Here is a 72,089-nt window from a genome sequence, read left to right on the forward strand (position 1 = left end):
TGCATCTCACTCGTGCCTGGGAGAGTTGTGAGTACACTGCACACCTGTGCTCCCCAGCAGGACTGCAGTGCTACATTAAAGAAATTTGCATGGCTCCATATTACTTTTACAAACACATTCTCCAATTCTCTGTTTCACACTCTTCCATGATGATTCTAGAACAAGAACATTGAATTAACAGCATGTCAATTACAGAGTAAAAATGAAATAACCCAGAACTTTGTAGGACCTATTTGCTATTTGGTTACTTTTTAGATGCATTATCTCATCCAGTGCTCCGAGAGGTCCAAGAGGCAAGTATTATTTTTTTATGTTTAGAAAACATGAGATTGAGGTCAAAGAAATATAAAGTTCATTTCTTAGAAATAGAATTTTAGTTTATCTTTTTTCCAAATGTTAATACTCCATCTGTTCTTCCATTCATGTTGTGAAAGAAGTAACATTCGTTTGGACTAAAAATCATTCTTCCCACTTGCAAAACTAGGTAAACCTGAAAGCATTAGTCTGTTTGGGGCATTTTGGACAGTAGTGCAGGGAAAGTGCCACAACTGGAGAATCCCTCTGGCATCTTACGCAGGTGCCTTTCATTTCCAAGCTCCATGTGGCTGCTTTGAAAGTGTCAGTCACAACTGATTGTTTCTCCGCCCTCAGAGCACCTCTTGGAAAACAACATAAAATTACACATTTCTCCCTTAAAGTGAACAGGATGGTCAGGCATGGGGACACACACCTGTAATCCCAGCATCTCGGGAGGCTGAGGTAGGAGGATTGCAAGTTTGAGGCTGGCCTGGACAACTTCCAGAGACCCTATCTCAAAATAAAGGGCTGGGGATGTAGCACAGTGGTAAAGCACCCAGGAGCTCAATCTCTAGTAGTGTAAATAAATCACTAGAGGGAACAGGATATTGTTTTCTAGTAGAGGGTGCATGCAGGAGTGAGAGGTATCCTGCAATTTCCGGCAGGGACCACAGGCCCAGAACATGGATCAATGCAACTGTGCACCCTCAGTCTGGCCAGTTGCCAGTTGCAATCCTGACAACCTGCACACAGCCTCACATGTCTGCAGAGTCGTTCTTCCTTCAAGCTTCATGTGCCCTGAAGACCTTCTACCCCACCTACACCAGAGACTCACTGTACACCTGTAGCACTGAGCACCTGCTCCCATCTACATTCCAGAGGATTGTGAATTACTTGTCCAGCAACTGCAGACCACTTCCACCCCAACTAAACCAACAGCCTTTTCTTCTATCAGGTATTGAAACCACGCTCTCTCCAGTAAAGTTGGAACCCATTCTGGGCACAGGATCCTCAAGAAAGGACAAATTCAGCCCTAGGATGCCATAAAGGGTTTCCTTGTATCTTATAGATTCTCTTTTATGTTATTAATAACTCATATTAAATGCTCCAGCTAGCCTACTTGTGGTCTCTGGATACAATGGGATCACTGCAGGGAGTAACTTTATGAGGCACTTTAAACAGACACCTCCAAGAGAAATTCTCCCTGGTTGGAGGAACCCCACCAGAAAAGGCATTTGTTTCATCTTGACATATTGGTGGTTCGATTTACAATATCTTTAAAATAGGAGAATGAATATTTGTCCTACATGAAGGAAGGATCAAAGGAAAACTTTAAAAAGTGAAGACTATCTAAGAAAGAGGAGATGACATTTCTTACCCCACATTACGACTGAGAAAGGAAGAGAGATAACGTCGTTGTTTCAGGGTCGTTGGTTCCTCTTTCTAATCTGTGAGGCCACTTTTTCCCACAGAGGAAATGGAATCATCTGCAACATCATCGCCATGAACTGACAGAACCAGCATTCAACAGCAGTAAATAGTCTTGTATCTAGTGAGTGTGTGCAGTCTCTCTGAGACACGAAGGTTGGGCAGACATTCTAAAGAGGACTATAAATCTCTAAGAAGAGTTGGCGTCTCTATGAAGACATGAAATAAGGGCTGTCTTGAACCCTGGCGTTTAGATTTTTCTTCTGCACACACTCGCTCCCTCAGGGTTTAGGATGAAGAGCCATCTCCAGGGAAAGACACTTCTTTCCTCCCTAAAATCCTGCTGCATCCTAAGTATCCTTCTTCCTGGTAAAAGGAAATATAATTTAACCCATTGGCAGATGGAATGAAATAGATATAGAGGTTAATACCAACTATATAACAAAAGTATTTTAAATATGGATATTGGGGTTTTTTTTCCCCCTTGAAACCAGTTAGGATCTCCTCATTCCATATTCTACCGTGCATTAAAGGGGATGGAACCTTGTTCCTGCTAAGGATCTTTATGCAATTTATATTATGCAATCCTATGAACAATAATAACATTTGACAGGAAAAAAGAAGGAAAAAACTATATTTATACAAAATAATATAAACATATTTTTTTCCTTGTCATGGAAGAAATATATACAAATTTCAGCAACCATGAGGTTTTCAGCAACCATTTTTTTTCCTTATCAGTCCCTGTCACCGTGTTTCAGGTTTGCTGTGGCCAAAATCTGATGGAGATTTTGTAATTTCCTGTATTAGGCGGGAGCAACAGCATCCTGCTCATTTCCTGAACCTTTAGCTGAATTTAAAGTCATCACTTTTTTCTTGATATTATCTTCTTTCAATATACAGTGTTTAGGTGTGAGTTTGTTTTCGTTTTTGTTGCTTGAGATTTCTAGAAATTTCTTAATTTTGCACCTTGACATCTTTTATAATTCTGGTTCGTTCTTACCTTCCCTCTTCCAATATTACTTCTGTGGCTCCATTTCTCCTATTCTATCCCTGCTCCAAATGCTATCCCTACAGAGCACTTGGTATCAACTAGAATGGGCACATCTTTCTCAGCCAAGCAGAAAAGTAGATTCTAAGGACATTCTTCAGCTGTCTGTGAGATTCTGATTATTTCAGCTCCATTCCAACATTCGAACCCCCTGCTCCATATATCTCAGTGTCAAAGTAGACACCACCTGTTCTTCCATTCACCCTGTTATTAGCCTGGGCAAGGACATCTCGCTGGAGATTTCTAAGGGCTTAAAGAATCCTCAATCATTAATAATAAAGTGCTTAAATCAATGTAGTTAGCAAAGAAAATACTGTCTCTGTGGCAGGGTGTTACCTAAATTAGGCAAGGGAGACATTGGAATTCCTTCACCTGATTGAGAAATGCTAGTATTTTTCTCCCAGGAACAGCTTCTACATACTACTTCTCAGCAGAATCCCAAGACAGAACAGTATTCTGTTCCCTCCTTTGCTACCTCACCAGCCCATCTTATTTTTTATTTTGAGTCAGGGTCTCACTAAGTTGCTTAGGGCCTCACTAATTTGCTGAGGTTGGCCTTTAACTGTCCATCCTCCTATCTCAGCCTCCTGAGCAGCTGGGATTATACGTGTGAACCCCTACATCTAACTTGTCTTGATCTTTCCAAGCACCTAGATTATATCTTCATATAAGGTAAGAAAGTAATAATGTTTTATTGTAACAGATGTAAATGTATACTGCAACAAATTCAACATGAAATCTGAAGCCAGCAAGTAAAATTTAGGACTGAAAAACTCAATATTTCAACTTGTACATGTGGGACAAGTGGTGAGAGAATTGAAGACGTTATCACAACAGTTTCTGGAATCACACTCAAATAGTCCTCATTCAGAAAAAGCAGCCCTGTCCTCACAAAAATAATTCCCAAAGGATATTGAGAAATTCTTCAATTAACATAGGAAATAACAAAAGAGAAAATGAACGACTGGTCTTTGCAGAATTTGATTAAACATTCACCAACAAATGACTGTTTTCCTTTGTTGGGCAGATAAATTCTATTTCATCAGGAGGCAGAGAAGCCTCCAAGCTGCACTGAAACACACACACACACACACACACACACACACGCACGCACGCACATGCACACACACACACACACGCACGCACATGCACATGCACATGCACACACTCATGTACCGCACACACACAAGCTCCAATGTGGCTGCGTTCATTTCAACTTGGAAAAACATGGGGCCTCAGACTCACAATCCAACTCAGAATTGGACTAGTCTTCCTATAATGATGCTCTATTTCTGGTTATACCCATCAACAGAACATGAAATATCTCATCATAAGTAGCAAGCACAATTCTCAAATGAAAAGACCTTTATGTTGTTCGTAATTCCTGTATCTATGTGCATGTTCCAAAAGCCACAAATGGAGTGCTCTCATCTGGAGACACAGTGATATGGTAAGCCCTAAAGCAAGGGCTGGAATAACCCAATAATATAAAAGGGCTAAACCTCAGGGGTCATTTGGTATTCAGCTCCTTGTACTCCTGTCTAGGTGTGGCTTCTAATTGTTTAGTCATCAGTTACCAGGTAAAATCCAACCTGTGAAGGTATCAGGAGGGATGGACCCTTGGGTCACATATATCCACAGAACCAGAGGCCTCCCTTTGGTGACCCTGGAGCATTTCTAGTCCCCACTTCCCCCCCCCCCCAGGACCTTAGCAGTGTGGCTGTACGGTGGTGCCTGGCCACACCTCCGTGCCAGCAGGAGCATGCGCTCCCCCGCAGTACTTAGGTTCTCCTTTACCTTCAGCCAAAACATGGATCTAAACATATCGTTTCTCTCTTTCTTAACTTCTCTCAAGAACTAGAGCAGGAAGAAAAAGATAGACCACCCCATGAGGAACATTAAATGACCAAGGACCCAGAACCCTCACCCGGGTGACAAAGCAGAGTGCCACATACCCACAGCAGAGAAGGCTGACGCGGTCCACATCTCCAGCAGGGAGAAGATTGGCACGACCGCCCCAAACACCTGCCAGATCCCTCCCTGGGCAGCTCTGATTCTAAGCTGGTGCCTGTCTGTTAGGATTGTTTTAGTCAGCTCTTTCGCTGCTGTGACTAAAGGATCTGACAAGAGCAACAATAAAGGAGGAAGAGTTTATCTGAGGGCTCACGGTTTCAGAGATCTTAGTCCTTAGAAGCCTGGCTCCTTTTGTCGGGGCTTAAGAGGAGGCTGAACATCATAGTGAAGCATGTGGCAGAAGGACGCAGCTCACATCATGGAGATCAAGACGCAGAGAGAGAGAGACTCCACTCTCCAAATATATCCACCAAAGCCACACCCCAATTCCCATGTCCTCCAGCCATGCCCTACCAATTTAGTTAATCCCATCCGGGACTAATTCACTGATTAATCTAAGGCTATAGCTTAATCATTTCTCCTCCAAACCTTCTTGCCTTGTCTCACCTGTGCGCTTTCAGGGAACACCACATCTAAACCATAACAAGGATCAAATGAGTTATTCATATCTGACTATCCACCAATAAAACACAGGAAAAACTAAGAACTAACATGGATCACAGATGGTTTTCTCTGGATCTTCAAAGATGTATATGGATGTCACTCTTTCTCCTATCTCTGCTCCACACGCTATCCCTACAGAGCACTTGGAACCAATCTCCCAACTAGAATTGGCACATCTTTCTCACCCAAGCAGAAAAGTAGATGCTAAGTCTATTCTTCAGCTGTCTGTGAGGTTCTGATTATTTAAACTCCATTCCAACATTCGAACCCCCTGCCCCGTATATCTCAGTGTGAAAGTAGACACCACCTGTTCTTCCACTCACCTTATTAGCCTGGGCAGGGACATCTTGCTGGAGAGTTCTAGGTGCTTAAAGAGTCTTGAATTGTTAATAATCAAGTACTTACATCAATAGAGTTAACAAAGGAAAGGCTGCTATATGGCAGGATTTAGTCTAAATTAGTCAAGAGAGACACTGGAATTCCTTCACCTGATTGAAAGTGCTCAATTCTTGTCTTTCCAGGTGAAAGAACAGTTTCTACATACCAGTACTCAGCAGAATCCAAAAGACACTACTGACAATACTCTAGGTTCAATATAAGCTATTATTAAAGTAAGAACCACTTAACAAAGTGTATTTTTATCTCTGCAATGAAAGAGTCTTATTTTCCAAACGCTCCAGTCCTCATTCACAGGTGGCAAAGCACAAGCCTCCCCACTTTTTAAGCTGTGAAACTGATTATGTTCATAGTCAGGTGCCCTTGAATTTGAAAGACATAAGAAACTTTGGGTTCTGTTCTCAGTTCATTTATCTCTAGCATTTGAGAGTAACAAATGGAAATTGATATTTTTGAGGGGTTCAGACTTGCAACTGGGAGATCCTCCATTTGTAGTGTTGAAGTCAGCACTTACACTTTTGGATTTTTCATTAACATGCACACAAGAAATGAAACCTAAGGTCAGAGTGGTCCAAGGATAATGATATTCAAAGGTGACTGAGCCACAGTGCTTTAATGTGGACATTTCTCATTGTATTCCCCTGAGATAAGGTTCTTCAAATGACTAGAAATATCTATTACAAAATTTCCACAGTATCTCTATTGAATTTTCTTAATTGGGCCATATACTACAGTTCTTGTATCAGGGGAAAATACTTCTAGGCTAATAAGCCAATTTTCTTTCAGCATCAAGGAACAGTGCTCTAAATATAAAGAACTGGCCAAAGAAAAATTCTCTTAAAGATTAGAGATTTCAGTCCCACCATAGAAGCCACAGCCTACCTCTTCAAAAACACAGCAAAACTCAGCAATCCAAGCTCTGAAATCTTTGAGAACACAAAATTGAAGATATGAAGATCCTGAGAGGTAAATTGAAAGGAATCCTTTCAGACCCTACCCATGTGACCAATGGGGAAATTCCCAGGTGCCTACAAGGAAAATTTCCAGAGAGAATAGACAAGAGCGTGTACAAGGGGGAGGATCTCTCTGTGCCTAGAAACATGAAGAAATGCCATCCCCCACATTCCCCACGAGCCTATTCTCATGAGCCCAAACAAGATCCAGGTCACCTGGAAATGAGAATGAGACTCAAGGTGTAAGGAAGTCCCTTTCTGAGAAAAAAAGTCTGTCCTCTGGGAAAGGTCTTAACACATGGTGGACGGTTCCAATTTTCTGGGTGGGGAGGGCACACATGTAGATGAAAACAGACACAGCCAAGTACAAGTGGTGTTTGTGGAGAGTTGCTATGACGGCACTCATAAAATGGCTAATGCACTAATTTCCCTTCACTTCGTGTAACACGATCAGCAGTGTTTTTCCCTGGTATCATAGTCTTAGTTGAAACCATCCTGGAGATACCGACTCCCCTGACAGAAGCCGCCCTTTCTGTCATACAAACAGATGTTTCTGCATAAATGTTCCCCTGATCTCAGGTTCTCCTATCCCCGAAAACCCTGAGCTTGCCTCTCTAGAATTTCTACATCTTGTTCTGTTCTTAATGAGGAAAGTCCCAAGAGCCAGGTGGGTCCACCTGGAAGGTACTGACAGCCTCAGGATGAGCCAGGAGCAATATTAAGAGGATTTTTGAATCGGCTGTCCTGTGTCTGCCACTGATGTCAAAGGACAAGGTAATGGAGAGACCGGTGGGCAAAGATCTGCTTTTGAATTACTTCATAACACCAAACTGAAAAAGGAGTCAGGAGGTCGGATTCTACACGTTGGTGAAAATATTACAATTTTCATAGTCTTAGACAATAAATACTAGTAAAAAATGGAAAAATGTATCAGCCTTGAAATAAAGACATTTTCTGTTCATTCATGACAGTTTGGGCCAATTTGTGATTTGCAAATATCAAAACCACAAGTACAGTTCCAGTTTCAAGGCAGGAGTGCAGAGAACATGGCTTCCACCCACCCGAGACAGAAGCTGGAGAACCCACAAATTAATAACTATTCTTGAACCTGTGGGAGAATGAAGGTGGCAGGGAACACAGATGACCTTAAATACACACAGAGAGAGAGGTTCCTGCAAGAAGAAACAAGACCCAAGTACCCAGGACGGACTGGCCCACGTCTCTGTTGATGTTCTATAAAATGGAAAGAAGATTGAACTTGAAATTCTAACATTGTTAAAGGTGAGTGTGGGCTGACAGTCATGGAGACTGTCAGGGGCACAGGCAAATGGGGAGTCCAGACTAACAGTACCTCCCAAGACTGAGGGCAGGCAGAAAATTCAAGAATGACCTTCACCTCCTATTCTTCAACTCCAAAAAGCTTTGAGTAAAAATAAGAAGGGGGAAGCTGGGAGTGCAGACAGTCTCTCCAGCAAAGAGCAGAAAAGGAAGACCCAAAGCCAAAGAGGCAAAAGACAGAGGTGACATCAGTCTACACCACACACTCCAGGTCTCACCAGAGGCATGGGAAGGGTTCATTACAACACAAGAGACTCCATGCCCAACCCAGCCCAAAGGTCTAGCAGAGGAGAACCCTACTCATTCCCAAGAATGAGCAATATGAATCGCAGTAGTTACAGTCCTGTGTAAAATACCCAGCTTTCCACAAAATATCACAAGGCATATGTTTAAAAAGTAAAATAAGAAAACACTATCTACAAAGACATTCTATTTTTTATTTTCTTTATTTTTTTAAATTTTTTATTCTAATTTGTTATATATGACAGCAGAATGCATTACAATTCATATTACATCTGTAGAGCACAATTTTTCACCTCTCTGCTTGTATAAAAAGTATATTTGCACCATTTGTCTTTTTCATACATGTACTTGGGGTAGTGATGTCCATCTCATTCCACCATCTTTTTTTACCCGCTTCCCCTCCTCCTTCCCCTCCTTTCCCTTTCCCATATCTATAGTTTGTCTAATCTTCCCATGCTCCCCCTTCAAACCCACTATGAATCAGCCTCCTTATATCAGAGAAAAACTTCAGCATTTGATTTTGGGGATTGGTTTACTTCACTTAGAATTATATTCTCCAATTCGATCCATTTACCTGCAAATGCCATGATTTTATTCTCTTTCATTGCTGAGTAATATTTCATTGTGTGTGTGTATGTATGTGTGTGTGTGTGTGTGTGTGTGTATCACATTTTCTCTATTCATTCATCTACTGAAGGGCATATAGTTTTGTTCCACAGTTTAGCTATTGTGAATTGTGCTGCTGTAAATATTGATGTGGCTGTGTCCCTGTAGTATGCTGCTTTTATATATAGTATGTAGTATGTAGTATGTATATTTATATGTATATGTAGTATGCTGTCCTTTGGGTATAGACCAAGGAGTGGTATAGCTGGGTCAAAATGTGGTTCTAGTCCCAGTTTTCCAAGGAATCTCCATACTGCTTTCCAGATTGGCTGCACCATTTGGCAGTCCCACCAGCAATGTATGAGTGCACCTTTTCCCCCACATCCTTCCCAACACTTATTATTGTTTGTATGCATATACTGCCATTCTGACTGGAGTGAGATGATATCTTAGAGTGGTTTTGATTTGCATTTCTCTAGTTGCTAGGGATGTTGAACATTTTTTCATATATTTGTTGATTGACTGTATATCACCTGAGGAGTGTCTTTTCAGTTCCTTGTCCCATTTATTGATTGGGTTATTTGTTTTTTTTTGGGGGGGGGTGTTGGAGTTTAGCTTTTTTAATTCTTTATATATCCTAGAGATTAGTGCTCTATCTTATGTACAAGTGGTAAAATTTGCTCAGAAGAAGCTTTTTAGTTTGAATCCATCCCATTTATTAATTGATTTTAATTCTTGTGCTATAGGAGTCTTATTAAGGAAGTGGGACCTAATCTGACATGATGGAGATTTGGACTTTCTTGTTCTTCTGTTATATGTAGGGTCTCTGGTTTAATTCCTGGGTCCTTGATCTTTGAGTTTTTGTGCATTTTGTTGCATATAGATTTCCAGTTTTCCCAGCACCATTTGTTGAATAGTCTATCTTTTCTCCTTTGTCTAAGATAACTGTAATTTTGTAGGTTAGTCTCTGTGTCCTCTATTCTGTACCATTGGTCTACCACTCTATTTTGATGCCAGAACCATGCTGTTTTTGTTACTATTGCTCTGTAGTATAGTTTAAGGTCTGGTATAGCGATGCCACCTGCTTTACTCTTCTTGCTAAGGATTACTTTAGCTATTCTGGGTCTCTTCTTTTTCCAGTTGAATTTCATGACTGCTTTTTCTATTTCTATGAGGAATGTCATTGGGATTTTTATTGGAATTGCATTAAACCTGTATAGTACTTTTGGTAGTATGGTCATTTGACAATATTAATTCTGCCTATCCAGGAACAAGGGAGATCTTTCCATCTTCTAAGGTCTTGAAGAACTTATATGGAAAGATATCCCTGGTTCCTGGATAGGCAGAATTACAAAGACATTCTAAAGCAGCAGTGGAAATCAGACTCAGATATGACATAGAAACTGTAACTAATCAGATGGTGAATTAAAAAAAAACTATGAAAATATATTGAAGGATCTAATGGGAAACATAGAAAACATGCAAAATGAGAAAGCTATTGTTAAGCAAAGCTAAGGAAACTAGGAAAAGCTCTCCAATGGAAACAATAAAAATGAAAAGTCAGTAACAGATAAATAATGCCATCGACTAACTCATCAAAAGATTGGATCCAGCAGCAGCAGAAAGAATTACATGTGACTTTAACGTAGAAATGATCCCAACTGAAACACAAAGAGAAAAAGTAAAACAGTAGGGAAAATAGAGTATCTCTTAGCGTTTGTATTGGGAATGTCCCCCAAAGGTTCAGGCATCCAAGGCTTGGTCCCAGCTGGTGATGCTACTGGGAGGTGGTGGTAACAGGAGGTGGGGCTTGTTGGAGGAAGTATGTCACTGTGTGACGGGGGCATGCCCTAGAAGGGTTTATTTACCCCTGACCCTTCTCTTTCTCTATATTTATCTTTCCCTCCTCTTCTTCCTCTTCCTCTCCCTCTCCCTCTCCCTCTCCCTCTGCTCTCTGGCCACCATGAGCTTTGCTGTACCATGGACACTCCACCTTGTACGCCCCACGATATTAACACCTAAAAGCAGCGGAGCCACCAGAGTGACTAACATGGATATAATGGAATTCCAGGGGAAGAAGAAAGAGAATTGGCAGAATAAATGTTTGAAGAGTTACTGACAAGAATATTCCAGGATAAATGACAGATGCTTACCCACAGATTATAGAAGTTTAAATATCTCATCCTTTAAATATTACCAATCCCACACCACCAAATACTAGGCATGTAACATTCATATTGTTAAAAGCAAGTACAAAGAAAACATCTTCAAGGTAGACAGTGGAGAAAAAAAGACACATTATCAAAAAAGGAGCAAGAATAAGAATTCTTTTCACAAATCAAGCATGCAAGAAAACTGTAGAATGAGACTTTACAGTGCCCAGAGAAAAACTGTGAATCCTGGATTCTAGATTCTGCAAAAATATTCTTCAAAAGTTGAAGAGCATATCTTAAAAGGTCTATCTACGTTAGACCTTTAATAATAACACGTTGCCAGTATGTCTCTATGTGGTAAGAACAGTCGGTTCCAGGATTTTGGAGGGGCATCCTAGCAATGCAAAGACAGAATGGTACCATGCCCCAATTTCATACTCAGCCCCTCTCATGTGATATAATGGGGAAAAACTGCAGTGGGGAACTTGATGATACATATTCTTCAAGACAGTGGGTATCCTCTAGAAAGAAAAAAAATAACTATACTGAGTTTTCAAGGAACAGCCCTATGAGACTCTCCTCTTCTTGGAGTTAAATTCCTCAGCTTTCTATTGGTCTCCTAGAGGAGGATACTGAGAGCACAATCCCAGGCCCTGTGTCAGCTGCTGATTTTCAAATTCAAAATTGAGTTCAAGATCAGGGCTGGTATGTTTTACACTGCAACAGCCTAGACGAATGACAAATGGAAGATCCAGTCTTCACTGCTCCCCCTGGGGTCAAGCCTCAGCCCCCCCGTGCCCCCTGCCCTGGCCTGTCTCCCTCTCAGCAGAGGTCTCCAGGTGAGCGTGGAAATGCCCTGCCCAGGTCTGCCTTCAAGGAAGGACTTGCTCCCTGGTGCAGACTGCCATCTGCAAACTCTGTGTGGCCTGCCTTAAATTCAGAGAGATGTGTCAACGCCTGTGGGAACCCTCAAGGCGGCCCAGGGCAGGGGAGGAGGAAGGAAGGGGCTGCAGCCTGGGCAACGTCTGCCTGGAAGGAACACTGGCTGCCATCCTCCCTCCTGAGTCCCCTGCTTTCCTGGCCAGGTCACTTCACGTTGGCACGTCACTTCACATTTCAATGACTCTGTGGCTCCTATGAAGACATCCAGGAGCATATGGGACTCCCAGGGCTGAATTCTAAGGCTAATTCTACACACTAAAACCTGCCGCCCGTTTCCTCAGTGTTGTGTTTTGGAGTCTCTTTTGGATTACAAGCTCCTCAAAGGGGGAGATACCATCTTACAGACCTGACCTAACCTTGAGAAGGAGGGCGCATGTCAGCACGTAATAACTGTCTACGAAATGAGTGGCATATTTAGGGAATTTTAGAAATAAATCTGAGAGATAAAGCCACAGATGTGCTTCTCGGAATGAAGAACCTGTGTGGCAGCCAAAAGAAATAAAATTGTCTTCTTAAAAAAAGAGTGTGAAGTTTAAAAAAAGAAGTAAAATCCCCATTAACCAAAAGGAAAAAAAAAGACACACTGAATGTTGATTGTAGTGTATTGATAACTAGAGAAAGGAAAATAACTATGAGTTTTCTCATTTAATTAACACAAACAGAAATCAAGGGCGCATGTGCGGGAATGGATATTAAGGGTGATGAAGAGGTGGGTGGATTCGGCTAAATCTATTAATATGGGCCTCTAAGCAGAGATTCTGCTTTAGAGGTTGTAGCTCAAGAAGAAAGGTGCCAAGTTGTTTTGGGAAAAGATGGTTCACCATGAGGAAGTTGGAAACACCTGAACTCACTGGGGTTAACCTAGAGGAAGGGACTCAATGACTTAGGGAATCCAGGACTCACACCAGTGCCCCACCTCCGACTCTCAGGCCTTTGGCCTCGGACAAAATTACACCATCAGGCTCCTTGGTTCTGGGGCTTTCCCACTGGGGCTGAGCCACACATTGGCATCTCAGAGCCTCCCTATTGCTCACAGCCTCTTGGAGGCAGGGAACTTCTCAGACCCCATAATTATGTGAGCCAGTTCCCCTAATTAATCCCCTCAGACGTCTATCATCTGCCTGTCTGTCTATCTATCTATCTATCATCCCCTATTTATTGTCTCTCTGGAGAAACAGGTTCACAAATACACAACACATTCCCAGGTTCACATAGCACAGCAAATATAACTGTCAGGATTAACTAATAAAACTGACGTCCGTTCCACTTTCCTTTCAGCCTTATCCCACTCTTTATAAACCAGAGGTGGCTGTTTTCTATCTCTGAAGTTGTTTATAGATCAACTCATCTAAGAAAGGGTTGATAAAGAGTTACTCCAGACACTATTCTTTGCCCTTGGCTTCATTCAACTGATTCTTGATTCTTCACTGGTCTCTCAATTTCACAGGCAAGTACAAAGACAAGAAATCAAGTTAGGTAACTTCAATTTATTGTACAATTACTAGCAGTTGAGGCTACATAAGGAGATCATGAGTACGCTAATAATTCATTATACTATGCTTCAATGAGAGGGACAGTGGTTATGGAGCAAAGAATAAAGGCTGGACGAAGAGATGCATATTAGGGAATCTTCACAGAGAAGTTGTTGAAATTTAGAATGATCATTGGGGCAATGGCAATGTGAGGAGCATGCCAGCCGTGTGCCCCTGGTGGGTGTGTGGCAAAAGAGAGGGGCCTGAGCCCTACACTGACTTCTCAGTGACTCACAGGGCTCCTCCATTTAGGCTTAAGATAGGACTGACTCTTTCCTTCTTTTAGAAATAAAAACAGCAACAAAACCATGTGCCTAACTTAATTTTTCTTTACTCTCTTCTACTCAGTCCCCCACTTATTGCTCAATAACCCCCCCACACACCTCATGGCCTCTCTCTCCAAATACCTTTACAAATGTTCCACTCCTCTGCTCTTCACATCCCTAGATGGAATGCCTCTGTGTCTTTTGCATTCATTTATTTTGCTATTTTCTCTTCCCCATCTCTTTGCATACCTGGAGTCTATAAGTCACTGTGAACTTCTCCCAAGCTTACATGTTTCCCTTATTCTAAGTGTGAGTTATTTTCTCTTTGGTTCAGTTTTTTCTACATTGGAATAACTGATATCCTCTGTTTCTCATGCACTTTTTTTTTAACTAATTCTTACGCCTTCTAGATTTTATCCTTATTTTTTCCCTCATATTATAAGCATATGAAGTTTAACTTGGCTTTCCTTCATCTCAAAATAACTCTTAAGAGTATTAACCTAATAACAAACTCCCTTGTAATTAAACTAAACCTCTATCACCCAATTGTGTTGGACGCCATCAAGCCTTTCCACTGCACTTCTCTCAAGATGCAAGTCTAAAACTGAGCTTCACCTTGGCTATCTGTGAGCCTCTTTCAAACCTCATATTTCTGAACTATTATTTTTTCCAAAATGACTAGGTGTTCTCCTTCCATCTTAGACTCAAACACTTGATGTATTAGTCAAACCCTTGCTTGCTTAACTTTATTCTTTAACTTGTTAGTAAGACCTACTAGTTTATTTGGGTAGACCTTTTGCTACGTGTTTTAGATATGATCACTTCTCTCCATGACCACTCATTTCAATTCACACCTTCATTATTCTTCCTTCATCACAAATGCCGTACTCAATGTTCTTTCCACTTTCAGGTTTCCTGTTTTTACCTGTCCATCTCACCAGATACCGGTAGCTGAATAAACTCCCCACTACCTCTTCACCAAACACTGTTGAACTACACTGTATCAGTGAATGAACTGGTGATTCAGGAAATATACTGTTATAAAACTAGTGTTTTTTCAAAAATGTGTTGTCATTGAGGGAGCGTAGTATATTTGGATATAGAAAACTGCATATCATGTAAGTCATACGTGTATATGGGTGTGCATACAGGTGGACAGGTGCATATCATACATAACTATAGCTATAAGGAACTCTAAAAAAATAACTAAGAACTAAATATCATCAAACTGTCAAAGTTTAGCTCAACTCTCAGTCCAGCCTCCTCTTTTTCCATCTTTGAAGAGTTAAACAGTAAAAGTCCAGGGATTTCATGTTGGCTTCCCAGAGTGATCGCTTGGAGATCAAGACACAAAATAAGAAAAGTATTTACAAATAGGGGATGATGGTATTTAGTTGATCAGAAATAATAAAAACAAAATATTGCCATTTGAAGGACAAATCTAACATAAAATGTTAGAAAGACTATGCTGAGAATAGAAATTTTGCCTTTTAAAGATTTTGGCTTTCTGGACTCTGTGAATCAAAAGGTTCTGGACATGACTCTTAGGAACTGGTGGGAGAAGATGTTTCTATTTTTTCTTCCAACTCACTATAAATTGGTGAATAAATGTTTAATTCTTCATAGAGACGATCATCTGGAATCTGAAAAGGGAAAAATCATTGCAAATCAATCACTAAGAACTGTCCATTTCTAGAAGCCCTGTTCTAGAGGCTCACTTGCATTCCTCCTGACTTCCCAAATCTCCCCTCCTCTTCCTCCTCCCCCTCATCTTCCTCCTCCATCTTCTCCTCTCCGTTCCTCTCCCCTCCCTACCCTCTCTTCATTGTAACCAATCCCTCCATCTCCAGAAAATCACCAGTTCATTCACTGATACAGCGTAGTTCAATAGTGTTTGGTGAAGAGGTAGTAGGGAGTTTATTCAGCTACCATATTGGCTGCCCAACTGAACGCAAAAGAAATCATGTGAGTCAACAACAAGTCTGTGAGATTATTGCCGTGTCTGAGCTCTGGTACACCTGCTGTCCTATCTGTCTTTGGGGTAAAGTGATGTTAAAAGGTGGCCAGACTTGAATGCATCAGGAAGGTGGACGCACAGAATGCTTCCTCTGGCAGATTTGATTGTGCATCAGTATGGCTGATTCCCGCCAAAGGTGGAACTCACGGAGGGGTGAGTCAAGCAGTAGTGCAGGTGAAATCATGAATTAGGACATAAAACGTGAGGCTCTGGAGCAGTGAAAGGGAGAAAGTCAAGAAAAAAGGGAAAAAAAAGCAGGGACAACTCTAAGGATTTTCTTCTAGAACAAAAATTAAGACATGCTGTCTGCACATCCATCTGTCATGCTCAACACATCTGAGGTAGCTAAAATTTCTAAAATTACAAAGATCCTATTTCCCAAGCCCTATTTCATAAGCTATTTGCCAGTTCTGAGTGTAAAATGAGATTTAAGACATAATATTTGAAAACAAAAATCAGTGAAATTTTGAGAAACAATCTGGAAATCCCCACTCCTTTCCCCCTCCCCCCCCCCAAAAAAAAAACTCAGCGCCTATTTTTAAGGGATAAATCAAATTACTTAGCCTGTTGTCCAGGATTTCATGTTAAGCTTCTACGTACCTTATTTCTTTTGAATTCTTCTCCAATCCCATAGATTGTGAGTGACACAGCACTGCACAACCCCAGGATGGTGAGAAACAGCATCATTGCCACAATTTCCTGTTGAACAACAGCCCAAAAGATGGCCATGTGACAGGTGTCCCAAGAGTTCATTCCCTCATAGCAGCCCCTCTCTTTCACCTCCCCGGACATAATCATCTCTTGCAAAGTGACACATCCGTGGGAAAACCAGGAGGCAGACAGTTTCGACCTTGAGGAGTCTGGCCAGGGGTGGGGAGAGGGGAAGGCAGCCTCTCCTTGGACTGCATGTGCCTGAAGAACACTCCCTCCTGAGACAGAGGTTCCCCCAAAAGGACTGTGTTCATGGGAAAGGAGAAGAGGTTTCCTGCTAGGATGGGCACCCCGAATCTCAGCCTTTTCCCGAGAAATACTTACAGTGGTGAAAGAAGCCACGAAGCAGCCGTCATCCCCATGAAGGTTCTCACACTGGCTGATATAAACCCAGTTGTTGCCCAGGTTGAGGATCAGGATGACGATGCCTGCTCCCCCGGCTATGCTGCTGACCGTGTTTGCTCCCAATCGTCCTCGCACCTGGTGACCAAGAAGGCCATTCAATCCTGGGCCTGCACCTGCCAGCACATTCAACGCACTGACCTGCATTTCAGAGCTGGTTGCGTCCAGTAAACTCTGCTTGGTTCAAATTCTCAGTTAAAGCGGGAAATCTTAGAAATGCCACCATTGCTTAATAAGCAGCTATTACTTTCTTGCTGGCACTGCCTTCAACAGGAGCAGCCCAAGGGGTAGGGATGGAGCTCAGTGGTGGAGCACAAGGCCCAGCCGGGTTCAATCCTCAGCACAACAAATAAACAAACACGAAGGCATGAAGGCACATGGCCTGTCCTCAACGACTCCCCTTAATTAGAAGCTAATTATCTATTTGATCATATGACTATGCTTAAATATTTATAATATATAGTATGTGGGACTTAAAAAAAAAACAACGAATGTCAAAGCAATTAGACTTCCCTGTATGTTTCCAATCATTATATCCAATGTTTGTTACAAAAAGCTTTCCAACACAAAATAGACTGGGAAAAAAATCACATAGCCACACTCACTATAAGACTGCAGCTGAATAAGCACCAAAAAAACCCAAATAACTCAATCAATAAATGGGCCAATGACCTGAACAGTCACTTATCAGAAAAGGATATGCAATCAATCAATAAATCTATGAAAAAATGTTCATCATCACTAACAATTAAAGAAATGCAAATCAAAACTATGCTAAGATTTCATCTCACTCCAGTCAGAATGGCAGCTATTATGCATACAAACAGCAACAAGTGTTGGTGAGGATGTGGAGGAAAAGGCACAATCATACATTGCTGGTGGGGCTGCAAATTTGTACAGCCAATATGGAAAGCAGTATGGAGATTTCTTGAAAAACTGGGAATGGGACCACCATTTGACCCAGCTATCCCTCTCCTTGGTCTATAGTCAAAGGATTTTAAAACAACACACTACAGGGACACAGCCACATCAATGTTTATAGCAGCACAATTCACAGTAGCTAAACTGTAGAACCAATCTAGATGCCCTTCAGTAGATGAATGGATTAAAAAAAATTTGGCATATATACACAATGGAATATTACTCAATAATAAAAGAGAATAAAATCATGGATGGAGTTGGAGAAGATAATGCTAAGTGAAGTTAACCAATCTCAAAAAAACAAATGCCGAATGTTTTCTCTGATATAAGAAGGCTAATTCATAGTGGGGTAGAGAAGGAGAGCATGGGAGGAATAGACAGACTATAGATAGGGTGGGGGTGGGGGTGGGGAAGGGAGGGGCAGGGGGTTAGCAAGGATGGTGGAATGTGATGTATATCATTATCCAAAGTACATGTATGAGACACGAATTGGTGTGAACATAATTTATATACAACCAGAGATATGAAAATTGTGCTGTATATGTGTAACAAGAATTGTAATGTTGTCATTTATTTTTTTAAAAATCAATTAAAAATTTTTTAAAGACTGCAGCTGAAGATGTATCTCCCTCAAGATCCTACAATTCCATTTTTCTTACCTTCCCAGGGATGAATAAAGACAGGGTTGCAACTCACCAGATGAATTCCATTTTTGTTTTCAGATATAATTGATAAGAGTCCAGAGATAGCAAACTGTCCAAAAGGAAAAGGCAAATAAAAACATGAGTCTCTGCTCTCTACACTGTCCCTTTCCTCCCATCTCTAAAGTCTTGAGTACTCTATAAAGCTACCTCTTCATGTTCCACTTGACCAATATTTCTTTATTCTTATTTCCTATAAAGTGCTTCTCAAAATTAAACATGTATATGAATCCTGTGTGTCTTGGCATAATATAGGTTCCTATTTGTTAGGTCCCCGGTGCAGCCTGAGACTCTTCATTTTTACCTGGCTTCCAGGTAAGGTTGACTTTGACAGTTCATGGGTCACTCTTAGAGCAGCAGCAATCTGGTGCATGAGAGCTGTTATAAACACGATCCTCATTTTATTGCAATTTTAGTATGTGTGCATTCTCTGTGTTGCACTGACAGCTCCCATGCATCTGTGGCACCTCTGGCTCCAGAGGCTAGTGTGCATCTGCCAGGCTCATAATGACTATGAAATGTGCATGAGAAAAGGCTTGGCCAAAACACAAATGGAGAGCACAAATTGAAGACAGTCTCTAGAAATCTCAGATTGTCTATGGGTTGGCCCACACTTAATGAGCTAAATGTTTGCAATGCAAAGACATTAGAGAGAAATTTCAAATAATATATGGGAGAGGTTCAAGGTGATTCTTGAACAAGGATCTGAGTACTGTGGATTTAGCAGAGTGTCAAGCCAGTGTGATATTTTTTAGGGTTAACATATATCCTTGTAAACATACCAACACATTCTGGTGTTGATGCAAAAAACAACATAAATAATTGCACAATAATTATGTGAAGTGAAGGAAGATAGAAAAGAGAACATACTGTATGATTTCAGTTACATAAAACGCTAGAAGGTGCCAATTTAGTTACAGGTATAGAAAGAAGATGAGTGAGTCCTTGAGGGTGGATGGAGAGGAATAAAGGCAGGCAGGGAGGGGTTCTAGAGAAGCCCAAGGAGACTTTTAGAAATGATAGATGTGCTCATTATATTCATGTGCTGACTTTTTTTATGTGCTGACATTTTAATGTGTATCTATGAGTCAAACATCAAATTCTAAATATGTTCAATCTATTGTTCATCAATTATACCTCGATCAAGTTATATTTCCTTGTGATCTCATCCAACGACCCATTTTATGGACAGTCTACTGATTAAAAGAAATACAATGAGAAAGTGCCCAAAAGGATTCCTAGGGCGTAGTAGAAGTTCATCAGATACCTGCTAATCTTCTTACTCTTCCACAATCTTCCCCCCACCCACCACCACCTTCATAAAGATAACTTTTTAAATTATTTTTAAAATGGACAGATAAAATTATATGTAGTCATTGTAAGACCTTATTGATGAATAGAGTTAGGGGTATTTTCCAGGAAAAGAATTTTGGAAATTTGGGTTCAATTTCTATTAACTAAAAGTCCCTGGACGAAGTTATTTAACTTTTATTATTAGGTTCTGATCTGATAAAAGTATGTTAAAGGTTTAGAACACAGTTAAATGTAATAAGGTTCCTTTATTGTCATAGTTAGTGAGCACTATATGAAAAAGTGCTTTGAAAACTGCAAATACATGTATCTATAGTGCACAAACATGTGAATAATTATATTATCTTAATAATGTAGATAAGTAAGTAGTTATAAAGTAAATAAAATCTGTTCAATTGTTGTTTAATAATTGTTATTTAATTTAATTGTCATTTAAAAATAGTTATTTCAATAACAATTATAAATAGATACTCACAAGTACTGCTCCCCAAAATGGGTAACCTGCTTTAATTGATGAAAATATTTCTTCATCAAAGTCTGACATTTCAAGTACAGAGCAGACAATTATTCCACAACAAAGGCATATGGCACCAATCATAATCTGTGTTACCTAGAGAAAAATGAAGTTTTATGAAGTTGGAAGATATTTTCCCAGAATTGGATTCATGTTCTTGTAATTAGATCAAATATGGGAAATTGCTTTGGTATCTTAGATGGTCCTGAGAGGGAGTCCCAAATGCGAGATTCTTCAGTCATCCCCTGGCCACTGTAAGAGCTGAACTCATAGAAGAACAGCCTACAGTGTGAATGGCCAAAGCGTGTTTCATATCTTTATTGATGGTGGACATCAGCAATTATTATTTCCAAGTAAAGACAGCGGTTATAATAGTGAATCCTTCATGCCTATCGGTCATTCTCGTCCCCCTAATTTAAAGTCTTCATGAGGGAATGCTTCTGTCCTCCAAGAGGGCCCAACTAGCTTCAACTCTTCATCTACCAGGATTTCTCAGAAGACCTCTCACTCCTCATGAACCCAAGTGAGAAATCATTCGATGGAACCAAATTCCCTTTCCTAGAGCCAAACCTTACTCCTACTGAGACGTCTCCACTCACCCCCAGGAATTGCAGCTCTCTCTTCAAAAATGTCAGCCATGTCTTTGGTGGTGGGGGTGCGGTTGGTGTCCCCACCTGGGGAAGGTCACCAGGAGACACTTCCAAGACCTCGATTTCGGGCGCACTGTGAAATTTAACAGAAATTCTCTAACTCCCTGTACAAAGTCTTTCACTGACAGAAAGCAGAGTTTCATTTATGTACTTTTCAAAACTACCCTACAATTGAAAAATTTTAAAATTTTGTCATTGGTATTTAATTTTAAATGCTTTTGTTTATTTTTTTAATTTATATATGACAGCAGAATGCATTACAATTCTTATTACCTATATAGAGCACAATTTTTCACATCTCTGGTTGTATACATAGTATATTCACACCAATCTTCATTGTAATGATTAAAACATGAAGGGTTAGATGATCCAAGTACCAGATCAAGAAAACTTAAACATTATCTGCATGATCAGATGAAATAAAATCTGACAAAAACCATGCCAAGTATTTTCATTCTTAATCCAGGTTTTCTATTAAACTCTTTCCCATTTATCTATGTTTGTAAGTAAAACTGAAAACAATCAAACACATATGTTTACTTTGCATTCCATAGTCCTTGTACCATAGAAATGCACCTGAATGTTTTTTGGGATTTTTTGTTGTTGTTGTTTTTTCGTTCATGACATACAAAAAACTTCCTGTGCACTGAGGACAGTAAAGATAGTGGCTTTGACTGGGCACGATGGCAAAACACCTGTAATTCCAGCAGCTCTGGAGGCGGAGGCAAGAGGATCCCCAAGTTCAAAGCAGCCTCAGCAAAAGTGAGGCACTAAGCAACTCAGTGAGACCCTGTGTCTAAATAAAATTCAAAATAGGGCTAGGAATGTTGTTCCATGGTTAAGTACCCCTGAGTTCAATCCCTGGTACAAAAAGAAAATGGCTTTGAAGGGTTTTTTGGAACTCTATTCCTATTTTCCTCTTCAGAGCTGGACATCACAGTTGAAGGTTCACAAAGGACAACCACGGAGGAGGTCATTTTGTAAATCTGCTGTCCCCAGCACATGTCAGGCACAGAGGCAAGAGATCTACATAAGTCGTCAAACTCTCCTGTCCTATACCCAAACCATGAGGCTCTTGTGTTAGAAAACCAACCCGTCACTCCCAGTTCACAAGCTGAGAGAAAACCCACCCATCGGAAAAGAAGTCCTGGAAAAGTAAAGCAGACAGTGTCCTTAAACCCAGTGTGTCAATCAAACTAGGTGAATCCATGCATGAGCCCACAAAATTGCTTCTATCTGCCCGGCACAGTGACCTTCTGTAACCCAATGAGTGATACCAGAAAGGAATAGTAACCTTGGCTTACCTGGAAGGCTCCTGTGGGTTTGGAAGAGCCAGATCTGCTCTGCTCGTATTTTCTGGGTCCATTTTTTCATGAACTAAGCTTCCCAGGAAACAATCAAACACATATGTGTGTTGTCACATGGAGGCAGGGTGGACTTCCTCTGACTCGTGGCCTTGAGAGGCAGTTAAAACAGCTCAGCTCCAAACACCGATGATTATCTCCAGCCCCAGCCATTTGTCAAACAGATAAGTTTCCCAGCTGATCATGACCCATGGGGTGGGTCTTCTGAGAATGGAAAGAAACTTGAGAATTCTGGTGAGGAAGAAATATACAAAGTGAGGAAATTTGACACTTCTGGATCAGAATTCTCCTAGGATTTATAGAACCTAAAAAGGAAATATTTTAGTGGGAGTTGAGAAGGTGCAAGAGAATTGTAGAACAGAAAGAGGCATGGCTTTTTTGGGGGGGAGGGTTCTCCAGTTGTGTCTGTCAGAAGTCCTCTAGTCACACCTTCGAAAAGGCCATCTTCCCTGTGTAGTGCACACTCGGTTTCATGTGCAGGTTCAAGGCCTAAGCAGTGTGTGTGTCTGAATCTTCAGATCTGTCTCTGACTTCACTATCTGTTCTCTCTCTTCTTGTCTTTTGGACAGTGTTTATATAATTGTCCGCAGCAGGTAGTCTTGGAAACCACCTGCTGGACAGGTAGAGTTCTAACTCCTGTGACCCATGCTTAGTCGAGTGTGACAGCAAAGAAGTTGTCACACTGAAGACTCCCCGGCCTCCTAAACCATTAGACTGTGCTGTTCAGAGCTTTGCCATGGCGAGACGGTGCCAATGGAAACTCTGGGATAAATGAACTTGATTTAAAAGTCCCATGAGCCAGTCTAAATAGTGTGGGACTAAGCCACATGCCTACATTAGGAGGGTAGAGCCAAACCAACGCACTCATTCTATACTATACCTAGCCACACCAGAGAAAAAGCAGCAGGGGGAATTCATAAAAGGTATGTATTTCTTATATTTCAGGTTAATTATAGGCATAACCTTGAGTGGCTTTTAATACACTGCAAGAGACTACCCTTTACATCCTGATCACCTGTGCTGTTCTGCTGGGGTGTGGCAAAACTTTTCAACAGAACAAAGATATTTGCATGAACAGACTCTAAAGGACATATTGGCACCTCTTTCCTAACAACATATTACTGACCCAGGGGCCATCTTTCCACCATGTTGGCAGGAATGGGTGGACCTAACAAATAGGCTACTTGAATGAAGAAATAAACCTTATTCATTTATACATTTGTCCAAAAAGACTGTGCTCCATGCCAGGCACTGATGTTATCACTGAGCAGCACAGAGGGAGGCGTGGCTCCAGCCCCATCAGACCCACAATCTAGCAGAGGAGAACAAAGATAAGTGATGTGATATGACCCAATAGGTCAGAGGTTAGGGACTGTTGGAACAGGGAGGAGGGTATAACAGCTCTGTCTGACGGGGAGATGGAGATCCAGGGAAGGAATTCCCTGGGAATTCTTCGAGCCCAGACTTAAACTGAAAGACTCAGGAGTTTCATTTGCTTGCCTACCCTCAGTGAAGTCACCCACATCTGTTGGGGAAAGTCCTGAAATCGGTTATTTATGGTGTCTCCTATTTATGCGATACAAATAATCGGGAATCAGATTTGAGGGATGGAAACAAATTGAGAATGGTCTTTGTGTTGGGACACGATGCTACTCTGAGAATTTTCAACAGAACCTTGAAAAATGTGAACCAGAAGCTGATAGGTAACTTAGGACCTCCCAGTTGTTTCATATCCCAATCTTATCAGCACCTTCATCTTGTCCCTGGGATGCCCATCACCTTCTGTGCCCACACATTGGATTCCCAAAGCTATGGTCTTTCACCTTTCCAAGCAGTGAATATTGAAACACAGGACAAAAATGACTTTTCTTTTTCTTTGGGTTGGGGCAAAATTATCAAGATGAGTTTTAACCATACCTCTGCCTGAACGGAAGAGATAATCGAGCTAACCTTCCTCCCGCCATCTCTCTCTCCTCCTCTGGCATAAGCTTTGCACACGCCTTCTCCCCAGGCTCCATCTCTGGCTCACTCAGTTACTTATGCCCTAGATTTATTTCCCCAAACTCAAATGAAATTTGCTTTCAGATCTCACATGAACATTTTTTTCTCCAATCAAATGCTCAATTTACTTACAATAAATGTGCATTGCTTTGCATGTTATAATTTGTAAGTAATACTAGCTCTTAGAGAGTATTTTCAGATGCTCCCAAAGGAACCAATTTCTGTCCCTCTTACTCCCTCTTCTTCCTCCTTCCCTCCATCTTTTCCTTCTTGTCTCTCAGTCTCATTTCTACATAGCAGGGCCAAGTCTGGTTTAATCAAGACAGTTAAGAGACTAAGGGAGCCAGAGACCAACACCAACCTCCAATGTCCCATGGATAACAACATGGTTACAAAAATAAAAAAGATGAGAAAATGTTGTTTCACAAAATGATAAATTATTCTTAAAGACATAGTGCCATGTGCAAACTTGAAGGAAAACCTTTTGTCTCTTCATTATAGGGCAAGATTCACATAGACCAGCTCCTTGAATCTTGGTGTAATTGGAGTTTATTAATTGTTGTAGCCTGTGTGACCAATTAACACAGTGATTGTCCAATTCATGTGAATTCTTATTGAGTCATACCCATCCCATCTTCCAAAATGATGCTTTTCAGAAAGAAATAACAAGCATCTAATATATTTGTTTTCTTGTGTACAAGAACACCTGCTCGACTGGGAGAGGATTATAAAACAGAACTGCAGGCAAGGTGTCCACATTAGCTGTCCTACTCCTGTCGTGGATGACAACGGTGTTAGCTTTCTTAATCCGTTCTTTCTCCCTCCCCCCATAATCTTAATACAGTTAGATCTGAAGGTCTGGTCAAATCCATATATTTTCAAGATAATTCCAAAACTTTTAAACAACTTATTAGCTTGTTTTTAAAAGCACATCATTTAATCTTAGATTATTGTTTCTATTAATCCCCAGAGGAAAGAAATACATGATGTTAAAATAACAAATAGCATGTATTAATTTTATAGGATGGTCAGTAGCTGTGTATTTTTTTCAGTTTCTTTATTAAAAACTTCTTTCTTCTATCTTTATGAAACTTTTACTATACAGCAAACATCCAAAATATTTCTTTTTTAATTTTTTTCACATATTTCCTAATCATTTATCTCTTCTTTCTTCTGGGAGAACTTTCCATTATTTACCTTCTAAAGTCTTCTTGATTTTTCTTTTTTAATGTTTGTTATAATTTTCAAAAGTTTGTTCTCTGTTCCTATTTTCTTAACTACAGGCCTGATTTCCAGGTTCTCATAATATGACTTCTTCTTCTACCTTTCAGTGAAGCCTCCGTTGTTGAAGACTGGACAAGAGCTTCCCACTCTTCAGCCTTACCTGCTCCGGTGGCACAACGTGTCTCATTCCCTTTAGAACTTCCGAGGCGGGAATTTGCACTTGACTTTCCTTCTCTCCACTCATTAGACACCTTTCATTTAATTTCACTTTTAAACATCCACTTGCACCAAAGATAAAGATGTAGTTTCTTTTTTAGAATTTATTTATTCTCATTTGTTATACATGACAGCAGAACACTTTTCAATTCATAGTACACATATAGAGCATGGTTTTTCATATCTCTTTTTGTACACAAAGTAGTGTCACAGCATTCGTGTCTTCATACATGCACTTGGGATAATGATGGGCATCTTATTCCACCATCTTTCCTACTCCTATGCCCTCTCCCTTCCCCTACCTCCCCTTTGCCCTATCTGAAGTTCCTCCATTCCTCCCATGACACCCCCCATTCCCCATTATGGATCAGCATCCACATATCAGAGAAAACATTTGGCCTTTGGTTTTGGGAGATTGGCTTACTTCACTTTGCATTATATTCTCCAACTCCATCCAATTACCTGCAAATACCATGATTTTATTCTTTTATTGCTGAATAATATTCCATTGTGTATATATGCTACATTTTCTTTATCCATTCATCTATTGAAGGGCATCTAGATTGGTTCCACAATTTAGCTATTGTGAAATGTGTTTCTATAAACATTGATGTGACTGTGTCCCTGTAGTATGCTGTTTTTAAGTCCTTTGGGCATAAACCAAGGAGTGGGATAGCTGGGTCAAATATTGTAGTTCCATTTCAAGTTTTCCAAGGAATCTCCATATTGCTTTCCATATTGGCTGCACCATTTTGCAGTCCCACCAGCAATGTATGAGTGTGCCTTTTTGTCCACATCCTCACCAACACTTACAGTTGTTTGTATTCTTAATAGCTGACTGGAGTGAGAGAAATCTTAGAGTAGTTTTAATTTGCATTTCTCTAATTACTAGAGATGTTGAATATTTTTTCTTATATTTGTTGATTGATTGTATATCATCTTCTGAGAAATGTCTGTTTGGCTCCTTGGCCCTTTTGATTGGGTTATTTATTTATTGGTGTTAAGTTTTTTGAATTCTTTATAGAGATTAGTGCTCTATCTGATGTGTGTGTGGTAAAAAAAAAAAAAATTGCTCCCATTCTGTAGGCTCTCTCTTCACCTCACCGATTGTTTATTTTGCTAATAAGAAGTTTTTCTGTTTCTTGTCCAGTTTGATTTGTTGATACAATTTCAGGAAAGAGAAAAAAAATCATCCTTATTCTGTCATCTAATATGGAGAAGCTTTAGTGAAGTATTAATAAAAGAAACTTAGAGCAGTAAAAAAAATAGTACATGTATTTTTCAAGGAAGATTCAAAGAAAAGAAAAATAGCTTTAAAAAAAGAAAGAAACAATTGTATGATCACTAAATGAATTCACTCAAAAAATGAGAGAAAAGAGGAAACGGTAGTGGAAATCATACATATATATGCATATGTACATTTACATATATATGTACATGCATATATATGACTTTTTTCTAATTGAAGGACAATAATCTATATTTAAGGATCTTTCAAGCATCTACAAATATAAGAGAATAAATTTATATATGGTGTCATGTTGCCATAAGAATTTTTAAATTTAAGTAATAAAGATCCTTAAAACTTTCACAGAGTAGGAAATATGTCATATCATAAGGAAATAAATGGAAATGACTCAGATACTTTTCCACCACCTGAGTTAGAAAAAATTAATTCTAAATTATATATTTCAATATAGAGTTAAATTATCAGTCTCAATTAAATTAACCAAAACTTAAATTATCCATCAGGTGTGGATTTAGAATAAATAATACTGAAAATTTTTAAGCCAAATTTTACCCCTCCCATTGTTAGGTATGTTCTGGAAACACTGGAAAGCAAGCTGGCAGAGGAATGCATGGAGTCCACACAATGTCCACTGTTGGGATCCTTTACAATCTAAGTGCTGCCTGGACTCGCTGCTCACACTTTCTGTTAGTGTCCCACAGGCTACCTCTTTGTCTGACATCCACACCACTTGACTAAAACTGACCAAGTCAAGGTCAACCAACACTCAGACCTTGCCTAGCTCAACCTCTCAAGTTCATCTCTCCTTTTAACTCCATTTTCAGTACAGTCTACCTAATGTTCTTTCTACCTTATGAACTGATCTTCTCCAGCTCCTGAGCTGGTTCCTCCATCTTCTGCTGACCTTTGTATTTTATCTTCCCCTTCCCTCTGGCTAAAAGCATGATTCTTGGCTTCTATGTCTTTCCTAACTACACTCACTCACGAGGGATCCCATTCATTCCCTTAGTTTTATACGCTGTCTCCACAGTGATGATATGTCAGCTTTTGCGTTCAATTCAACCTATCAGTTGTGTGTCGGACTTTTTGGATAGTCAATTGCAAACTCATCCTATCCACCTGGGCACTTAATACACATCACAAACAGAACTGATTCAAAACAGAACTCTTCTTGATTCCAACTCTGGGTATGTCCACCTACCAAAACTCCATAATTCCACCTCACCTACTTTAGTCTTCCCCATTGAAGACAGCTTTAATTTCTGTTAGCCCTAAAACATATAAAGTCCATTTAGCAAAAGATCGATTACACACTGGAGAAAAGAAGTACTTAGCAAAACATGTGAAAGTCACATCTTTTGTACATAATATAAAAAGATTTCCAAAAAATTAATAGGAAAGAGACAAAATATGATAGAAAGTAGCAGGCACACGAGATAATAATATATAGAAGAAGGAAACTAAATGCCCAGTAAATGTGTTGTCTCACTATTTTTCAGGGAGTGTATGTTAATATAAAATTATACATCAGTTTACTCTCAGCTAGGCATAAATCTATAAGATAAAATAATTATCCAGTACTAGTGAAAAGGAGGACAATGCTACATATTGCTAGTCAGTACATATTGCTAGTCAGATGATTTGTTTTAGCATTTTAAAAAAACATTTTAAAAAGAATCCTTTATTAATTAAAATACAAATTGTCCTTTGGCTTAAAAGTCTTATTTCAGAGATTTTGTCTCAAAAATAAAAAGAGCATTAATTTGTGAGATTTGTAAGCAGATATTAATTCAGCATTATATAGTCTAAAGCAACCAGAATGAAAGAAAAAATAAGCAATATAATTATATATAACTACTACTACAAATAAAGAGCATGATAATATAGATTGGATAATTTTTTTAAAAAATAGTATGATATTTGATTATAAATATTTTTAGATAATTCAATTCTTCTTGCATCAGTATCAAACTTACACAGGATATTACTCTGTTTGTTCGGGCTTCATTTGAAGTGTTTGACATGATGAACAAAATAACTTCAATGAAAAATGGGGCAAAATGATTCAAAATAACAACTTATAATTTAATCTACAAATTTGTAACACAATGCCAAATATGTGGAACTCATTATTCATTGAATGGATGGATCAATAAATCAACCATCATTTCATGGATTTCCCAGTTTGCTGGTAAACTCTGAGACAAGAAGATAGGACAAAGTCCATAAATATCAGTGTCTTACAAGTTATAAACTTCAACACCTTCTCAAATTGTTCATGTACCATAAGAATTGGGTGGAGACAGTTCATTAGGATTTTCCATAAGATTCTTTTTGGAGAAAGCCCTTACTGGGAATATTTTTAAAAGCAATACAAATGAATGAAGCAAAGCCAAGACAGGAGAGAAATTATTTGCTACAAGCATCATTTGTACAATAAAAGTGAAATTCATGTCTTGTTGAGTCAGAAGTGTAAATTCAATTTCAGGTGTGGTTAAATTGACTTCCATTTTCTGAATTTCTCCTGTGTGGCCTTCAGCTAAATTCTTAGGCTATCTTATCTCATGGCCTCCTAATAGCTACGATTTCTACTCATAATTTAAATTCACATATTTTATGAAAAACAAAGTCATAGTTCACATATGTGGTGATGATCACTTTTTATTTGACAATTTTTGTAATGCTGCTGTTGGCTAAAGTCAAGAAGAATATTTCTGTGCTGCAAAAATAAATCTGACTCATCTTCCTTCCTACTAGGTTGTCTGAAATGAGATTTTAGGAAGAAAACATGAAATAGTGCTTATCATAGCTCCTTTCCTTAAACCTCATAAAACGATGAAATAGGAAGAAGAAAGAGAAATAATTTTTAAGGAATGACTTTGGCATAGTGATAGTAGAAGTTACAAATCCATGAATTCATAAAGAAATACATTGATTCATCCATACCTAGAACACACTAAAGACATTTATGATTAGGACAGAAAAGCCTCAGTCCAAGTTTCCATGAGATTGGTGCCATGAGAGAAGAATTGAGTTTCATCAGCTCATGTTTTCCTGAGTTCCTGAATGAAGCTCTGATTCCTTGGAGATTTGAGGTTAAGTTTTGATGCTCTCAGAATTACCTTCATTAGGAGGTATTCCTCCTGATTCCATAGAACTGGGAAGTGAAGAAATTTCCTGCAAAACAAAACATTTGTCTCTAAGAATAGGATCACATCTCCTCCTCCCATCTCTTCCTGTTACCATTAAATCATCACTAATAATATTCATCCAACTTATTACTACTTGGATAAAGATGATGTGCACAGTCTTCAGAACAAACATCAGAAGAAAATGAAAAAAATATTTTTTTTATTTTAAAGTTAGGATACCTAAAATCTAGGGAAAATATGTGATTTTTTTCTACAAAAATCATATAGCTAGAAAGTCACAGGTTAAAATGAAATAATTAAAATTAACTCCAGCTGCATAAAAAAGCATCCTCTTATGTATTAAATACGTTGTTTCCTTTGCATTTTCACATTTGAGTTCTTTTCTGTATTTCATTCCATCTCCAACATTGATGCAATGTCTAACTCCTGGAACCCCAAGAAACATTGCCACATCAAAGTTTCTTTCCAATTCTTCCAGAAATAACTTCAACCCTAGACAGCAATCTGCAGACCAGGCAATTTATTCGTCATTTAAACAAACCCACCTCTCTTGAATTACAGCAGTTTCCTTTGCACCACATGGCTGAGAGGGAGATAGTTATGCACAATTCCAGCAAAGTGAAGATGAGCATTAAAGACACCAAGCCCTAGGGGAGATGGTACCTCACATCAAACACAATGGAAACATCCTCAGGAAAAATCTGTCAGCAGGAAACCAGACAACAGTCTCCCTCCCACAAAATGCAACAAAGATAATCCCAAATTAGATTTAAGACACAAACTCTGTAGAAAGGCTGCACTCTTAATTCAGCAGCAAGGGAACATTTTCCCTGGAGAGAGAAAGGTGAACGATTTGTATATAAATTCAAGTGAACTAGTCATGGGAGAGGGATCACAGAGGCAAAATTCTAACACTATTGCTAACATTGCTCAGTTAGAAAAGAACTAAACTAAGGAAATGAGTAGGTAATTTAAGAAAATGGAGAAAAGTGATCCCTTCTCTGTTTTATCAATAGCACCTCATAGCTGTTTGGGCATTTACGTTATCCTTAGAAACTAAAGCAAAAAGCTGGTATAAACACAAAGTAAACATTGTTGGTTTGCTAGTGATCTTTCTATATCACTGAGGCACTTAGAAGAAATACAATTACAAACTTTTCTGGAGGAAAAATGCCACTAAATCCACAAAAAAGTCAAACTCAGGTAAATATAAACTTAGATAATTTAAAATTTAATAAAGAAAAGGCAGACACAGATTTCTATGATGATGCCAGAAAACAGGAGGATCAGGGATGGATAAATAATAATTTGGCAATCACTGGGCTGCACTCAACACACTTGAAGGACAATATTAATTTCTAAGTTGACTTCAAAGAGGTATAATATCTAAAACACAGACCAAAAAATCATGTGGCAGCCTATTAAAGAGCTTCTTTTTCAAAACATCATAACTCGGAAACTCAGAAGTGAAGTCAATCAAAACTTTTCAGACTTCAGAGAAAGTTGTATGTCTCCCAAGTTTGCTTTATTAAGCAAAGATACATGAGATAAAAATTTTTTTTAAAAAAAATAGCATAATAGAATTCATTGTAATGTCAATAATAATATAACATGATGTGCTAAGTATTGCCTTCATTGCTTTTCAAATATTATTTCATTCTTACACTAACCCTATGATTTTCCTCATTTTAAGAGTGAGAAAATTAAAATACCAACCTTATTTAATTTTCCCTTCATTACAGCACTAATAGGCAGCAAAGACAAATTTAAATCAAGGTAGCATAATATATGACATATTGTTTTCTGTACATTTTGAAATGTTTAAATTATCTTCTATGAATAGACATAGTTTTAATTGCCTACATTTGATGAGGAACCCAGGTAATTGCATAAATCTGGAGACCGGGAAGACTGACAACTCCTGAGGGCCTGGTTATTTAGTACTAGATGTATTAAGAGAAAAACGATCCCAACTAAGGCAATTGTAGCACTGGCGATGTTCATTCCAAAACTGTTTTGCATCTAAGAAAGAAAAAGAACTTTCCATTAATATATGTGGCCCTCTTTTATCCCTCGGCAATAAATTGTTTCTACAAATATTGACTGATTGACACCCAACAATATTCTAGATGCAGGACAAACATGAATGAACAAAACCCCCCACCACCCATGGAGCTTCTGTGCTAGGAATTAAGATAAAGGAAACGATAAACCTACTAATAGGAAATATATATAGTATTTCGAAGCAATGAAGTACTTTGGGTTAATAAAATTATGTAGGGAGAATCTGAAAATCCAAAAAAAAAAAGGAGTGGAGATTTGTGATATTAAATGGGAATAAATGACACGTGGGGAGAGGACCAAAGAACTTATGTTACTCCAGATGTCTGAGAAGATGCATAGGGAAATGTCCAAACAGTCAGAAACACTCGCTCACAGCCCCAAGGCCACAGTGCTCCAGGGAAGCCAGGTGACCAAGGCCATTGGAGGCAAAGAGAGAAGATTAGGAAACCAAGACAGAAAATAATGGAGAGCCAATCACACAGGGCCCGGTAGGTCCTAAAAGGATTTTGGTTCTAACTTTGAGAAAAATGCAATGCTACTAGAGGATTTTGAGCGAAGGGGTCATAGATTTATTGCTAAAGGGCTCACTCTATCATGGTTGATAGTAAAGACAGGGTCAGGAACAGACTCTGTGAGCCCCATGAGGAGACAGGTTGGTAGATGGGATGTAGGGTCATCAGTAGAGAGAAGAACAAAGCTCAAACTCCGACCAAGCTTGGAGGCAGAGCCCACAGGGCTTGCTGACATACTGGATTCAGGATTGTGACAGAAGAGCCAGGTAAAGTTTCAGGCCTTTCATCTAGTAACTGGGAAAGATGGAGCTCCCATTGGCTAACATGCAGAAGACTACATGGAGGTGGATTCAGGAGGAAGATGCAGAATTGGGCTTTGGACCTTTTTGATATTTAAGTGGAAGAAGGCAGATATGCCAAACTGATGCTCAGGAGAAAAATCTAGTATGGAAATATTTGCCTTGGGGTTGTGGGGTATAGAGATGTTATTTGAAGTCATGAGAAAGGATGAGATCACCAGAGGACAGAGTATAGGTTGAGAAGAGCAGGTGGCAAGGAATCGCACACTGAGGACCCTAACACCCAAAGATCAGGCACAAGAAAAGGAACCAGGAAAGGAGATGAGAAGGCGAACCCAGAAGACAGGAGGAAACCAACCAGTCAAGGTGGAGGAGAGGGCAAGGGAAGAAATTCCTGGAGGAAGAATGAGTGGCCAGCTGTGCTAACCCTTGTCATCATTAAGTCAGATGAGGACTGAGGATTGCCCCGTTGTTTTAGCAATGTGGAGGTTTCCAGTTACAGAGGTGTGGTAGGGAAGAAAGTAGTCTTACTAAAGTAGGTTTGGGTCAAACTGTGTGTGTTTGTATGTGTATGTGTGTACATTTACTTAAATATATATATATGTATATATATACATATGTATATGTATATATATACACACACATATATACATTTTTAAGTAACTAGATGCTCATATACTGATTTAGAAAGATCTAGTAGAGAGACATAAACAGGAGTGATACATTTCTGTGGGGAAAAACGAAAGGAATATAACACTCAGGTAGAAGAATCAGCTTTAAAGGAAACCAGAGAGTTCACCTATGCCAAGAGGCTCGAATAAGAAAAATATCGATGCAGATCTACTCCACAGAGTAGGGGTTGTAGTGGGGTCTGAAAGCTCTCTTTCGATGGCTTCTGTTTTCTCAGACTCTCAGAACAGAGAGCAAGGACATCAACAGAGAGTGGAGGTGTAAGAAAAGGGCCTGGTGTTTGAAGATGAATATTGTTATGGCTTAGATTTGAGGTGTCCCCCAAAAGTTCATGTGTGAGACGATGTAAGAAGGCTTAGAGGTGAACTGATGGGGTTATGAGAGTCTTAACCCAATCAGTGAATTAATCCCCTGAGAGGGATTCACTGGGTGGTAAGTAAAGGCTGAAGGATGTGGATGGAGGAGGTGGGTCATTGGAAGCTTGCCTTTGGAATATATATATATTTTCTATCTGGTGAGCGGAGTCTCTCTCTCTCTCTCCACTTCCTGATAATATCCTGAGCTACTCTCTTCCACCACACTCTTCTGCCATGATGTTCTGCCTTACCTCTAGCCCTGAGGAATGGAGCCAGCTACCTTTGGACAGAGACCTCTGAAACTGTGAACCCCCAAATAAGTCTTTTCCTCCTCTAATTGTTTTTTTTGTCAGGTCTTTTGGTCACAGCAGCAAAAAGGCTGCCTAAAACAAATATGACAGTAAAATAGTCATCGAGGGAGGAGGAAAAGTGAATGCATGGAATAGGAATGTGGAATATAAATGGCTGGGGGACTCAGCGAGAGCACATAATAGAGAGCATCATTTAATCAGTGACTAAAGGAATGGAATTTCTCACTCTCCGTTTCAGGAAATCCTATCCTCAAAATAATTAGAATTGGTTAAACCAAACTCACAAAAACCAAGAAGCATTTTTATGAAATATTTTGTAACCATCCCAGATAGACATGTCCACAATTTATATGACTTTCTGAAACCCTCTATCTGAATGCTCTAACAAAAGAACCTTAATTTTCTGGTACATTAAATGACTCAGTGTGATTCGTCAACCTCTATCTTTCCACCTGTTTGTAGATCATTTATTTTCAGTCCTGTATTCATAGAGAAAAGAACTGCCACTTACCAGCATTCTTGTGGATTTTCTCCCTGCTACAACAGTCAAGGATCCTGAACTAATAAACTGAAAATGGGAAGTAAAGGAGATAGAGAATATTAAGTCTCAACCATGTGCTTCTTGGCCTTCTCTGAATTAGTGGATGCCTAGCGTTAGTTACACAAACCTCATTTCTAATCTCACACGCTAGAACCAAAATTATACTTGATGTTGCTCATTATTTTATACAACTAAAATTTTAAAGTAGTTTGTATTTTAAGAAAGCTTATCCTCTTTTCATTTTGTTTTACGTCTGGCTTTGAACAAGTTTTTGTGATTATAGACACTTTAAAAACATATATACATTTAGTTAATTCAATAGAATTATAGTTATGTTTATGTTTATATTAAGTATATGAAATTATATATGCATGCATTTAGAATATGATTTCTCATATTTCTACTCAGGCTGCAGATAAATGTCTGAATTATTGGACTAGATATTCCAAGAGATATTTTATAAATCTAAGTGTCTTTATCTATGTACCCTATAGTTTTTAAATCTTTAATAATAATCCTATTTCTGTGATACTAATTTTGATACACTGAATTCTCACAATAGTTATGTTTTCTTAACTTTTATCATTTTTAATTCCTCAGTCTCACCACCCTTCACCAAATCATTCCTGTAGATTGAGAGAAAAGTTGCCAAAACCATAGAGAGAAATCTTGCTTCTTAAAATTCAGCTATTGGATTCCAACTGAACATACAGGAACCATCTATGGATTCTGCTTCACATAAAGAAGCAGAAGTTATCACAGGACCCTCCTCAGCCCCTCTGTAAGAGCAGATGCTCTGTGTCCCCATCCCTGCTCTCTCTCATATTTGTCCCGTCACCTTGATCAAATCCCTGCCAAATCACTCCCCACCTGTTTCTTCTTCTGCAAAATGGAGGTGTGTGCATCCCCATTGTTGAGATCACCTACCTGATAGCAGTGTGGAGATAAAATAAAATGATACATAAAAAGGACTTAAGTATTTGCCCAGCACACAGAAAACATCCAAATTGTCAATGATAGCTAAAGTTTTTATATACATTTTTGCATTTAATTCTAGAGATCCAGAGAGGGTCCTCATGCGATTTTTACCATCCTGGTGAGGAAACTGAAGGGCAAGAGCTCATGTATTTTCTGATATCACACTGCTCATCAAGATGAGCCAGAGAGAGATGAGAAAATAGAAAGGATCATGTGGTCAGTACCTGACAGGGCACGGACACATTGGGGTGAGGACCAGGCTGTGGCTGTAGGTAAAAGCAGGCACAGAGGGCACATCATAGACCTTAGACTGTGCTCTGCAGTGGTATGGACCAGAGAGAAGCTTCCAGCAATTGTCAGTTTTGAGTCTTAGTGTTGATGATGTTAAAATGAGAAAAAAAAACAAACACTATCCTCACTGAAACACTGCAATCAGTATTCTCTTTTCTACAGTACAGTATGGAAATCCACCATTTAGGTGGTCAGGATTTATTATGCAAAATACATTTAGAAAAATTCAGAGCTTAACTAGCATCAAAATAATATTATCTAAAACATGTTTTGGACTGTACCCAGAAATAGTATATAATATTTTCTCAGAATATGAACTCTGATTTTGATCAAGAAATAGCCAGATTAAGAGCAATCTTCTTTTTCTGCGTTTGTTGTTGTTTTTAGCAATTTCATTTTAAAGGAGAGTAAAGTTTGGAGATTTGGGGAGAAAAAAAAGGAATGAAATATTCATTTTTAGAAATTTTTTTCCCTTCATTTGCCAATAACTGTCCTATTCACTACTTTCAATTAAATATCTCCATCTTACATTTTATAATAGCTGCTTTATTTTTTAAGTTCAGTTCAGAACTGGACATAGGTAACTTGTCAAAGATCTAGCACTAGGGATAAACAAGCAAATAATAATGATATTAGTAATAGTGATAATGATAATGATAATAGCAATGGCTGATTAAGAGTTTCTATTAGCCACTTTAAAAAATGAATCTCAGGCAAACAATAATCAAATAACAAAGATGAACGAGTAAATTCCAAAGATCACCTAGGCCCCCATCTATGGATTCTGACTGAACACGTAGGAACCATCTATGGATGGGGTTTTTGTTTGTTTGTTTGTTTTTCTGAATACATTTTGACCCAGATAAGGGAAATGGCTCTTCTGATTTTCCAACAGTGATCCAAAGAAAAATTTCTTATCTCCCAAGCCTGGACTCTCAGCTGAACCACAGGGCAATACTCATTCACCAGTACTCATTTTTCATTGGATTCTGTTAGTATCCATAAATTTAACCTCTAGATACTAAATTCCTGTTTGGGACTTGAATGTGCTTAGCAAATACAATTTCTTGAATCAGAAAGAAAGGGACTTCTTTTCACCTTGCTTATGTCCAAAACTATAATTTAAAGCCACCGTATGTAGCCTTCAAACGACCTTCAAATGACCTACAAACAACATTTTCATAACCAAACATAACCAGCCTCTTAATTCAGAATATAGACTATGAACTTGAGGGAGTTCATGCTTCTAGCTGTTGCATCTAAGAAATGATCAATGAATAGCCAGGGGGAAAGGGATACTCACAAGCACAGCGCCATATAGTGGATACCCTGTGTAGAACGTGAAAAAAAAGAAGTGCCTGAAGAAATGGGTCAGGAACTCTGAGGATCCCAGGAAAACGCCCAAAGCCAGAATCACCACTCCATTCAGGATCTGCACCGCCTCCAGGAAGAAAAGCAAAAGACAAAACACCATTTTAGCTTCCTTCAGAAAGAAGAGATCATGGCTTCCAGTGGTCAAAATATGAAGCCTAATTGCTAGCGATGAACATTTTTTCATATATTTGTTGATTGATTGTACATCCTCTTCTGAGAAGTGTCTCTTCAGGTCCTTGGCCCATTTATTGATTGGGTTATTTGGGTTTTTTTTGGTGCTTAGCTTTTTGAGTTCTTTATATACCCTGGAGATTAGTGCTCTATCTGATGTGTGAGGGGTAAAGATGTGCTCCCAAGCTGTAGGCTCTCTATTCACCTCACAGATTTTTCCTTTTGCTGAGAAGAAATTTAGTTTGAGTCCATCCCATTTATTGATTCTTGATTTTAATTCTTGTGCCAAAGGAGTCTGATTAAGGAAGTTGGGGCCTAATCCCAATATGGAAAGCAGTATGGAGATCCCTTGGAAATCTGGGAATGGAACCACCATCTGACCCAGCTATCCCTCCCCTCGGTCTATACCCAAAGGACTTAAAAACAGCAGACTATGGGGACACAGCCACATCAATGTTTATAGCAGCACAATTCACAATAGCTAAACTGTGGAACCAACCTAGATGCCCTTCAGTGGATGAATGGATAAAAAAAAAATGAGGCATATGTACACAATGGGATATTTACTCAGCAATAAAAGAGAATAAAATCATGGCATTTGCAGGTAAATGGATGGAATTAGAGAAGATAATGCTAAGTGAAGTTAGCCAATCCCCAAAAAACAAATGCTGAATGTTTTCTCTGATATAAGGAGGCTGACTCATAGTGGGGTAGGGAGGGGGAGTGTGGGAGGAATAGACGAACTCTAGATAGGGCAGAGGGGTGGGAGGGAAAGGGAGGGGGCAGGGGGTTAGAAATGATGGTGGAATGTGATGGTCATTATTATCCAAAGTACATGTGTGAAGACATGAATTGGCGTGAACATACTTTGTATACAACCAAAGATATGAAAAATTGTGCTCTATATATGTAATAAGAATTGTAATGCATTCCACTGTCATATAAATAAAAAAAATATGAAGCCTAAATAAGCTGGGCCAGAGCATCTCCTAGGAGGTTCTTGTTCCACTCCATCCCCATCAATTCCAGTGGCAAGACTTCATCGTCATCTGTCCTCCTCCCCCCCTTTTCTATTCATTCTCACAAAGTCTAACTCAAATAAAGGAGCAGAAGAACAACGCAGATGTGCTGGAAAGACAAGAGTCCCAGTACCTTCCCAGCAAGCTTTGGGGTCACAAGGCGAAGGAGGCAGACAGATGTTAAGCAGTATTCTGCTCGGCCTTTCTCTCAACAAAGTTTTCTTAATTCAAAATATAGACTATGGAGCTCAGCCTCAGACCAAGAATGAAGGGGGCCGTGGAGTCCTTCCCCCACGGTGGGACAGGCTGCTTTCTGCCATTAGAGGAGGCCTCTCCATGGCTGCTTCTCAGGTCGGATGTGTCTCAGACTTTTCTTCATCGTTGACTTAGTGATGAATCACTCAGAAACTCCTCCTGTTGGCCCTGCACAAAGGTTTCCACATGACGATTGTTTTCCTTTCCTTTTAATTTCTAAACGAAGGCTGACTTACCCCAAGGGCCTGCAGGACTCCCTTCTGGTGATCCTGGGATCCCTCCATGAGCTGGTAAGCAGAATTATTCACACACTCTGGTTGGGCCTGGCCGCCCAGGGTACTGCCTGCAGAGACCCTGGGTGGCTCTGCCTTGTTCCCTTCTTCAGAGGCCATTTGGGGTTGTTTACGGCTGTCATGGAAAAGAAATCCAAAAGCTTAAAGTTTTCCCCTTTGCCACGTGCTAATAATATTTTTGGTGTGTTGGAAGAGTTCCACTCTGTCCACGCACCAAAATGATGGACCACAGATGGAGCCAGAGGGCAGAAGACAGAGTTGACACAATGCTCTGCTCTGTTCCACCCTTCTAAGGGCCATTCCCATGCCAGAAACATGTTTCTCTGCAAGCTTCACCCAGCAGTCTGCTCTTCTGCCAGACGGAGTCTCACCCCGTGCCATGCTCTCACGATGCCCCTGGAGTCCTGGCCGTCTGAATGAAGCCCCCCTCTTGCTTACTCTCAGACTCCCCAGCTTCCTTCTCTGGCCCCTTAATCAGGCTGAGCTTCAGTTTCTAGAATACTTGTCTGAGTCTCACTTGCCTCTCATCACTGGGACCCAGTGCCTAGCCCACGTCTATCATGTGGTTGGCACGCAGCTAATACACAGTTCATAAAGGAACTTTGGTCCAGTATGACATAGCCATGCCTCACAGATGACACTAGACAACATGTCTGCAAACTGGATCCTCTCACACTTCGAACCCCAGGCCACTCTGGAGGGAGGAAATCTAAGCACGTTCGTGCGTTTAACATTTCTAAACCGTCAGAGAGAATTTTCAGTCTTCAGGTAAAGCAGGTTATGTTCTGTAACTTTTGGTCAATTTAATGTTAAAAAATCAGAGAAATAGAAGTTTCCTAGGAATTTTCCAATATTCCCTATCCAGCTCTGAATGTAGCAGAAGTTGGTGTAAGTGCTTTGCTCATGTTAAATAATTTAGTTCTCACCATATCCATTTGAGTGGTTACTATTGTTAAGACCCTTTCTTTCTTACAGGGGAGGAAGCTGAAGAACAGAGAGGTTAAGTAAGTTTCCCAAGGCCACCGGCCAGTGATTTCATGAGCTAGGGATCATAGCCTGGGACTCTGGCTCTAGTTATCATTATACATATCATTCCTTGGAGTTTATGCTGAAATTCACTCACCAAGCCCATACAACCCTCAGGAACATGCAAACCATTTCTTGCTGTCAAGACTGGCAGCCTTTTGGAATTAACATGCATAAGAGGTAGGTGTGTGTGTGTGTGTGTGTGTGTGTGTGTGTGTGTGTGCGTATCCCTGCCCACATTTCCCAAAGAAATAACTGCATGTCTCCATTATATTTTTTATCATAGCACCAGAGTCACATTCACACTCTAAGTAGAAGCCATCCTTATGGATGAATATTTCCACAACTCCATAAAACAATAGCAAAACACTTTATAGACATCCCAAGGGAATCACTGGGAAGCAGCAGACCAGAAAGAAAGGGGAATTTCTACCAAGAAGGAACATACAGGTATTACCTGGGGGGCTTCAGGCTTTGGCAGACTTCTTTCCACCCAAGTCCATCTTCTGGAAAGTAGGAGACACTCAGGAATGATCCCCAGGGTGTCTGCTCCAGAAAACAGCAGCCACTTCCTCCTCAGGCTTAACGGATCTTTCCCTTGTGCAACACTTCACTAGAGCCAGTGAAAATGTGTCCCTGGCCGATTGGAAGGTGTGCTAATCACATGTGCATTTATGGCCTCTCTGACCATCAGCTTCCCCAAGGCTGAGCAATAAGTAGGAAAGTAACTGTCGGGAGTAACTGTCTTCTGGCTTTGAGATGTTGCTTAACCCATTGTTGGAGCAGAGATGATATCTCGGTCAATGGGAAGGGGTTGTAGAATAGAAGAGGAGAGCTGGTAGAGTTGTGTAGTAAGAAAAGAACAGGAGTAAAAGGGAGGAGGGACAGTGGTCACTGAGACACTTAGACTCTATCCGCTGCCAGCAAAGGTACCAGGTACTTTACATGCATGACCCTGTTCAGTTCTCACAGGTTTTGAAAGGTGAATTCCTTTGTCCAATATCGTAGATTAACAATGCTAATTTAGTGTAAATGCATTCAATGATTACTGTGTACAAGTTACTGTTTACTTGTATAAACTCCTGCTAGCCTCACTGTAGCCCATGACCTAGGTGCTTCCATTAATTCAATATGATGGAAGACAAATCTGTGGCATAGAAATGTTAGCCAGACGTCCTCTCATTTCATGAATTATCTTAGTCCACTTTCTGCGGCTGTAACACCATACCACTGACAGGGAAACGTGTCGATAACAGACGTTTACTTGGGCTCATGGTTCTAGAGGCTGGGAAGCCCAAGGCCATGGCACAGGCTTCTGGCGAGGGCCTTCATACTGCATCATCACATGGTGGCGGGCCAGTAAGCACCACAGGACAGACAGGATGCAGGCCACACTTCATCCTTGGATCAGGACCCCATGCCCATGAGGACTAACACAACCACAGTGATATTAACCCCTGCCCCAAATCCTGGGCAGCCTGGGTGGCGACCTCCTCAGGCCTTGCACAACTCACTCCCATGGCTTTCCTGGGTTCAGCCCATGCCTCAGCTCACCCAGGTTGCCCTCTCCTGTCTCTGAGACTGGCATAGCATATTGGTAGCTCTGCAGTCCCGGGGTCAGCCGGTACAGCTCTCTGTGGTATCTGCACCCCTGCAACAAGTCTCTGCCTGGGCACCAAGCTGTCCGCAGCACTGTTTGAGATCTAGATGGAGAAAGCCATGTTCCCCCCAGCTCTTAAATTTTGCATACCTGCAGAATGAGTACCTGGTGGGTGCTGCCCGGGTTTGCAGCTGGTTGGTACCTTCTGGAGCAGCGGGTTGAGCCACAGCCAGGCCCACCTGAGCACTGGCTGCGGCAGCTGAGAAGGGCTATTGGAGAATGCTGGGAGCAGGGTCCCAAGGAGAGCAGGGCAGGCAGCCTGTGGAAGGCCTCCTAGAACTTGCTCTTCGACAGGAGGACAGGAGAGGCAGATTTGAAGATCTCTGAAATTCCTCCCGTTACCTTGATGACCCCTCTTCCTATACTTATGTAAAACACTTGCTTGGCTCTCCTAAACAGACCTGTTCATTCTTCACAGGGACAGCCTGTGAATTTTCCAGCTTCCTCTCTGCTTCTCTTTGAATTATAAATCCCATCTCTGAGCGATTTCCCCCCCGTCTTACATTTCCCTACGTGCAGTTAGAGTGGACACATGGAAGCCAGAATGGTTTTCTGCTTAGATATTTCTTTCCCCGGGTATCTTAGTTCATTGCTCTTAAGTTCCTCATTCCAAAAAGGCCCAGGACATGGACATCATTCTGCCATGTGCTTTGCAGCTGTGTCACAAGAATGACCTTTACTCCAGTTTCCAACCCCTTGATCTTCCTCACCTCTGTCTGAGCCCTCATCAAAAGGGCCTTTCCTATCCATAGTACTTACCAACATTCTGGTCGCAACTGCTAAGTCATCTCTAAGAAGAGTCAGACTTTCCCTATGGCTGTCCTCTTCTGAGTCCTCACCAGGACTTCCCACCATGCTCCATGGATGGCAGTACAAGCATTTTCAGGCCATTCTTCCAACTCTTCCCAGTACCCAGTTCCAGGTACTTGGTATCACAGTAGCTCTACTTCTTAGTACCTATTTTCTGTCCTGGTCCATGTTCTTCTGCTACAACAGAATATTGCAGAAGGGATAACGTATAAACAATCAAGGTCTACTTGACTCTTGGTTCTAGAGGAGAGGAAGTTTCAGACCAGGGCACCAGCTTCAGGCAAAGGCCTTCAATGCTGCATCCTAACACGATACATAGAACTGTTAGCAAGCACCGGCAAGACAGAGGATGGGGCTGAACAGCATTTATCAAGAGCCCACTCCTGAAGCCACTAACCCATTCCAGTGACAATGACAAAAATCGATTGAGGAGGACTCTACCCTCAAAACCTAATCACCTTTTCAAGGTTCCACCTCTTATGACTGTCACAATGGCAATTAAATTTCAACAGGAGTTTGGAGGGGACTTTCAAAACACAGCATCAGCAAAGCCATGTCCAAAACCCAGGTTCTGTGCAGTGTAGAGCCAGAATCATGCCTGGTATCCCAGTGTGATCCTAACAACTGGGATATGCCCATCTCATTAAACACTAGATCATATGCTCATCCTAAATAAACAAGCATCCTTAAATAGGGAGGAAGATGAGAGCCAAGGGACAAGGAGTAAGGAAGTAGGCATTGTGCAAAGATCCGAATTACAATCCTCACAGAGGGTTGCCGCAGTCTGGCTGGGCACAATTCAGGAGCCACTTGTCAAAAGAAACTAACTTTATTTTTAGAACTACAAATGCCAAGCAAAACAGCTCCTCAGGAAAAACCCTCAAAGCCCAACTGCCACCACCGACTTCCACAAGCCTCTCACCACACAAACCACTCCACCTCCCACAATCCTCCGCTCTTGAGGCCGATTGGCTGGGTCGTGTGGGCGGAGCCAAAGAAGTCCCCCAATGAGCAGTTCCGTAGTCTGAAGGGCAGGGAAACAGCCCAATGAACATCACCGCAGAGGAGCCAATCAGCTAGATGTTGCTGGGGCCACTGTGAGCATCAGCCGGCAGCTGGAAGTTTGCTGGCAGCTGGAAGTTTGCTGGGGCCCCTTTGGCTGTGGCTCTCAACAGAGGGTCACAGGGCAGGGCCTGGGAGGGGGGCCCAGAACAGCGGGGCCACAGGAGAAGTCAGTGAGAGAAAAATGCATGCAGCAGAGTGAGGTCCCAGGCCCAGGAACCAGAGCATAAACAGGGACAGTTCACAGGTAAGAGAAAGAGGATCGGGTTCCACAACTGAAGGGCAGTTCAGGGACGGAGACTGTGCATACGGGGTGAGCAGGGGACCAGCGTCCAGGAAAACACACCACACAGGAGCTCTGCAGCCAGGGCTGGCAACTGAGCCTGGGGCCCAGGACCTCAGCAGAAGCCAGAAGGAACTGGTAGAAAGGACGGTGGTAAAAGATGTGACAACCCCCTCTCACCCCGTTTTAGCCAAAGCCACTGCAAAGGGAATACTGAAAGTGCCCTGAGCAAAGGAAGGAAGAAATATGGGGAAGTGAAAGAAAAAAAACGAATCAAGCTTATTTTGAATTTAGAGCTCTAAACACAGCCACGAAAGGAACTTCAGACTTCAGTGATCTCATTTGTAAATTTAAGACCTTGGAAAACAGTATTACGTTTATGGCCTGGGGTGGTGGCTCAGTGGTAGAGCGTTTGCCCAGCATGTGTGAGGCACTGGGTTGGATCCTCAGCACCACAATCAATCAATCAATCGATCAATCAATAAGATAAAGGTATTGTGTCCATCTACAACTAAAAAAATTTTAAAAAGTTTAAATGACAAAATGCAGGTCAAGGTCTTGGTAGCTAAGACCTCTACCTAAGTTCCAAATAAACAATAAACACAAGAATGTCCTTCACTTCCTTCGAAAGAGACATAGCCTTCGAGAGAATATTCGTGATAAAGATTTAATTCGTTTGCTGTGTGCAACATGATGCATGAGGCATGTATACATTGTGAAATAACTATCATAAATTAGATAAGGAAACTATCACAGTTTTTGATTTTGGAATGTGATCCACGTGTTTGATTCCTAGTTTACTACTTTATAATTTTGTAACTTTTCAGTCATCATTTTGATACAGTGTCCTGCCAGAGAACAAGTAAAAACCTGTTCTCAACTTCCAAGTCCACCACACACCACTGTTGTTGACCACAGCCACCTAGCTAAGCATTAGATCCTCAGGGTGGACTCACTTTGTTATACCTCAGGAAAGCTGTGGGGGTTGGGGGGGGATCAAATAAATAAATACATGAGGGCAAACATTTGTGAAAAGGAAGAAAGAAGATTTAGAGGTTTTTCTTTCATTTGTACCCAATATTTCCTAATTATAGAATACAACAGAGAATAAACATACAACCAAAAACTTACATGGCTACGGACAGTCTCTCCAGGCTACCAGCCATGACCTTACAAACACAGAGTATTTAACAATACAGAGACATGTAATTTTATCATTTGCTTTGTGAGTCCCAAAAAGGACTGGTAATTGTTTGTATACGAAACTCCTTAGCCAAAATAACAATGACTTTTGGATCTCTGAAATCTTTTCATGAGAAACAAACTGTTTTTTAAGGGCTGACATTTGAAGTCCTCTCTTTGTAGCAGAACCTAATCAATGCTCTTTGATGCAATAGAGAGACAAACCTACACGGCTTGACAGAGCTGGCTGTGTGGGGCCTCACCTCTGAATTAATTCACTCCTAGATTCCAACTGTCCCAACAATAGTCAAATTGCCCTAAAATATTACTCAAGAACAGTGTAGAGATTAGAATTCCCCCAAATAACAATTTTTAAAAAGCATATGCTGGGCACTGTGGCACACACCTATAATCCCAGTGTCTCAGAAGCTAAGGCAGGAGGATTGAGGGTTAAAGTCACCCTCAAAAACTTAGTGAAACCCTAAGCAAGCTGGTGAGACACTGTCTCTAAATAAAAATTTTAAAGGGGCTAGGGATGTAGCTCAGAAGTTGAGCAATCCTGGGTTCAATCCATTGTACCAAAAAAAGCATACAAGTTTATGTGGGCAAATTGGGAGAGGTGAAGAACAAGGGCTTGCTCAAATATTTTTTTTATTTCTTCCTTTTAGTTATACATGACAGTATTTTGACACATCATACATACATGGAGTATAACTTCCCATTCTTGTGGATGTATATGATGTGGAATTTCACTGATCTTGGATTCATATATGAACACAGAAAAGTTATGTCTGATTCATTCTACTTTCCCATTCCTGTTCCTCTTTTTTCCACCCATTCCCCTGTCCAATCCAGTGAATCTTCACTCCTCCCCACTACCTATTGTGAGTCAACATCTGCATATTAGAGAGAATATTCAGTCTTGGGTTTTTGAAATTGGCTTATTTCACTTAACTTAAAGTCCTCACTTCTATCCATTTACCTGCAAATGCCACAATTTCATTCTTCTTTATGGCAGAGTAATATTCCCTTGTGTATATGTACCACATTTTCTTACCCATTCATCTATTGAAGGGCACCTAGGTTGGTTCCATAGTTTAGCTATCATGAATTGAGTGGCTATGAACATTGATGTGGCCACATCACTATGCTGATTTTAAGCCCTCTGGGTATAAACCTAGGAGTGGGATGATTGGGTCAAATGGTGCTTCCATTCCAAGTTTTCTGAGGAATCTCCATACTGCTTTCCAGAGTGGTTGCACCAATTTGCAGTGCCACCAGCAATGAATGAGTGAACAATTTTCCCTGCATCCTTGCCAATATTTATTGTTACTTGTATTCTTGATAATTGCCTTTCTGGCTGGAATGAGATTAAATCTCAGAGTAGTTTTAATTTGCATTTCTCTAATTGCTAGTGATATTAAACATTTTTTCACATATATATTTATTCTATGAAGTATCTGTTCAATTCCTTTGCCCATTTATTGATTGTGATATTGCTGTTTTGTTTTTAAAGTTTTTTGAGTTCTTTATACATCCTGGCGATGCTCAGTCTGAGATGCAGGTGGCAAAGATTTTCTCCCTTTCTGTAACTCTCTCTTCTTGTTCTTGATTGTTTCCTTTACAATGAAGAAGCATTTATTCTTGATTTTGCTTCTTGTGCTTTAGGAGTCTTGTTGAGGAATTTTCCTAAGCTGACATGATGAAGATTTTGTCCTAATTTTTCTTCTAGTAACTTCAGAGTCTGTGGTCTAATTCCCAGGTCCTTGATCCACTTTGATTGACTTTCATGTAGGATGAGATAGGGGTCTAATTTCATTTTGCTACATATGGATTGCCATTTATCCCAGCCCAATTTGCTGAAGAAGCTATCTTTTCTCCAATGAATATAGAATCATGCCTTTTTTGTCTAGTATGAGATAACCGTATTTACATGGGTTTGTCTCTATGTCTTCCATACCATTAGTCTTCATGCCTGTTTTGGTGCCAATACCACGAGTTTTGTTACTGTAGCTCGATACTATAATTTAAGATCTGGTATTGTGATGCCTCCTGCTTTGCTTTTCTTGCTGAGGATTGCTTTGACTATTCTGGATCTCTTATTTTTCCAAATGAATTTCCTGACTGCTTTTTCTATTTCTATGAAGAACATCATCAGAACCTTAATAGGAATTGCATCAAATCTGTATAGCACTTTTGTTAGTATGGCAATTTTGAGTATAATACTGCCTATCCAAGAACATGGGAGATCTTTCCACCTTCTAAGCTCTTCTTCAATTTCTTTCTTCAGTTTTCTGTAGCTTTCATTGTAAAGATCTTTTACCTCTTTAGTTAGATTGTAGTTTCCAAATATTTGGAAAATATTTTCTTTGAGGATATCATGAATGGGATAGTTTTCCTAATTTCTCTTTCAGTTGATTTATTATTGATGTATAGGAATGCAATTGATTTATGGCTGTTAATTTCATATCCTACTACTTTGTGGAATTTGTTTATGAGTTCTAGAAACTTTCTGGTGGGGTTTATTGGGTCTTCTGAATAGGGAATCATGTCATCAGCAAATAGGGATAGTTTGCCTTGCCTCTCCTGAGGCAATTGGATGCTATAGAGAGTAGCCTACCTAGAACAGGAACACAAACAATTTTCAATGCATTAGAAATTTTAAAAAATAATAATAATAATTTTAACACTAGGCATAAAGATGTAATGAAACATTTGAAATTTTTTTTTACCAATACTCGCAATTCTTACCTTCGTCCTGATGCCACAATCATGAACAGGATACATCAAGTCATATATATAAGTTTGAATCTGAGTCACAGGGCAGCCCCATCCCAGAAATAATTCATCAGGGAATATATGTCAGTTGCAGCTACCATCTGAAATGGGCTTACTGAGACAATCACCCAGTTCGTAGAACAACTTATTTTCACTATGGAAAGAACCAAGTGAGAAAGTGTCAGATGTGTGTCTGCTTTAAGGAAGAGTTCAAAGAACATTTGGATCTGCCCTTTGTGATAATTAGGAAGCCTTTCTTTTTATGGCTTTAAAGAATAGCCTATAAAAGGCTTTCATATTACCAACACCAAAATATCAGCCTAATTATGCCCCAAATAACTAGCTTTCAATTGTTTTACAAGGGAAAAAAAATCAACCTGCAAGTCTAAAGATAAAATGTATTTATATAGATCCTTGTTTCCTTCTAAAAAATTGGATCCCATAGGAGGTCACATATCTAGGACTACATACAAGGGATACAAGCAATTTGCAATACATTAGAATAAGAGAGATATATTCCCAGTATTCTCTTTAAAGAGGGAGAAGGATAAAACGTGGTACAGGGGTAGTAGAATTCATATCTACAGAAAGGGTGGTGCAGGTACAGTAGAGTCCCTATCGAATCGGCCATAAGAGGAAAGAGTTTCAAGAGAGAAAATCTACTACCTGGGATGGAAATGCTATGAAAACTTTGTTTGTAAACCCCATTCTTATCCTGTACACTGAAATCTTCAAGAAGTCAAGAATAATGACTATTTTTATGGATTCATCGGGAGGAGTTGAGTCTTTCAACATGAAAAATGTATTCAATTAAGGAGCAAGTGACCCCCAGGCCTCCAGCACCACTGGAGCCTGTAAGTCCTTGGTCTTTACAGATAAACCCTCATCAAGGAGGAGGGAAAAGCCAAGCGTGTCAAAACAAAGGATTGGAGAGGCAGGTGTCCTACATCAGTGATGGTAACCTCCAAATCACATCTCATCAGGTGATTGAAATATTATTCTAACACCACCTAAATAAGGTGATCAAGAACACCCTTTCTAAAAATCGAAAGAAAAAGAAAATATTTTTTAACAGCTGGAACTGAGGATGAATTCAAAAGGAAGCAGACACACAGGAAGCCCATGCGTCTGATTCACTGCTGCTGCCCATACATGACAGTCACATTTCAATGTGACATCCTGTGGTGTCTCAAAGCCCAAAGAAATTACTTAAGACAAAGCCTGAGGAGCGCACAGCAGCAGATACTTTAACTGAGGCAGAATTCTGCACCCAACCATCAAGAATTAGGGCCAGGGTCTGAAACACCGTACTTACACCATCCTAGAGAACCAGAATTTTCCAGTCACTGTCCTTTCTGTACATGTGCTATTCTTTTTAGTAATTAACTTCTACATGGTGAGCTGGACTAATCAAGCATTCTGAAGGATTTATCTTAAAAAAGTAGAAAGATGTCAGAAGCTATATATGGTCCTTCCGACACAAAATGAATACATAAGAAATTCCTAACATCAGTTCCCAAAAGACCTCACTTCAAACAGAAGGAAACAGGCAACTCTACTTTATTTAAAAAAAAATACAAAAAAGGTAATATTTACATGCTGCCTGAGAATAGTTGACCTTTCATCAGCTCTTAAAGCCAGGAGGCATTTGGATTCCAGGTAAAGTAGAAGAGATACATTAGAATAAGCTCATAAACAGCCAAGATTTGATTTAGCTTTATCCTATTGGCTTTGTAGAACTATTGACGAAGTGGACATGAGTGAAAGGCAGAGCAGTATTTTTTTAAGGTACAAGAGAGCAATAGCATCACCAAACGGAATTAGGAGGCATCTGGAAGCAGAAAGATCAGCTAAGATAAAATCAAGCACTGGCAATTGACAGTGGGCTTGAAAAGGCATTTGAAACACAGAGGGCTTGAAATAGAGCCCAGGACTATTTCTGCAAAGGAGAATCAAGATAGGTAGAAGACCAAAACAAAGGAGAGACCAAAGACCCCCAAAATGCCTTGGGACTCAGACATTTAGGCAGAAAGAGAAAAACGCATCCTCAGCTTATCCACACAAGTCCAAAAGGCTGCACAGTATTTCTCTTCTGGATAATCCTGGGTTCTCTGAAGGGAGAGAAGCACCTGGAAGGAAAGCAATCATTATGAATTTGAGAATGTTCTTTCTAAATGGTCACTTACCCTTGATGCTCTCAGCACAAGGCCAAGACAAGGCCGGGAGGAAAAAGCAAGACTTCTAAAGCCATGGAGTGGACTCCAGCTCAGGTCCTCTCAGGAACAGGAGGTGGGGCCTGGCTTAGCGATTTTATTTGGCGCCCCGAGCTCAGCCACCTTCACTTTTCTCCCCGTGGGTAGCCCACGGAGCTCGGTCATGGGGCCACCCACCTCAAGACTTGGGCTCTTCTGATTACAGAAACACTGATGCTCATGGGGGCCTGTCAGGGAAGGGTCCTTTGATAACTGTTTGCTCAGGGCCTGGGAAAATCATCTGGGAGGCTGGCACCGTACACAATACTTCCATTAGACACTAAATTTCAAGAGACTGTTTTTTACTAAATAATGTTCAGGTGTTAAGCTTCTATCTAATACGTAAACGGCCTAAATCATACATACTTGAAATCAAAAGGTAATTATTACTTCATTTCTATGGATTTAACTGGAAGAATCACAAGAAGAAAAAATGACTTGGTCAGGAACATAAATTCCTAGGAGGGAGGGGCCAAAGGAAAATCAATTTTCCTGGTATTAAAAAAGAGGAAAAAAAGCCAGGCACATTCCTGTAACCTCAGTGGCTTAGGAGGCTGAGGTAGGAGGATTTCAAGTTCAAAGCCAGTCTCAGCAATTTAGTAAGGCCCTAAGCAACCTAGCAAGATCCTGTCTCAAAATAAAAATTAATTAATTAAAAAAATTTTAAGAAACATAAGGGCTGGGGATGTGGCTCAGTGGCTAAGCACACCTGAGTTCAATCCCTGGTACCAAAAAAAAAAAAAAAAATACAAATTCAAGTCTGTTGATTCTTCCTAAATTAATGTTTTAGTTAATACAGTTATTTCAAACTTTATAACTATTTAAAGAGAAGAAATATCTTATATACATATATACACATATATATAATTGTATATGCATAATGAATATAGTTCTATTCCAATACTCCATTGAAATATAAGTTCCAGCTAATTTTTTTTTAAATTTTATATTCTAAAAATGTCAGTCATAATGTTTCTCTGTAATTTTAAGAGAAACTTAGAAATCAAAGGCTAACAGTAAATAACACTGAGCCTGAGTTGATTTCCTATTATGATTTTTATTCATATCTAAATAATATTTTCAATGTTTCAGTCTGCTCTCAAATGACTACAGTCAACCCTCAGCGTCTGTGGGTCTGCATCCATGGATTCCATCAATCATGGATCTAAAATGTTTGGAAAAAAATTGCATATGTACTCAACAAGTACAGAAATTTTTCTGATCGTTATTTTCTAAACCATACAGTGTAACAACTATCTACATGGCACTTATATTGTATTAGGTATTACAAGTAATCTAGAAAGGATTTCAAGTGTGCAGGAGCGTATATGCAAATACTACATCATGTAATTCTAAGGACTTGAGTAGTTACAGATTTTGGTGTCTGCAAGGCTCAAATCTTATATCCCAAGGGTTATACACCCAGGGCATCCCTGTGTGTTATCAAAAGACTTCTATTTCCAACCTCATATTCCCATTCTCTAATGTGAGATCCCCAAAGCTGTGACCCACCGTGTTCCACATCAGGAAAGCCTGAAAAACCATTCACCCACCGCAAAGAGGGCAGAGGACTAGAGAAAGACAAGGCAAGGCCACACTACAGTTTTTGTCTTATTTTTGTTAAGCTTTTTCCTGATGTTAACATTTTTACAATCTAAAATTTGTTTTACGTTTGTCCTTTAAACTATGCCACTATAAACATCTAAGATGCTTCCAAAAGGCTTCTACGGGTTAAGAGTTCAGCCTATGGAATCATTTGACCAGTTTATCCACTGCATTTGTGTAAATTTTAGAAAGCTAAGGCTCATGTTCATATTCTGTTAAAAAATACAGCAATACTATGTAAATTATAAGTTTGCTGTGGATTAAAATAAAAACAGAAAAGCATATGGCCAAAGTTAATACTGGGGGGGGAAATGACTATTTCTTATTTCTGAGCTTGAGCTCAGTTGGTTCCTTCAGTGTTCCCAGTACTACAAAGACCTCAGAATGAACAAAATCCACTCCCCACATTTCAGTTAATAATTTTTCTATGAAAGAATAATGGAATTTAAATATAACAGTGTAAAATGTACAGAGTTAAAACAAAAATCATATTTATTTGAGCACTGACTTAGTGAAATGCTGTTAGTACAAAGAACCTTATTTTTTCTTCACCCTTGAGAGTAAGTTGTTGATATGATGCCCCTTTGCATTTAACTATTTTAGAATGTATATATCCCACAAAGAATATTCTTCTACTGCCATAGGTCTCAATATGTGGTCATTGGATATCTGGAGATTTGCAGGACCAAAATATGTTTGTGATAATATTGAGACATTGTTTTTCACCATTGACATCTACATGCATGTGTAAAAACATTGGTTCACCCTGTTGCCTCCTAAACACCAACCAAGGCAGTGGCACCAAACTGTGATGATTGTCATTGTATTCTTCATCCCGTATACTCACAGTAAGGGGGTAGGATCAATTTCACTTAAGATTTAAGGCAGTAACAAATATTCATTTTGTTAATTGTCAACCCTTGAGGACACATCTCTTCAATATTCTGTGTGATAAAATGGAAAGGATGTAGAAAGTCCCCCAGGTGCATGTCAAAGTAGAGAGACTTCCTGGAGGAAAAGCTCCGGGGGCACGTTCAGGCTGTGAGTTGAGCTATTCATGTTTTACAGAGGACACCAGCTTTACTGTTGGGCAAACAATCATTACTCAGCTTTGGGTATTTGAGGGATATATTCTTGAAACTGAATGAAGTCAGTCTCTTTAAATGACTCACATTTATGTCCAGCAATTAAATTCAAACTTACAAGAAAATAAGATTTTTGGAAAACCTGTCTTGTAGCCGTATAACTATGATTTTTATGTTCCATCATGAAATATGTCATCATTCAAAAGATCTGCATAATGCAGCAAACCAAGATTTTCCAAATTGTTCGTGCATGATGTTATAGAAGCATGCATTGGCAAAAGGCAAGAAGGATCAATGGATTTTAATGTAATCAATATGAAAAGTTCTTTAGGGTGTTTTCAGATTCCACATTTTGCAGCTAACCTCGAAGAAACTACCCTCTTATCCACCTATCCCACTCCCAGGTATTTATCCAAAAGAACTGAAATTAGAATTAGTGATACAGTCTTTATCACTACAGTAATGGTTATGGCAGTGTAATTCATAATAGTCAAGTTATGAAGCCAGCCTAGGTGCCCATCAACAAATAAAGGGATAAAGAAAATGTTTTATACATACACAATAGAGTTTTACCCAACCATAAAAAAGAATGAAATTATTGTATTTGATGGTAAATGATTGGAACTAGATTCATGATTCAGTTAAAAAAAAAAAAAAAACTTATGTTAGCCATTATTCCCAAACCTGCACGGAACCTATAGAGGACATCCTCTTTGTGTTTATTTGGACCTAGCTATTGTTTTGTAGCATTTCTGGAAAATACTTCATAACTAAGTTTTGAAAACAACCGTTTCCTTTCTTTTACTGTATTAGTTGCATTATCCATTTTTGTAAGATTATTTGTGGTAATTCAAAAATTAGACCACCACTATTACCTTACCCCACTGTAAAACAACTTTTCTACATATACATGCAAAACAAGGCAAGTGCATAATAATTTTTCAAGTACCTTTATGCAGTTTGTCCAGAATATTATTGGCAGGGACCACATGCATAATTCTATTACCCAAACCCTATCTTAGTATAATGAACTCATAAGAAATATTTGATTAACTTTCCTATAATTAAAGCACAAATCTTTCCTTAGTTTTCTCTATGGCTGTGCTAAAAACAAATTATATTTTTTTTCATTATATACAAATGAATGAAAATATATAAACATGTTTGTACACGTTAGAAACAAGAAATATGAAGAATCCATTGCTTGAATGTTTATTAGAATCATTCTGATAGATACTCAAAGATCATAGAAACTCTGATCACACCCATCTGACTCACATCCAATCTCATTCTGTTCTACCAGGGAACCCAGGGAATTAACTGATTTTTTCCATTTACCTTCTTTATTCTCTATTTTGTCAAAACTGCTTTGAGAGGGATGAAACCCATTACTCACTTAGCCCTATTAAACCGTGGCCCAACCTTTCTGGAATGATTAGCAAAAAAAAAAAAAAAAAAAAAAATCTTTCTGAACTCCGAGGGAGACTTTAGGGTATATATATGGTAGACCAGCAAAATTAAATGGTAAATGGTAATAGCTAAAAGGTAGATTCTGAACCTGTCCAAATATTGATTTCCATAGAGATCTTTTCCATCTAAGTAGCACCACAGTTCGTACACTCATCCAGGAGACATCCTTGAGTCCTTTGTTCTCCTCAGACTCTGCCCAAACCATTTGGATGTTTTCACATCATCTAAAACTTATCCTTGGGCTGGGGGTTTGGCTCAGTGGTAGAGTGCTTGCCTAGCATGAATGAGGCTCTGGGTTTGATTCCCAGCACTGCAAATAGTAAATGAAGCAACATATCTCCTCTGTTGCACCAGGTACAACCTTAACGCCAACCTTTAAATCAAAACCAATTTTCATCAGATTCACTGTTATAGCTACTTCCAGCTGGTCAGCCTTGCGTTACTAGGCTTCCAGGAGATCAGTAAGATTCTTTATGTCAGAGAAGCCGTTTCTTCATTTTCACAGCTGCCTAAATCCTTAGCAAACAAACAAAAAATAAGTCAGGAAAGTATTGTCCATCTTTCTTTCCCTTGGCATGCTGTCTACTACTGGAACCAACAGTGAGATTGGAAGTTAAAGAAATTTTTACCCAAGAGTTATTTCAGACCCTCTAATGAAGGCCTGGCTAACTAAGGCTTTTGTGATCATGGAAACGTCAGTCAATTGTCAGAGTTAGGTATATGTTGCACAGCTCAATTAAGTCATACACAAATTCTAGATGAAGAAATTGCATGTCTTCACATTCTCTAGGAATAAAAGTGTTTTTAGCTAGATGGGAAAGAGGTACTTTCATTCAGATTTAGCAAGCACAAATTATGTCTAAGGAACAAAGCAATGTTTTTCATTTTCCTGTGTCATTATGAGTCTTGCTCCCGACACTGCTACCAGGAATAAGGAATCTAGACATAAGACAATGTTCTACCCCAAACTACCAGTTTTCCCCATGGGAGAAAATTTTTACTTAAAGAAATAGTCATTTGTATATATGAATCCCTGTGCAGGTCTGTGGTACCCTCTGGTTTGGGCTTACACAGTATACTCAAAGGCACAAAATTTCACTTGCAGAGATGAACTGGGTAATTATATTCAGAGGAGAACCTGAGAGCCAACCCATGAGAAGAAGAACTTGAGTTGCGAGTACTTTTGTGTTGGGGAAGCCAGCCACTGTACAACCCGACAACACAGGCAAGCTTTCTTACGGTAGCAGATTTATTATGAACTTGACTTCACATACAAAGTTGCAATGGTCATGCCACTTCCAATGAACTCATTTAAAAGGTTTAAACATATTAGAGATGTAGACTATCCAAAATTCCAGAAAGGCATTTAAACAGATAACACCTATTGGTACTCATCTTGGGATGACAGAACAACAGGATTATTGAAACCGAGTCCCAGATGAGGGAACAGCATTTTCTCCTAGAACTCAGGGAGGAGAGGAAGTCTTGATACAGATATTTTTGATCCAGGGCTTCATGAATGGTTGTTCCTATATGATAAGGGTAAAAGCAATTAAAAGTTGCTCACAAGTCACTGTCATCCAACAGTTGTTCACAGAAATCAGACGCTCAACTGGAAATAGTGCGATGAATGGAATTTGGTTTTTGTTTGTTTGTTACCAGAGATTGAACTCAGGGGCACTTAACCACTGAGCCACATCCCCAGCCTTATTTTATATATATTTTTATAATTTAGAGACAGGGTCTCTCTAAGTTGCTTAGCGCCTCCCCTTTGCTGAGGCTGGCTTTGAACTCACAATCCTCCCATCTCAGCCCAAGTTGCTGGGATTACAGACATGCGCCACCACACCCAGATGGAATTTATACTCTTAAATGCAATCTATAGTATTACTCAACTATATCAAATATATAAGTAAAATATGCTATTGAAGGGGATTAGCATGCATGTTTGTATAAATATCAAAATAGGTTCTACTATCATGTCTTAAAGTTTTTTTTAAAGTGATTAGTGTCTAAGTATTGGTTGGATTACTGCTTTCCTGAGACTCAAGATATCAAGCATTTATACGTCTTAATTTTAAGTGGCTATCAGATTCCTAGAACAAAGTTCATTTCCTTACCAAATGTCAATTTCAAAATTGTCTATGCACAAATTGTGTGGCATACTCAAACGCAGAAAAAAATATTTATTAAGAAAGGTGTTTTTCTGAAGGTTTATTCTTATGAGAAATACTAATTAGACTTAGCAAATTCCTCTAAATTTTCAAGCCTATTTGGCCTATTTCCTACTTCTATTATTTTTGTTAACTTATACATCCAGACACATATGTCTAAAGATACTCCCAAGTCTACAGGGTTCAGTTTAAGACCAAAGCAATTTGAGTATCCAGTATTCAAATAGGGCTTTTTAAAATTTCTTCCATTGACATTACACCAAGCAGATCACAGTTGACCATGAAATGATGAATAAACTAAATATCCTCACCTTACTGTAACTGCTAAAGATAGGTTCACATTCTTTGCTTTGTGGGAGAGCTGACATGGGTGGCCTTTCTTTTGTCACTTCAAAGCTATTACCCAACATATTGGCATCATACCCATTCATTCCAAAAGGCATCAGAGATAATTGAAACCTAAATGCAAAGCAAATAAAAAAATACATACACATAGGATCAATAGTCTTTTCTATGTCACAAAAACTTTTGTGGGAAATTATTTATACATTTTACATATGTAAATACATATTTATAGATATAAAATACAATCAAGTTTATGTTAGTGATAGTAAAAAAAATATTCAAAGTAACAAACTTCACAGCAAGCCAAATTAGTTCGATGAACCTAAAAAATGTTTATAATAGGATCTCGAATAGGATGATACCTATTGAGCCAGAATTGATCCTAGAGCCCCAGAGTTGAAGTCTCAAATGTCAAAACAATCGTCAGATGTGACAAATATTCTATAGGACTGAACAGACTGACACTCGGCACCAAGCCAGCCACAAGTAGGTCTCTAACGCACAGAAAGAGATGGGGAATTTAAAATGAGACCCCTGTGTGTGGGGGAAAGATTCCACCACCCGACTCGTAGCCTGGCAGGAGAGATGGATGCTCCACTCGAAAGTTACAAAGCTATTAGTTTCTGTCACCCTCAACAGCCATCCCAACCCTTCTCCATCCTATTTAAGGAGTTAGTGTCCCTTCCCTGTCACTTTCCCCTGAAGAGGGGGGAAGGGAAAGGAAGGGGCTCACCCTTCGCCCAAAGCCAGGACTTGGGTAGTCACAGGAGGATGAGGGTGGCCAAGTGCATGTGTAAAGGCTAAAATCTCATTCATATTTCCTAGATCCCTTTGTGAGTATAACAGGCTTTATTTCCACTTTGCTTTTGAAAAAGCGAATCCTTTTCTTGAGAGCTTAGTGGATAAAGTAATTGAGTTGCCACTTGTGCCAAGATCCTCCTTAAGTCCAGCATAAGGAAATAAATTGAAAGATCCAAACTGCGGTTTGTCACAGATCCATTCGTAAAGGCACACAGGGAGGAGAACCAGTGTTTATACTGACCACCAAGAAGGCATCCGTGGCCAGTCAGAGTTGGCCAGGAGAGACCTACAACCATCTCAATGGATGGACATCTCCTCTCCCTGTCTTAACATCATTGCCCTACTGTAGCACACCCAGAAAAAGAGTAGAGAGACTTTAAGACCCCAAAGAGAGATCACCTCTAGAAATCTACAATCAAAAACCTCAAACCCTAGAATGGCTGAAATTGTGGGAAGGGAAAAGAGAAAAATAACTCACATGTGAAATTCTAGTGTTAAATGGTACTCCCCTGTCAACTGACCAGAGATCGAACTTCCCAGGATGCTATCAAGAAGTGGGGAAGATGTTACATTGCAGTGAAAAAGCAGTGACTACCAACAAGAACCCCACTTTTTGCATGTTTAGATTATCTAATAACTGATTTAAAGATGAACATAGCAATACCAGTCACAACAAGGCAACTAGAATTGGAATGCATCGTTGCTCATCGTCTTGATTCCATTGCTGTGCACCACTCCTATTCATGAGCCAAAAGAGGGAAGCTACTTTTCTGAATTGTTATGTTTTGTATTTTTTTAATCTCCTAGCCTTTACCTGACCAGAGGCTGAAAGTTTACAAAGCCTTGGGATGGGGGAACTGACTGGCATTGTTCAAGTTAGAGGCTAACCCCTGGTTCAATTCAGTGGGACAGGATATGAAGTTCTTATAAAAATATAGCAATTATTATTGTAGCCACAGGGGTTGAAAAGAAATTGGAGTCTGGAAGAACAGATAGTTCTCAGATTAAAGGAAGTTGCCCCAGGCACATTTCCTATCTATTCCAGGAAGTATAGGGAACTCAGACCAGTTTGTGAAAACTTTTCATGATAAAAGCATGTTTCTTTAGAACACAAGCTTCAGGGATGCATGTTTTCCTAAATAACTAAAGTATTTGTGCATTCAGACTGGAGGACTTAGTTCCTCTAGCCTCAGGCCTAATGCTAAAAGCCCAATACCTTGTTTGTAGAGAACCCTAAAGACCAAATTTTCAGAGATTTGCAGAAGTTTCAAGTAGAATATGATATCAATCAACTGGTGTCAGATCTTGACTCTAATAAGCAGATCATATAATAACTACTTGCTTCAATGCCTTCATTAATAAAGACTGAAAATTATAGCACATACTTTATGGCATTAAGATTAAATGAGATGATTTAAGAAGGATGTTTCCACAGTACCTAGGATGTCAGAAATAGTCGATGATGTTCATTCTCTTCCATTACTTAGTAACCATTTATCCTTCAAACTATTTTATATTTGTTTTAAACTCTAATATGATTATGCAATCTAAATGTAACTAGAATAAAAAAAACACAGGACTTAGGTAAAGGCTATTTAGTGTTCAGAACCACATAAAGAAAAATCTGAATGCTTATGATTAATCAGTAGCTACTGTACAGTTAAAAATGCTATTTATTAAGTTTAGCAATACTGTCCAATAACATTTTCTGTGATAAAATAATTGCTTTAAATTTGCACCATGTAACCCTAGCCACGTGCTGTCATTGAGCATGAAAAATAGCTAAAGCAACAAAATAACTAAATTTTAGTTGTATTTAATTTACTTATTCATTTGTTGCGTTATTTAGGTGCCAGGGATTGAACCCAGGGGCACTTAACCACTGACCCACTCCCCAACCCTTTTTATTTTTTATTTTGAGGTAGGGTCTCCCTAAGTTGCTTAAGGCCATCCTGAGTTGCTGAGGCTGGTTTTGAGCTTGACAGCCTCCTACCTCACTCAGCCTTCCAAGCCACTGGGATTTCAAGTGTGTGCTACCACACCCTGTCTTAGCTGTATTAAATTTAAATGTAAATATTGTATGCAGCTACTGACTCCTAGACAGCATAGGTTTAGAGATGATGACTATTAAAGTCTAAAGAACACACATTTTTTAAATGTTGGTTTCTTCCAAGGTGCCCCAATTTTGTCAGGAAATATGAGGATATAGTGAGAATGTGTGTGAAGGCATCCTGAATATCTAAAGCTGACATTGCTAAGTTGCAAATTAGAATAGGCATGACAGATTAATTAGAACATAAAAGACAGTCCAGAGAAATTCAAACTTATATGGTCATTTACTTCAGAGGAGTCAATGCAATCCAAGAGGGAAAAGAAAGTCATTTAAATTGAGTATTTTATCAACAAGATATCTATGGAAAGAGAAAATATTTGATCTGCCTCGATCCCTATAAAAATTAAGATGGCTTACAGACCCAAACAAATCTAAAACCACAAAGTTTTTCCAAAGAAAAAATTTTGACAGTAGGCGAGAATTTTAAAACAGAAACCAATAAACATAAGTAGTAGTCTATAAATTTCAAAATGAAGTATGTCTGCTCATCAGAAGATACCATTAAGCTGGGTGCAGTGGCACCAGCCTATAATCCCAGTGACTTGAGAGGCTAAGGCAGGAGAATCACAAGTTCAAAACCAGCCTTAGACACTTAATGAGGCCCTAAGCAACTCAATGAAACTCTGTCTCAAAATAAAAAATAAAAGCGATGGAGATGTGGCTCAGTGGTTAAGCACCTCTGGGTTTAATCCCCGATACCAAAAAAGAAAAATGGCTAGAAGACAACTATTATCTGATAAAACCATCAGAGTCTCCTACATTTGTAGTATAAGTGCAAACACTACACCCTATTTGAGAAAACAGACATGTTTCTTTCAAAACTAAGCTACTCTTTCCTTATGATCAAGCAGTCCTATTCCTAGGTATTAGCCCAAAGAAAACATGCACCTGCACAAAGAATTGCAGAACTCTGGTCGGAGCCGATTTATACATACCTGCCAGAGCCCGAGAGCAACATGTCTTCATTACAATAACAAACATGCAATGGAGAGCAACAGTTACTGGAATATACAAGGCAAAGGAATCTCCAACATTATGCTGGGAAATAGGAGCCAGACAGAGGTACACACTGTGACTCCATTTATACAAAGTTACAGAAGAGACAGGGCAGTGAGAGGTAGCAGAATCGCTCTACAGTAATCATAGTCTGATGAATGCTGATGGAGTTTGGGGCCAAACATATCAATGAGATGACAAATGCATATACTCATGTAACATCTATATGTTTAATAGTGGGTAAATTTTTGTTCAAAGTAAGAACTTTAAGTAAATATTGATCCCTTATTCACGACAGCATGAAGTACTTAGGGGAAATGCACTTGTGTCTGCACTTAGAAATGCATCCAAAAAATTGGTGGATGGAGAAGTGGATGCTGGATAAAGTTCAGGAAAAATGACTGGATGCGAGTTATACAGGGGTTCAAAAAACAAAAATCCTTTCTACTCTTCTATGCATTTGAAATCTCTCCTATCAAGAATTGAGAAAATTTTAGACATCATATTTGTTCCCTAGGCATCCTCCGGGGCTGTGTTCTTCACAGAAACACCTATCAAAGAATAAATTTAAAAACATGTAAGGGGATAGTGGACTGTACGTACCTCTTCACAAAGCAAACCACCTGAAATGAATAGGTGATATTCAATGTTGGTCTGTAATTGATCTTGGATAGTAAGAAAACATCATCCCCTGAGAATACCTGAAATGATTGAGAGTTTTAATACTAGAAGCATTGAACTATTTCAGTGATTGAATAATTTGAAGAGAATGTGTCCGTTCTAGAAAAATCTGAATATGGCATTTTACATTAAGACAGTAGACTGAGTGAAAGCACTTTATCCTCCCTTTGTACCCATCTCCACAGCCAGATGAGGTGATAAGAGACAACTGACATCTCTGGGACTAGTTTAAAATATATTTGCCCTTTCCAAAATAGCTTGCCAGGTGCACATGTCCACACCCAATTCCCACCAAAAAAAAAAAAAAAGAATCTTAAAATCTGACAGCAGGTGAAAGGAGAAAAATGGAGATGACATTGTCCATAACTTTGAACATTTTCAAAACCCCTCATCTGAAACATCATCATTACATAAACATATACTTGACCCCGATGTGAGAATTTATGATGCAAGTGTTGTAGTTGTGCTTGAGGTTTTTTAAAAGAGATCTTTGATACTAGGCATGCCTGAATAAAAATGCAGAATGTTTTAGGAAGAATCATGAAGGCACTTACAAATTTATTGATCCCACAGGAAACGACAGGATAAGAAAACTCATAGTTGAATGAGAGCATCCTTGTTACAGGACAGCCATCTCCCAGGTTAATGTCACCAATTTTAACTTCTGTGTCATTATCAAAGGGCCTTATTTTCATTCTGACTATCAACCAATCATCAGAACAGATTGAGATCACTGCTAAAAACAAAACAAAAATCCAAGAATCAATATGTTATTAGCACATCTTTACCTTAAGACATAATAGTGCAGTCTGACAACAATATAATGCAAGCCACACAGGGACCTTTCAGTTTTCTGGTAGCCAGATTCAAAAATAAAAAGGACCTATAATTTGGGGGATTTTAAAAAAATTATTTTTAGTTATTTGCAACACCAGGATACACCCTGACATAATCATGAAAGCATTTTTAAATTTAGTTCATGTAACCAAATGTATCCCAAATACAATCATTAACTAATAATAAAACAAAAATTGTGATTTCACTTCTTTCTTATACAGATTTTCTGAAATCAGGGTGCATTGTCTCTTTGTAGCACAATTCACACTTCAAGGACAGTGGGGGCAACTTTGGAACTCTGTATTTTACACTGTCATAAAACCCATCTTAAAAGATAATTTGGTATTTAATTCTTTGCAACCATTCTACTCATATTTAAAATGAGTGATTATTACCTACCTTTTGAAGTTTGAGCCTAGAACTTAAATGCTCAATAAAGTAAAAGCAATTTAAAGGTCTGTATAAAAGGGGATTCCCACCCAAAATCCCTTCATATTGATAGACCTGAATTTTAATACTACATAAAAGATTGGTACATGTAGGTTCAGACTCATGTTGACCTGAAGCAGCTGTGGCTATAGACTAATAACATTTTTAAGAGTAAATATAAGGCACATGTTGCCATCTATCCCTAAATATCAAATTGCTTTATCCCCAGCCACATGGCATGCATTTTGTCTTCAATGAGGATTTTAATTAAATAAGTGATGTGCCCAACCACAGGGATAAAACATTAAACTTTTTTCTCAGGACACTTGGAAATATTCAACGATCTATAGACGTCTTTTTGTAAAATATTGGCTGAGGAAGGGGGCCTCATTTGGGCTAGAAACTTGAACAACTCCACACTGTTGCTTACCGAGATAGCTAAAATAGGTTAGAAATGCAAGCGCAAGGTGCTTATGCTTTGGAGGGGAACTATATTTTTGCTATGAACATTAATAGTATGAATTATATAAGTAGTTTGACATATACTGATAGCACATATAGTGATAACAGTTTAGAAGCCAGATGTGGGATAGGAATGAAACAAATCTGCAGTCCTTGTAGCAACAGGATCATAGTTCAATACTGATGGTCCACATCACAGTGGGAATCACAAGCACCATTCAAACCAAAATAGATGCTATAAAGTAGGCAACCCAACAATGGACGCATTAACTTTAAAAGTAAACCATTCCCAGGCAGGCTCACTATCGTTCCTGGGAGAATGTTAGGCTCCAAGCTTTGTTTTTCCATTGGAGACTCCCAAGTTTATTGTCATCACATTAAATAAGCAGAGTTTTGCTATTTATGTGCCAGTTTCCAGGTCAAGTTTCAATGCACACACATATATTTTTGTTTTTGAGTACAACAGGAGATTTTGGAGACAGGACAGTTAATTCCTTCATTTCCCAGATGAAAAACGAAATGCTCAAACCATCCAATAACTTGAGCATGATATCAAACAGAGTACGTAGTGTAGCTGGCATTAGCACCAAATCAGACCAACGCTCTTGGCCATCACTAGCCGACCGAGTCATTACTGGAATCCAGACTATGTTCTCTATCTACTGAAGATCTATGTCTTAGGAAGATATGGTAGAGTGAAAATGTGAAAATCAGAACAGCAAATGCCCGACTCCCTTCATCAGTTAATTATCCTTTTCATAGAGAATCCTCTGTCAGTAAATTATCTAAGGCCTTGTCAAAGTGTGGTCCACGAAGGGGCAACATCAACATCCCCTGAGCACTCATCAGAAATATTGATTATCAGGTCTAATCCCTGACTCATTGAATCACTGTACACTTACAAAGATCTCTGATGACTTGTATATACATCAAAGTTTGAGAACTGGTCTAATGGGTACCAACACTGAGATCTGCAAGATGGCCAATACATAAAACAGAATCAGGTGAAAAAGAAAGAAATAGATGGGAGACAAGATTCCTTTTTAAGCTATTTGTTCAGTTTTCATTTCACTGATGATCTCCAGTGAAGGACCAAAGGCTTTGCCAGAAATGGACAGAGTCAACCACAAATATGTAGGTGGTACTCGCAGAGCAGGAGCTAGGTTTTTCATTCATTTTACTCCCATTTCCCAGGCTAATCTGATGTGACTCGAGTACACTTAATTTTCCATCCCACCCCCAACCTCATACCATGATTTTGGTCTCATGGAATGGCATGGAGAAGTCAGACCCACGTAACAAAATGTATATTAAGGTAAAAAAATCTCAAAATGCAGAAAGATCCAACAAACAAGTTATGACAGGCAAAGTCTGGAAACGAATAGCTTGACCACCCCAGAGAAGCCGAATCAGAGGACAAGAGAAGGGATCACAGAAGGATTAGGGTTTCATAGCGGGTGTCCCCACTCGTTCTTATTTACTCAGAAACCCACTGGAAAGAGAAAGTCACTATCCTTAGTCATTAGAAATCAAGATTATCTGAAAGAGCTGTGGTTGGAACTAGTTTCTGATCTGGTTTTGCCTAGAAAACAGTCTCACAAACACAGGTCTTAAAGCACTCTAAGCAGAGGTAGAGCACCCCGAGGCTAGTTTTCTCGCCTCAGTCCTGTGGACATTGGGTTCCTTTGGTGGCGGTGATCTGGATGCTCTAGACTGTACTCTTGACCAGTATCCACTAGATACCACTAGGAACCCCAGTTGTAACAACAACAAAAATGCCTCTAGAAGTTGCCAAATCTTCCCAGGAGGAGGGGGGGGATGTCACCCCTGCTGAGAACCAGTGTTATAAAGAGATGGAAGAGGAGCCATGCCATGGCCGACATGGGGAAGGTCCACCAGCGTCCCCTCTAACCCCTTGCTGCAGCATGAGCCTCACGGACTTCAGGCTGGGCCCAGAGGCAAACCATAGATGGCTTCTCAAATTACCTCACTGCAGTACTAAGTCAGACTCGCGTACATCCCAATAACTTCTTGTGGACGGCCAAGATTAGACACATGGATTTCAAATCACTCATCCAGGTCCACACCGCTAACAAGTACCAGAATTGAGGTTTCTGGAAGCTCAGCAGATGAAGGAAACAATTATGGTCTCTCCGAATCCAGCTGCTCACTTCTTGGGTCAGTACCGCATTCAGGTGAAGAGTTTCTATACCCTGTCCTCCCAGAAACCCATGGATCTCTGGCCCCTTCTTTTATAACTAGGATTCATATATTTTCAAAGAAATATAGAAAAGGGATAACAATAGGAGATCATTAAACCTGAGGGGCCCTCAAATTGGTTTGTAAAGGCAGAAAATACCTGGAGCAAAGGTTAAAGACACTAACTTTTTAAAAACTGAGTCTAACTGGAAACAGGCAGCCCTTTCTGTTGGTTTATCACCCAGGGTAAGGGGTGGGTGGGGAACAGGTCTTTGCACAGCCGAGTTTTAGAAAACAATCTTGTCACTTTAAATCACTATCCTCCAAAGACATTTTTTATTTGTACCTGGTTCGAGTCCAGAAGCATTCCAAAATATCAGAGAGAGGAAGAAGGACCCTCCTAGGAGCACAGAAGTCTTCATCATGACAGCCTCCGAGACACTGCAGCCAGGGGGAGCAGGCAGTGCCAGGAGCCGGCGTCCTCAGGTGTTTATAAACCTTGGCCACACTCAGCTGTCTGCAGTTATCCTCTACTTGGTTAGCACAGGGAAACTCCTTTGCATCTTTGCTCTCAAAGTCAGGTGCATCTGCTAGCAGTAGTTACATGATCTCACCTGGGAGGCGCTTAAATGCAAAAGATCAGGTTCCACACCGCAGCTACAAGATCAGTCATCAAACGCATTTCAACAATTGCCAGGTGGGTCAATTGCATATTAAATTTCAGAGACATCTCTCACAGCTTAGTCTTAGTGTGGTTTACCCTAGTACTAACTTTTTAAAAAAGTACCTTAATATGAATAGATGATAAAGATAATTATGTTAAAAAATAAGGATATCTATAAAATTTCCTATATATCTAGGTACATGAATGTACCTAGGTGATATCTACTTGTCTGTATGTGCTTATTAATTATATTAATGAACAAAAGCTTAAGAGTTTATCAAGCAACAAGAAAGCTGACACAGGGCACACATTTCCGATTGGATTTCTCATTCTCTCATTGAGGTTTTAGATTTTCTGAAGCAGTAATGAGTAGTTCATACCATAACTTTTTCATATCATAATTTCTGGAGAAATCACATTTATTGACCATGTGGATGTCTTCTCTTAAGAAATGTTTTCCTGTTTCCTATTTAGTTGTATTTTTAAATTTAGTTTGTAAGGATCATATATTCTAGACATGACTCTTTCAATTTATGCATATTATGAATCTTTTGTGCCAGTTTCTAGGTGTGAAAGTTAATTTTATTGGTTCACAGGTTTCTGAATAGTTGATTAAACATTTTTCTGGGTGTGTCTATGAGGTTGTTTCTTAGTGAGATTCACATGCAACTCAATAATCTGAGTAAAGCAAATTGCCCTCCTCGGTGTGGGAGGGGCTCACCCAATCCACTCAAGGCCTGAGTGGAACTACATGGTTGATGAAGGGAGAATCCGTACGTACTCTGCCTGGCTGTCTCCAAGCTGGGACATTGGACTCCTCTTCTGACTTGAACTTGGCCTGGAACTTACACCATTAGCTCTTCTGATTCTCAGGTAGTTCATGTGCATAATAATTTTGACAGACCTTTCTCAAAATGACTTTGGACTTGGCCTAGAAGTAGGGCATCAGTTCTCCTGGATCCCGGGCTTGCCCACAGCACATCCTGGGACTTCTCCAGCTCCATAATACCAAGAGCCAAATCTTTATATTATACATGTATGAAATTTGATTCTGTTTCCATAGAGAACCCAAACTAATATGTATGTGATCCTGTTCATTTTCTCGTGGTGCATTCTTTAATTCTTCTGTTAAAACAGAAAAAATAAATATTGATGTGATCTAAGAAATCAATCTTTCTCTTCATAGTGTATTTCATTCCTCTTTTAATAATTTTTACTGATCTGAAATCCATATTTTCTAATATTTCCCTCTAAAAGCTTTATAATTTTATTCATCCTATTTAAGTACTGGATCTACTTTTATTTTTTAACATTTCAATTCCCCTCTTAAATGAATTCTTGTTAGCTTAAATGTGAGGGAAATGATTCAATTCGATCAGAATTTTTACTGCTATTACTCTACAGACCACCAGCATCCAAGACTACAGATAATGCTTGCACTTCTTGACTCTGGCCCTTACAACCTCATAATCAACAATCAGTAGAAAGGGGTAACATAGCAGAGAGATGCAGAACATGTAAACAGTGCAGCCCCCAGGACTCCGGTAGTGAATCCCTTCCATCCTGCTGCCCCTGCCCTAAATTCGTTACCTCTCACTCATCCACACTTCTTGGCCTCTTGCTGTAAGTATTATGCCCTGCATGATTTCAGCATCATTTTTGGTATGAACTTTTGGAAGCTCTATGACCTCCAGAAGAGCTGATCTCACATAGCTATAGACAATTTCTAATAGTGCCTTTTTCATTTGGACGTTTATTTAATTAGAAATCTTTGGGTTCTCTCCATCCTTTGTTTTTCTAGAATTTCAGCAAGCTGCAGCTAACTCAAATACTTTGGTTGAGAACCCTGAGAAGTAGGAAATATGTAATTTTTAAACACAGAACATTTATTTACAAAAGGAATTGCAGCTACTCAACTAGCTAAATCGAATTATCTTCAGTCTAGTCTCCATGGGTGACGGATATTCTAATGATTGGCTCCCCAGAGAAGGAAAAAAAAATTTTCTCATGAACTGAAATAAAAATGTTCTTATATTCATCATGAGAGACATTCCATATTATCAATAAATCCTCTAATCTGTATTTTGTCAGGAAGCAAAAGGGGGCAGAGGAAAAGTAAGCAGGAAGAGAGGAGAGACAATAGAGCCGATTGCACTGGGAGAATATATTGTGCACTCTCCGATGCCCAAGGAGGAGATGCCTTTGTGATATCATTCTGGGCTTTCTCCTTAACACTTTCAATTGTTCATAAGGGAATTCAGTCCTCGTTCCATTCACAAGTGAGAAGGGAGTCCCTGGACCACTTCATCTGGCTTGCTGGTGGCCTCCCCCAGTTCCTCACAGTGTAGAAATTCTGTGAGCCTGGGGTCCCATCCAATAATTGGTGGATTAAATCCAAGACAGCACAGACTGCAGGATTTTTTTTTTGTTTACTTATGAGAGATTAAATAAGATTCACTTACAAAGCTAACAGAAATCGTGACAGCGAGTATAATTTTTCCCCCTAAAAACACTAGCCTCTTTGTATGAGAAAAGATAGAGGAATCTGAAGTTACAAACCGAGTTGAAATTACTACCACATAATAAGATAAGTGATGCAAAAGTGGGGGTGGTGGATTACTGAAAATCCAAGAGTAGCAAATAAAATAGTCCACTTTCTCTTAGCCTTGCGGGGAGAACTCTAATTATTTCATTTTATTTTACACCCATAAGAACTGAAATGGGTATTAATCAGAGAAAACACCACAGTGTAATACTCAAACATTGTCTGTGCTCTTGGGTGGTGAGCACACCCTTTGCTTCCGCAGAATACAGTTGCCTGGTCAACCACCCTACAAGTCAGGATTTCAGCTTTCTTCAAAGAGAAAAGCAACTCTTCCGATTTTCAAAATTTTATTTTTAAAAAAATCACTTTCACCCACGCATTTAAGTCTGGAAAAAAAACTGCATAAATATGTGCAGCAGAGCAAATTCATTTTTAAAAAGAACATTATTTAAAAGGTAAAACAGAACATCCATAGACATCTTCCAAGAGACAGTGCTGTCTTCAGATGACTGGAGTTCCAGGGTTGGTAGAGTGTCCACCACTGGAATCAACAGCTTAATTCCTCCACTTCACATCAAGCAATAAAAATTAGACAGTGCAAGGGAAAAACTGGTCCTGTAATGAAGCAAAAGACATAGACAGTGACACTGACAGGAAACTATTACAAAAGTCCCTGAAATATTTCATTGTGTCTCAACCAGGAAGGAGGGCATGGACTATCATGACTCAAGTAGAACCCATGTACTCACTACTTGTATATACTTGTTATTGATTAATAAACGTAGGTTTTACATAACAGTAACTCAAATCTTAAGATGGTTACCAGATACCTGAAATAAAAATTAACAAGGTCTGTCCCTTCTGGGATGCTAAAGTTCAAGGGCTCTAGGTCATTTGAACAATTCTTAGGAGCTCCTTCCAGTTCAAGAAGGGTTTTCTCTTGCACACATTTATTTAGTCCTTACAGAGCAAAATGTCGATGTTAGAACTAACACATACTATCCTCATAGCAACTCTTGTCAATTCCCAGTTCCTTTATTCATGTTAGGGTCAAAGTTTTATTCTGTGGTTGGTTTGAGAGCAACCTGAATAGTCATTGAAGCCTCCTCAAAAATGTACATTTTTATCTGAAAGAACAATGAGAAACAGGCCTGCTGTGGTGGCACACGCCTATAATCCCAGTGGCTCGATCGAGAGGCTGAGGCAGGAGGATTATGTGTTCAAAGCGAGCCTCAGAAAAAAAAAAAAAGAAAAAGAAACCAAGGCACTAAGCAATTCAGTGAGATCCTGTCTCTAAATAAAATACAAAATAGGGCTGGGGATGTGGCTCAGTGGTTTAGTGCCCCTGAGTTCAATCCCTGGTATCCCCCCTAAAAATAAGAAGAAGAAACACATGACAAATTATATTTCTGATCATCAGAAATGCGTGGTTATAACAAACCTAAACTGAAGTCACATGGGTACATGGTACACAATATGCCACTTTGAACCCTTACCTTTTTTTTAATAAGTACATTTGAAAACAGTTACAGTACTAAGTCAAAATACCTACCCACCTGTTATTCCTGGAAGGATCCCCAAATTTTCCACTTGAGATAATGTTGACTCTCTGGTTTCCACTGGCCCTTGGGTGGCTTCCCCAGAGGCACTACTATTAGTTTCTACCCGTTTTTCTAGAAGGGAGAATGGAAGCTTTCTGTAAAGGAAGGGGGGAAGAGGGTACATGGAAATGAGGCCAATGCAAATATTACTATTTTTATCATGGCTGGGAATATAAGGATAGAAACTAAATACTACTTTTTGGATAGAAGAGGGGGGGGCAGAAAGACAAATCAAGTAGTTTAATATAACAATAGAAATTAGGTATTGCACAGATATTCAAGGAGACGTTTCTAATAGAATGTGACTAGGACTTCCGATTACCCCCAGAATTACTTACGATAATCCACAGCTAAAACCAAAGCAGTCGCCAAAGCCGGCCACACTTTAAAAGCTGCTGATCCTGCTGCTACTACAACCAGCCCACCCTGTATCTGTAGAAAATGAATGGAGACACAGTGTTGTGTTCCTGGCCTGGCAGGTGAGGGGGATCCTGAAGCACATCTCTTTTTAATGAGGCCAAGTAAAGATGCGTCAAATGAAGCCTTAAATACTGACAGTACCCACCCTGGAGACTGACATCTGACTTCCTGTATTGCTGTCTGCTTATCCAATGTGGACTAGTATAGATATTTCATATGGTATAAACCAAAATAAGTTTGAGGAAAGAGTAGAAAAAGGAGAACATACTCCCAAACACCTGGTAGAAGATTTTCCTCCCAATATATACCCGAATTTGAGCTATTTCTCCATTATGTCTACCAACATTCTTATTATATTTATGTTATTTATCACTTGTACCCAGTCCCCTCCAAAATAAGAGGCTCAATGATCAATAACTAAGTTAGGAACTGGCAGATGGGAGATGCTATCAAAAGTGACATTTGGCTGGCGCTGGTTAAGCCTTATCTAGACTGTCCCATCAAAATATACCCAATGAGCATCTCTATGTCTTATAATGGCCCTTAACCCACGTGTTCATAATTTTAACTGCATTTAGGGCTCACAGTGAACATTTAACTAGTATTACTAGCCCTTAAACCAAGTGTTCATAATTTTAACTGCATTTAGGGTTCACAGTGCACATTTAACTAGTATTACTAGTATTACTAGCCCTTGACCCAAGTGTTCATAATTTTAACTGTATTTAGGGTTCATAGTGCACATTTAACTAGTATTACTAGAAACAGAGGATGATAGTACCAGGTTGATGGTATTCATCCCTCTACTCTTTCCTCCTTTTACCCTACTTGGCATGAGATGATGAAGAAAAGCAGGAGAGAAAGTATTCATAGATTATGTGGCATCCTCTGCCTCACCCATCATTTGTACCTGGAGAGGGCAATTTGATATGACACTGAATTTTTCATTGGCTTAATTTCACTTCTAATGGGTGGAAAGACCAGAAATGTTGTGAAGGTATGAGGGAAGCTTTCACATAACAGAGCTGAGCTCGATTGCTGTAAAATGAATACAACCATTTAATTATTGTGTCTTCACGGATCTCAGATTATTCAAACAATCGTTTAGATCTAAAACTTCAGCTGACCCATAATTGGTGTCAACAACCCAAACAAGGACAAGCTGAATGGCTGCTCTTCAGCACCTTAGGCATTGGGTCTCATTCTCTCATTTCAGAAAAGTTTCTCACGGAAGGAGAGACCATTTCATCATTAACAAGTCTCAATTTTTATAACTAAAGGTAAAAAAAAACTCTTGATT

The 72,089-nt window shown here is 39.4% G+C and overlaps 2 protein-coding genes across 3 annotated transcripts; both read right to left on the minus strand.

Moving 5' to 3' along the window:
- Positions 1-15,266: 15,266 nt before the first annotated feature.
- Positions 15,267-22,357, minus strand: Ms4a2 (membrane spanning 4-domains A2). 2 transcript variants are annotated; one of them, XM_026411648.2, is made up of 7 exons: positions 22,254-22,357; positions 20,899-21,022; positions 20,261-20,395; positions 18,470-18,526; positions 16,775-16,819; positions 16,340-16,438; positions 15,267-15,365 (listed from the first exon to the last, which is right to left on the minus strand). In XM_026411648.2, the coding sequence occupies exons 1-7, from the start codon at positions 22,313-22,315 to the stop codon at positions 15,267-15,269; spliced, it is 621 nt and encodes a 206-aa protein (XP_026267433.2). In that variant the 5' UTR covers positions 22,316-22,357. The 2 variants fall into 2 exon arrangements, with proteins under 2 accessions (XP_026267433.2, XP_026267432.2); XM_026411647.2 differs by having other exon boundaries at positions 16,775-16,930.
- Positions 22,358-30,099: 7,742 nt separating this feature from the next.
- On the minus strand, positions 30,100-39,408 carry Ms4a3 (membrane spanning 4-domains A3). Its single transcript, XM_026411661.2, has 6 exons — positions 39,253-39,408; positions 37,501-37,638; positions 34,899-34,955; positions 32,019-32,177; positions 30,701-30,802; positions 30,100-30,180 (listed from the first exon to the last, which is right to left on the minus strand). Exons 1-6 carry the CDS (start codon positions 39,406-39,408, stop codon positions 30,100-30,102), a joined length of 693 nt encoding a protein of 230 aa, XP_026267446.2.
- Positions 39,409-72,089: the final 32,681 nt, after the last annotated feature.

Source organism: Urocitellus parryii, chromosome 4 (genome assembly GCF_045843805.1).
Source record: "Urocitellus parryii isolate mUroPar1 chromosome 4, mUroPar1.hap1, whole genome shotgun sequence".
NCBI lineage: Eukaryota > Metazoa > Chordata > Mammalia > Rodentia > Sciuridae > Urocitellus > Urocitellus parryii.

What these genes read in the sequence shown, in the direction of transcription:
- Ms4a2 (XM_026411647.2), bottom strand. Translation starts at nt 22,315, where the DNA reads ATGGACCCAGAAAATACGAGCAGAGCAGATCTGGCTCTTCCAAACCCA. An exon ending in AACCCACAGGAGCCTTCCAG is followed by an intron (nt 21,023 to 22,253) that starts GTAAGCCAAGGT and finishes TAAATTTCACAG; the next exon opens with TGCGCCCGAAATCGAGGTCT. An exon ending in CATTTTGGGGAGCAGTACTT is followed by an intron (nt 18,527 to 20,260) that starts GTGAGTATCTAT and finishes CCTTTTGGACAG; the next exon opens with TTTGCTATCTCTGGACTCTT.
- Ms4a3 (XM_026411661.2), bottom strand. Translation starts at nt 39,408, where the DNA reads ATGGCCTCTGAAGAAGGGAACAAGGCAGAGCCACCCAGGGTCTCTGCA. An exon ending in ACCTGGGTTCCTCATCAAAT is followed by an intron (nt 30,803 to 32,018) that starts GTAGGCAATTAA and finishes CATCTCCCCTAG; the next exon opens with GGCTTGGTGTCTTTAATGCT. An exon ending in ACTGCTGTAATTCAAGAGAG is followed by an intron (nt 30,181 to 30,700) that starts GTGGGTTTGTTT and finishes TTTGTTTTGCAG; the next exon opens with GAAATTTCTTCACTTCCCAG.